Raw genomic sequence first — 72089 nt, 5'->3', positions numbered from 1 at the left:
ACAAGAAAAGGAACAAAAGTGGACTGCCCGGACCCTCAACGGCACCTCCCAAGGCAAAGGAGAAGAAACAGAGTCTGAACACGCCCCGTGTCCAGCGAACACGGGGGCGTGCCCAGGAAGCAGCAGAAAAGACAAACCAGTAGAAGCTTCCATTGCCCACCACGGGGCCGTGTCCAGCGAGCACGGGGGCGTGGTGAAAGTACAGCAGGCGCATTAATTGTAATTCGCAATTACAATTAATGAGGAGAGAGAGTGTCAGGCGGGCACGGGGCCGTGTCCAGCGGACACGGGGCCGTGTCCAGCCTTCTGTTCAGCCTATAAATAGAGGAGCTTGGCTTCATTCTCTCTCATCCCTTGGCACACCACCTCTCTCACACTTCATCCACCACCCACCACCACCATAACACCATCATCCACCACCATCATCCATTGTCCATCATAGAGTGTGTGAGTCGTCTCGGGATCCAAGATTGATCGTAAGAGTTCTTGACAATCAAGGCCATGTTTGCCTAAGTCTCTTACATCACTTGGTGAAGACAAGTGTTTAGTATAATACTTTTTATTTTTAATCTTTTGCACTTTTTATTTGGTTTTGTATTAATGACTTTAATAACTAGTTACTTATGTTGAAGGTGATCTTTCCTTATCGTTTGTCCGTGGTGTCTTGGCATTATTTTACTGTCTATATAAAATAAAAGATTTTCACCATTCATATATCCACGGTCTATATGGAGGTATGTTGGCTACCTGGTCGGGGGTTAAGGGAACGGTTTGGTAAGGGTCTTGCCCTTGTTCAGCGTTTAGAGGTCCTGCTTGGGACCTGGGTCAAATTTAGTAGGATCTCCTTCAATGCCCATAGGTATTGGATGGCGGGGATCCAAACTCTTTGACCCCCTCATAAGTTAACTACTATTAATACTATAACCCGGCTATTTAGGACTGTATCCCTGCTGACTCAGACTACTTAGCCGAGGGTAACGTCACCGCCAAAAGCGGGGCCTACCACAATTTGCATTAATAACTTAATTCATTATCTTTCAATAATCCGACCCTTTAGGATTGTATCCTTGCTGACTCAAACTACTGGGTTGAGGGTAACGTCGCCTTCAAAAGAAGGGCCTACTACAATAACTAAGATAATCTCTTAAACAAGTGCAAAAGTGCGAAAATAATCAAAGGTTATACTAATACACGTGTCGGATCCAAGTGATTCATCTTGTCTATCTGTTTTTATTTTATTTTTATTTTCAGCATTTAGTTAGTTTTTATTTTTCTTAGTTTAAAACATTTTTCTAACCTTTTGATTTGATTAGACGTTGAGGATAAACCGGTATTAAAAGCTCTTGTGTCCTTGGACGACCTCGGTATCTTACCAACACTATACTACGTCCACGATGGGTGCACTTGCCCATATGTGTGTTTAGTGTTAGTGAATATCGTGTTTTATAAATTTAAAATTTGGCTAAAAGTGTAAAAAGGGCTTAAATATATATCTAAAAACATATATACACTGACACGCATCAAGTTTTTTGGCGCCGTTGCCGGGGACACAAGGATTTTAAGAAAGTTAGGAATCAACGGCCTAATCATTTTTTATTTTTCTTTAATTTTTTTTAGGATTTTTCTTAGATTTTCAGCTTTTGCAGAGCTCAGCACGGGGTCGTGCCTGGTCGGACACGGGCCGTGCTCAGCAACGTTACTGGCAGTTTTTATTTTTCAAGTTACAGAAGGCTGACCACGGGGCCGTGCCGGTGCAACACGGGGCCGTGTCCAACTTCCAGTAACTGGGATCTGAAAAACAATCACTGTAATTCCGACCACGGGGCCGTGTTCGCTCAACACGGGGCCGTGGTGAACCTTCTGACCAACGTTCTTTTCTGTTTTTATTGCAGGACTTGGAACCCGACGCCATCCTCACGTAGTGTATGAGCTCCAGTTCCAATAAAGACATAAAGGAACCGCTAGAAGAACCCGAACGCTTTCTCAGAAAAAGGTTAAAAGCCAAAAACCAAGAGAAGGTTTCGGGTGATCCACCCCCAATGGCGGACCAACGTACCCTTATGGATTATCTACGGCCCACCGTAGGTAATCTAGGCGCCGCTATCAATGCTCCGAATGTCGAAGCCAATAACTTCGAACTTCGACCGCATTTGATACAAATGCTCCAAAACTCCGCAACCTTCCACGGGCTTGCGGACGAGGATCCTCATCTACATATAACTAATTTCTTAGAAATATGTGATACCTTTCGGATCAATGGAGCATCAAACGACGCCATCCGCCTCCGTATGTTTCCATTCTCACTAAAAGACCGAGCGAAAGCTTGGCTCAACACCCTCCCAGCTGGATCGGTAAACACCTGGGATGAACTAGCCCAAAAGTTTCTATATAAGTATTTCCCTCCTTCTAAAACTGCTAAATTAATGGCTGAAATTAATACATACTCACAAGAGGACGGGGAATCCTTATATGAAACATGGGAAAGGTTCAAGGAGCTATTACGCAAGTGTCCCCATCACGGCCTCGCAATATGGCAACAAGTATCCACTTTCTACAATGGATTGTTGCCACACACTAGGCAGACACTTGATTCTAGCTCCGGGGGACTCTTAGGTAATCGACGCCCACACGAAATATATAATCAGATTGAGGAAATTGCTCAAACCAATTTTCAATGGCACACTCCCCGGGGAAATAAGTCTATCGCCCCGGGCGCCCATAAGGTCGACGAAAGCACCTCTTTACAAGCCCAAATCGAGGCCCTTTCTTCAAAAATAAAAAAATTAGAAATGACAAAAACAGTCTCGGTTATGGGTGTGAAGGGTGTGGTGGGTCACATGAAAATTGGAGTTGCATGAAAGAAACGGACGATCAACAAGAAATGGTAAACTACATTGATAATAGACCTAGGCCGTCGGGTCCTCCAACGGGAACTTACAACCAAGGATGGCGAAACCACCCAAACCTTGGTTGGAGGGAAACCGGCAATAGTAGTAACCAACAAACCCAACGAACAAACTTTCAGCAATCAAGAAATGAGTCACAAAATTTCACTCAACAACAAGGTGGACGAGAAAGGCTCGAAGATACTATATCTCGCCTCGTCTCCGACACTGATAAGAAAAACTCGGAAAGATTTCTACAATTAGAATCTAATTTTAGGAATCAACAAGCTAGCATTCAAAACATAGAAAAACAAATAAATCAACTAGCACAAAATTTTTCCGAGAGACCGCAAGGCGCATTACCTAGCAATACCGAAACAAACCCAAAGGCGCAAGTTCACCTCATCACACTACGAAACCGCACCGTGGGGTCTGCAGAAGTACCTCCACCAACGGAAGAAACAATGCCAACACATCTGCAGGAAAAGAACTCTCCCCCATCACCCGAGCCTACCAAGGCTCCTCGAGTTCCGTACCCCGGTAGGTTAATTCGTCAAAAGACCAATGAGCAATTCGCAAAATTCGAAAGTCTGTTAAAACAATTGCATGTCAATATTCCTTTTATCGAAGTCCTAACCCAAATGCCCAAATACTCTAAATTTATGAGAGACTTCCTTACACATAAAAAGAAAATTGAAAATTTGCAATTAGTTAATTTAGGCGAAGAATGCTCTGCCCTCGTACTCAATAAACTACCCTAAAAGAAAATCGATCCCGGGAGTTTCACGATTCCATGCTCAATAGGGGAATCACCCGTTCGCAATGCCTTGGCCGACTTAGGGGCTAGCATTAACCTCATGCCCTCATCGATGTTCAAAAGGCTTGGCTTGGGAACTACGAGCCCTACAAAAATAAGCATACAACTAGCTGATCGATCAGTCAAGTTCCCACAAGGTGTCATCGAGAATGTCTTGGTAAGGGTAAGCAGATTCGTTTATCCAGTTGACTTTGTCATACTCGACATGGAGGAAGACACCGAGGTCCCCCTTATCCTAGGGAGACCCTTCCTTGCCACAGCACAAGCAGTGGTAGACATGAATGACGGGACACTGACTTTGAGGTATGGGGACGATGAGGTGAAATTCGGAGTTGGGAAGAAAATAGAGGACGACGACCCAGTCAATTACATGAAGGTTATTGATTCAAGCTTGGATGCCGCTCTCCGACGGTGTAATTTGGGAAGCAAGGCACTCCACTCAGAAGATATATAACCAGGAATCGGGTCTAGCCAAGGACCCTTATAAACGTGGCGCACCACGGAGGCATTCCGCGGATCTATCCTTAGTTTAGTTTAATTTAATCTTTTAGTTTTTGCAGAATAAAACACACTCATGGTGGTAATGGATGAAAAAGGGAACGAGAAAAATGGAACCATGCACGAAGAACAGAGAAACCCGACAAAAATCTCCATCACAGAAGGCTCAACACGGGCCGTGCCCAACCAACACGGCCCCGTGCTGAGCCCCTGAAGAAAATCACCCAGTTCAGGTAACTGGACACGGGCCGTGTTCAGCGGACACGCCCCCGTGTCCAGGCTTCTGTTTCAATTCTGTAATTTTTGTTACTGGCACTTGACCACGGGGCCGTGCCCGGTGAACACGGGGCCGTGTCCAGGATGCCAGTAACATAAATCTTTGCTTTTTAACCCACTTTTATACATTCTAATCAACCAAAAACATTATTTTTGGACACATTGAGGACAATGTGTAATTTAAGTGTGGGGGGATGCTAAAACCTTGAAATTTTGCAAAATCCTAAACACAAGCCTTACACAAAACTCTATTGGAACCGCTAAACACCCCAAATTTTTTCAAAAACTTTTTCATTTTTTTTATTTACTTGTCTTAGTTTAAGTTGGGAATAACAAGTTCTAAAAAGGTTATATTTTTACAAGTTTACAACCGATAGCGTCGTGATAAAAAAGGAACCAACATAAGAAAATTATGAAACGGCATAACAAGTCTAGTTTAAAATTCGATTACATATGCTTGGTCACATTAAAAACCCATTCCCACAAAAGTGAGTTTTGAGCCTTTATTGAGCATAAAAATACACATATTTAGATTAAATGCTCATTTTTCGTTTCTTGTGTGAATAGCCGCTCGGTCCTTACAAATCTAGAACTTGCCACGACAATACATTCCCGGTCCTTACCAACTTAAACCCAAGTAAGTAAATGATGGAGGCATTAGGACTAACCATTTTTTTTTCTTTCAAAACCATTATTTTTCAATTTTTTTTACCTACCCAAAATCCCCCTAGATAGCCCCTTTGAGCCTAAACCTTTCATTTCATTACCCCAAAACCCTTTTTACCCACAAAAAAAAAAACCTTTTTATTTATTTTTTTTTAGTAACAAGTTCGCTTTTTCGTAAACTCACCTTTTTATGTGACGATCAAAAAAAAAAAAAAAATGATGAAGTCAAAAACAAACAAAAGCTATAAAAGCTTGTTTGGAGAAATACTTCAAAATAAAAAGTCACTAAAAAACAAGGTACTTCACGAAAACCGATGCTTGTTACGATTTTCGCCCTTTTTACTAACCACTAACCAACCACCCACCTTTAAACCCAAGCCTTCACCCCAAAAGTCCTCTTGATATTTACAAAGGTAAAAAGTTAAAAAGGAGGAGGATTGATTGCTTGGCAAGCCTATGGAAGACGTAAGTTCCGTGCCGCTCTCGAGTGATTCACTAAAATATACACCTTCGGCCGAGTGTTGAGTGATCTCCCGTGAGGTATGTGAACTTGTATATAAATGGAATTTTAATAAGGCATGCTATGCCCAAATAAGTAATTCATCTTATGAAACGTTCAAAATAAATCATAACGAATAGGATTGTAAATAAATAAAAATAAAACCTATAAAAACCTTGGATTCCCGACACTCTAGGACAAGCTAAAAAACTTCTCTTCTACCTATTCCATTTGGGAGTGTAAGCCACATTTAAAAGAGTTTTGCTTGAGGACAAGCAAAAGTTCAAGTGTGGGGGTATTTGATGTGTGTAAAATGCAACATATAAATCACATCAATTAAGGCATAAAACTAACCCTTTTTAAGTACTAATGTTGGAAAAAGAGTGTTTTTGTCTTCCTTTTGTATTTTCAGGATGAAATGAGCTCAAAATCACAAAAGAAGCAAAAAGACAGCTAATTCTACCATAAATACAAGAAAAGGAACAAAAGTGGACTGCCCGGACCCTCAACGGCACCTCCCAAGGCAAAGGAGAAGAAACAGAGTCTGAACACGCCCCGTGTCCAGCGAACACGGGGGCGTGCCCAGGAAGCAGCAGAAAAGACAAACCAGTAGAAGCTTCCATTGCCCACCACGGGGCCGTGTCCAGCGAGCACGGGGGCGTGGTGAAAGTACAGCAGGCGCATTAATTGTAATTCGCAATTACAATTAATGAGGAGAGAGAGTGTCAGGCGGGCACGGGGCCGTGTCCAGCGGACACGGGGCCGTGTCCAGCCTTCTGTTCAGCCTATAAATAGAGGAGCTTGGCTTCATTCTCTCTCATCCCTTGGCACACCACCTCTCTCACACTTCATCCACCACCCACCACCACCATAACACCATCATCCACCACCATCATCCATTGTCCATCATAGAGTGTGTGAGTCGTCTCGGGATCCAAGATTGATCGTAAGAGTTCTTGACAATCAAGGCCATGTTTGCCTAAGTCTCTTACATCACTTGGTGAAGACAAGTGTTTAGTATAATACTTTTTATTTTTAATCTTTTGCACTTTTTATTTGGTTTTGTATTAATGACTTTAATAACTAGTTACTTATGTTGAAGGTGATCTTTCCTTATCGTTTGTCCGTGGTGTCTTGGCATTATTTTACTGTCTATATAAAATAAAAGATTTTCACCATTCATATATCCACGGTCTATATGGAGGTATGTTGGCTACCTGGTCGGGGGTTAAGGGAACGGTTTGGTAAGGGTCTTGCCCTTGTTCAGCGTTTAGAGGTCCTGCTTGGGACCTGGGTCAAATTTAGTAGGATCTCCTTCAATGCCCATAGGTATTGGATGGCGGGGATCCAAACTCTTTGACCCCCTCATAAGTTAACTACTATTAATACTATAACCCGGCTATTTAGGACTGTATCCCTGCTGACTCAGACTACTTAGCCGAGGGTAACGTCACCGCCAAAAGCGGGGCCTACCACAATTTGCATTAATAACTTAATTCATTATCTTTCAATAATCCGACCCTTTAGGATTGTATCCTTGCTGACTCAAACTACTGGGTTGAGGGTAACGTCGCCTTCAAAAGAGGGGCCTACTACAATAACTAAGATAATCTCTTAAACAAGTGCAAAAGTGCGAAAATAATCAAAGGTTATACTAATACACGTGTCGGATCCAAGTGATTCATCTTGTCTATCTGTTTTTATTTTATTTTTATTTTCAGCATTTAGTTAGTTTTTATTTTTCTTAGTTTAAAACATTTTTCTAACCTTTTGATTTGATTAGACGTTGAGGATAAACCGGTATTAAAAGCTCTTGTGTCCTTGGACGACCTCGGTATCTTACCAACACTATACTACGTCCACGATGGGTGCACTTGCCCATATGTGTGTTTAGTGTTAGTGAATATCGTGTTTTATAAATTTAAAACTTGGCTAAAAGTGTAAAAAGGGCTTAAATATATATCTAAAAACATATATACACTGACACGCATCAAGTTTTTTGGCGCCGTTGCCGGGGACACAAGGATTTTAAGAAAGTTAGGAATCAACGGCCTAATCATTTTTTATTTTTCTTTAATTTTTTTAGGATTTTTCTTAGATTTTCAGCTTTTGCAGAGCTCAGCACGGGGCCGTGCCTGGTCGGACACGGGCCGTGCTCAGCAACGTTACTGGCAGTTTTTGTTTTTCAAGTTACAGAAGGCTGACCACGGGGCCGTGCCGGTGCAACACGGGGCCGTGTCCAACTTCCAGTAACTGGGATCTGAAAAACAATCACTGTAATTCCGACCACGGGGCCGTGTTCGCTCAACACGGGGCCGTGGTGAACCTTCTGACCAACGTTCTTTTCTGTTTTTATTGCAGGACTTGGAACCCGACGCCATCCTCACGTAGTGTATGAGCTCCAGTTCCAATAAAGACATAAAGGAACCGCTAGAAGAACCCGAACGCTTTCTCAGAAAAAGGTTAAAAGCCAAAAACCAAGAGAAGGTTTCGGGTGATCCACCCCCAATGGCGGACCAACGTACCCTTATGGATTATCTACGGCCCACCGTAGGTAATCTAGGCGCCGCTATCAATGCTCCGAATGTCGAAGCCAATAACTTCGAACTTCGACCGCATTTGATACAAATGCTCCAAAACTCCGCAACCTTCCACGGGCTTGCGGACGAGGATCCTCATCTACATATAACTAATTTCTTAGAAATATGTGATACCTTTCGGATCAATGGAGCATCAAACGACGCCATCCGCCTCCGTATGTTTCCATTCTCACTAAAAGACCGAGCGAAAGCTTGGCTCAACACCCTCCTAGCTGGATCGGTAAACACCTGGGATGAATTAGCCCAAAAGTTTCTATATAAGTATTTCCCTCCTTCTAAAACTGCTAAATTAATGGCTGAAATTAATACATACTCACAAGAGGACGGGGAATCCTTATATGAAACATGGGAAAGGTTCAAGGAGCTATTACGCAAGTGTCCCCATCACGGCCTCGCAATATGGCAACAAGTATCCACTTTCTACAATGGATTGTTGCCACACACTAGGCAGACACTTGATTCTAGCTCCGGGGGACTCTTAGGTAATCGACGCCCACACGAAATATATAATCAGATTGAGGAAATTGCTCAAACCAATTTTCAATGGCACACTCCCCGGGGAAATAAGTCTATCGCCCCGGGCGCCCATAAGGTCGACGAAAGCACCTCTTTACAAGCCCAAATCGAGGCCCTTTCTTCAAAAATAAAAAAATTAGAAATGACAAAAACAGTCTCGGTTATGGCTTGTGAAGGGTGTGGTGGGTCACATGAAAATTGGAGTTGCATGAAAGAAACGGACGATCAACAAGAAATGGTAAACTACATTGATAATAGACCTAGGCCGTCGGGTCCTCCAACGGGAACTTACAACCAAGGATGGCGAAACCACCCAAACCTTGGTTGGAGGGAAACCGGCAATAGTAGTAACCAACAAACCCAACGAACAAACTTTCAGCAATCAAGAAATGAGTCACAAAATTTCACTCAACAACAAGGTGGACGAGAAAGGCTCGAAGATACTATATCTCGCCTCGTCTCCGACACTGATAAGAAAAACTCGGAAAGATTTCTACAATTAGAATCTAATTTTAGGAATCAACAAGCTAGCATTCAAAACATAGAAAAACAAATAAATCAACTAGCACAAAATTTTTCCGAGAGACCGCAAGGCGCATTACCTAGCAATACCGAAACAAACCCAAAGGCGCAAGTTCACCTCATCACACTACGAAACCGCACCGTGGGGTCTGCAGAAGTACCTCCACCAACGGAAGAAACAATGCCAACACATCTGCAGGAAAAGAACTCTCCCCCATCACCCGAGCCTACCAAGGCTCCTCGAGTTCCGTACCCCGGTAGGTTAATTCGTCAAAAGACCAATGAGCAATTCGCAAAATTCGAAAGTCTGTTAAAACAATTGCATGTCAATATTCCTTTTATCGAAGTCCTAACCCAAATGCCCAAATACTCTAAATTTATGAGAGACTTCCTTACACATAAAAAGAAAATTGAAAATTTGCAATTAGTTAATTTAGGCGAAGAATGCTCTGCCCTCGTACTCAATAAACTACCCTAAAAGAAAATCGATCCCGGGAGTTTCACGATTCCATGCTCAATAGGGGAATCACCCGTTCGCAATGCCTTGGCCGACTTAGGGGCTAGCATTAACCTCATGCCCTCATCGATGTTCAAAAGGCTTGGCTTGGGAACTACGAGCCCTACAAAAATAAGCATACAACTAGCTGATCGATCAGTCAAGTTCCCACAAGGTGTCATCGAGAATGTCTTGGTAAGGGTAAGCAGATTCGTTTATCCAGTTGACTTTGTCATACTCGACATGGAGGAAGACACCGAGGTCCCCCTTATCCTAGGGAGACCCTTCCTTGCCACAGCACAAGCAGTGGTAGACATGAATGACGGGACACTGACTTTGAGGTATGGGGACGATGAGGTGAAATTCGGAGTTGGGAAGAAAATAGAGGACGACGACCCAGTCAATTACATGAAGGTTATTGATTCAAGCTTGGATGCCGCTCTCCGACGGTGTAATTTGGGAAGCAAGGCACTCCACTCAGAAGATATATAACCAGGAATCGGGTCTAGCCAAGGACCCTTATAAACGTGGCGCACCACGGAGGCATTCCGCGGATCTATCCTTAGTTTAGTTTAATTTAATCTTTTAGTTTTTGCAGAATAAAACACACTCATGGTGGTAATGGATGAAAAAGGGAACGAGAAAAATGGAACCATGCACGAAGAACAGAGAAACCCGACAAAAATCTCCATCACAGAAGGCTCAACACGGGCCGTGCCCAACCAACACGGCCCCGTGCTGAGCCCCTGAAGAAAATCACCCAGTTCAGGTAACTGGACACGGGCCGTGTTCAGCGGACACGCCCCCGTGTCCAGGCTTCTGTTTCAATTCTGTAATTTTTGTTACTGGCACTTGACCACGGGGCCGTGCCCGGTGAACACGGGGCCGTGTCCAGGATGCCAGTAACATAAATCTTTGCTTTTTAACCCACTTTTATACATTCTAATCAACCAAAAACATTATTTTTGGACACATTGAGGACAATGTGTAATTTAAGTGTGGGGGGATGCTAAAACCTTGAAATTTTGCAAAATCCTAAACACAAGCCTTACACAAAACTCTATTGGAACCGCTAAACACCCCAAATTTTTTCAAAAACTTTTTCATTTTTTTTATTTACTTGTCTTAGTTTAAGTTGGGAATAACAAGTTCTAAAAAGGTTATATTTTTACAAGTTTACAACCGATAGCGTCGTGATAAAAAAGGAACCAACATAAGAAAATTATGAAACGGCATAACAAGTCTAGTTTAAAATTCGATTACATATGCTTGGTCACATTAAAAACCCATTCCCACAAAAGTGAGTTTTGAGCCTTTATTGAGCATAAAAATACACATATTTAGATTAAATGCTCATTTTTCGTTTCTTGTGTGAATAGTCGCTCGGTCCTTACAAATCTAGAACTTGCCACGACAATACATTCCCGGTCCTTACCAACTTAAACCCAAGTAAGTAAATGATGGAGGCATTAGGACTAACCATTTTTTTTCTTTCAAAACCATTATTTTTCAATTTTTTTTACCTACCCAAAATCCCCCTAGATAGCCCCTTTGAGCCTAAACCTTTCATTTCATTACCCCAAAACCCTTTTTACCCACAAAAAAAAAAAAAAAAACCTTTTTATTTATTTTTTTTTAGTAACAAGTTCGCTTTTTCGTAAACTCACCTTTTTATGTGACGATCAAAAAAAAAAAAAATGATGAAGTCAAAAACAAACAAAAGCTATAAAAGCTTGTTTGGAGAAATACTTCAAAATAAAAAGTCACTAAAAAACAAGGTACTTCACGAAAACCGACGCTTGTTACGATTTTCGCCCTTTTTACTAACCACTAACCAACCACCCACCTTTAAACCCAAGCCTTCACCCCAAAAGTCCTCTTGATATTTACAAAGGTAAAAAGTTAAAAAGGAGGAGGATTGATTGCTTGGCAAGCCTATGGAAGACGTAAGTTCCGTGCCGCTCTCGAGTGATTCACTAAAATATACACATTCGGCCGAGTGTTGAGTGATCTCCCGTGAGGTATGTGAACTTGTATATAAATGGAATTTTAATAAGGCATGCTATGCCCAAATAAGTAATTCATCTTATGAAACGTTCAAAATAAATCATAACGAATAGGATTGTAAATAAATAAAAATAAAACCTATAAAAACCTTGGATTCCCGACACTCTAGGACAAGCTAAAAAACTTCTCTTCTACCTATTCCATTTGGGAGTGTAAGCCACATTTAAAAGAGTTTTGCTTGAGGACAAGCAAAAGTTCAAGTGTGGGGGTATTTGATGTGTGTAAAATGCAACATATAAATCACATCAATTAAGGCATAAAACTAACCCTTTTTAAGTACTAATGTTGGAAAAAGAGTGTTTTTGTCTTCCTTTTGTATTTTCAGGATGAAATGAGCTCAAAATCACAAAAGAAGCAAAAAGACAGCTAATTCTACCATAAATACAAGAAAAGGAACAAAAGTGGACTGCCCGGACCCTCAACGGCACCTCCCAAGGCAAAGGAGAAGAAACAGAGTCTGAACACGCCCCGTGTCCAGCGAACACGGGGGCGTGCCCAGGAAGCAGCAGAAAAGACAAACCAGTAGAAGCTTCCATTGCCCACCACGGGGCCGTGTCCAGCGAGCACGGGGGCGTGGTGAAAGTACAGCAGGCGCATTAATTGTAATTCGCAATTACAATTAATGAGGAGAGAGAGTGTCAGGCGGGCACGGGGCCGTGTCCAGCGGACACGGGGCCGTGTCCAGCCTTCTGTTCAGCCTATAAATAGAGGAGCTTGGCTTCATTCTCTCTCATCCCTTGGCACACCACCTCTCTCACACTTCATCCACCACCCACCACCACCATAACACCATCATCCACCACCATCATCCATTGTCCATCATAGAGTGTGTGAGTCGTCTCGGGATCCAAGATTGATCGTAAGAGTTCTTGACAATCAAGGCCATGTTTGCCTAAGTCTCTTACATCACTTGGTGAAGACAAGTGTTTAGTATAATACTTTTTATTTTTAATCTTTTGCACTTTTTATTTGGTTTTGTATTAATGACTTTAATAACTAGTTACTTATGTTGAAGGTGATCTTTCCTTATCGTTTGTCCGTGGTGTCTTGGCATTATTTTACTGTCTATATAAAATAAAAGATTTTCACCATTCATATATCCACGGTCTATATGGAGGTATGTTGGCTACCTGGTCGGGGGTTAAGGGAACGGTTTGGTAAGGGTCTTGCCCTTGTTCAGCGTTTAGAGGTCCTGCTTGGGACCTGGGTCAAATTTAGTAGGATCTCCTTCAATGCCCATAGGTATTGGATGGCGGGGATCCAAACTCTTTGACCCCCTCATAAGTTAACTACTACTAATACTATAACCCGGCTATTTAGGACTGTATCCCTGCTGACTCAGACTACTTAGCCGAGGGTAACGTCACCGCCAAAAGCGGGGCCTACCACAATTTGCATTAATAACTTAATTCATTATCTTTCAATAATCCGACCCTTTAGGATTGTATCCTTGCTGACTCAAACTACTGGGTTGAGGGTAACGTCGCCTTCAAAAGAGGGGCCTACTACAATAACTAAGATAATCTCTTAAACAAGTGCAAAAGTGCGAAAATAATCAAAGGTTATACTAATACACGTGTCGGATCCAAGTGATTCATCTTGTCTATCTGTTTTTATTTTATTTTTATTTTCAGCATTTAGTTAGTTTTTATTTTTCTTAGTTTAAAACATTTTTCTAACCTTTTGATTTGATTAGACGTTGAGGATAAACCGGTATTAAAAGCTCTTGTGTCCTTGGACGACCTCGGTATCTTACCAACACTATACTACGTCCACGATGGGTGCACTTGCCCATATGTGTGTTTAGTGTTAGTGAATATCGTGTTTTATAAATTTAAAACTTGGCTAAAAGTGTAAAAAGGGCTTAAATATATATCTAAAAACACATATACACTGACACGCATCAACCATTCATCATAATTCGATTTCAATTGAGTTCGATTGAGTTTCGAGTTTCGATTTGATTGATCACCACACATAACATAAAGTAAGCACGCACAGGTAACACGTAAGGCACACACACATGTAATATAACACCAAATTCACATAGTTCGAGTTTCGAGTTCGATTGATGATTTGATTAGCTTGATTGACTTCATCGCATTGTTACTTCCTACTATTCACAGTCGTAAAGCGTTTCGCGTCGATTAAACATTCGATTACTTCGATTCCTTTGATTAACAACACTTACTCCACATAATACGATTAATAAAACATAAAATAGACTAATTACAGTCAAAGAAGTCAAACTTGACTTGGGCTTTGACTTTGACTTTGACATTCGAAAACACGGGGTGTTACAGACACCCCCTCCTAAAGCAAGGGTGCTTTGGTAAGTGTCCTTTATAGTAAAATCGTCTAGGTTCGGGAAACAAACTTGACCTATCCTCTCGCAAGAGAGTGGTTTTAGAATGCAAACTTTATGGCAAACAAGGCAGGGCTCGTCAATTGGGAATAAAAGGATCATTAAACGATTTTTAAGAATGGCTCGATATGTTACCGTTGACATGTGTTGACTTAACCCCTCGATGGGAATGACGGTCAAGAAATCTTGAGTATGAGGGACCCGAAGACATTGGATGTTTTTGGTGAACATGCGCTTCATTGCAAGGAGGTTTTAGGGTTAAAATAAAAACACGATTTGATCAGGGATGTCATCTGTGATCTGTTAAAATGAGCAAGGATCTTGGCAAAAAAAAAGAGGCTCTTGTGAATTTCATGAAGATCCACTTGAAGGGAGACCTACTCTTCGGCCAGCAGATGTTCTTGTGTTTGGATGAGTTGAAAGGGGAGAGAACATGCTTGTGTGGACCTCACATGAGTACCCCCCCCCCCTTGTCGGGCTGAGGAACAACGGGTTCGTTGGTGGCCAGGTCGTGTTGAAGGCATAATTAGGGAACATTATTAAGCATGAGAAAGCCTATGGTAAAAATCGACACGTTTTCATTCACTTTGTCTTTGATACATCCCTTACCTACGAAGTTGTTGGGTTCCTGAAAAAAGTTCAGCGCGTTGGGAACAGTAACTCATCAGCGCCGAAGAACCATAGCTTTGTTTTCAATAGGATTGGTTTTATCATATAAAAGGGGGTCATGGCATAGCATGTTGCCCGCTTACCTGCCTCTCTTTAGTAATTGGATCCTTTACTTGGTTGATATGGAAATGTGGTAATCAATTCTACTTTAAAAAAATATATATTCTAGCTTGCAAAGTATTTTTTTTTAATCTCGATTTTCATGCTACAATTTGTGGGTTAACAGTCTTAGATACACTCATTTAAATATACAAATATGATTCTAAGTCGAGTGAGTTGAAAATTTTGACATAGTTCATAGAATGATGATTACAATAATAATAACATAAACAATGGTTATAAACGATAATAGTTACAAGTTTAGCAGTTTTTCTCCACAATCTCCTTAGACTGTCTCCAATGCAATGGCCTGCATTTATTACATGCATCCTAGTTATCACTGCCACATCAGCTTTTTACCCATCTTTTCCACATGCACTCTCTCTCCTCTATTTAACTCCAACCCATCCTCTCCATATGCATCCTCTCTCTCCTCTCTTTGGACCCATTTTCTCTCTCTGCACTTAAGTGCACTTCACTACATGCAAGACCCATTAAGTGCATCCCACCCCAATGCTTCCCTTACAAATGCACATGCCACATGTGTAAATGCAACCCCCCAACAAGAAGCGTTGGAGGTAGTCTTATTAGTTATGAGGTATCTTTGTTGTATCGCCACACTACACGCTAACTTATTATCAACTTGTATAGTACATCAATCGGTGTATTGTGCATCAAATATCCACTTTTAACTTTGTCTTCACTTTGCTTGATTCTTCCTTTATGTGTCCACGTGTCATTGCTAGTAATTTACCTCGGAAATTTGAAAGTAATCTTCCACTGCTACCTTACCCATATACATTTACCTTTAACACACGTGTATTAGGTTCCAAATTGCAATAATCATATAATTTGGACATCACACACATGTATATTAGGTTCCAAATTGCATAATCGTATATTTCGGACATCACACACAACCTGGCAACCAATCACGATTGACACACCTACATGGGTGGGAAGAGAGAGGAATGAGAGATAAAAAATATATGAGGTTGCGAATGACCCTAAAATGGGAATGGGAGGAAGTAGGGTGTATATCCATCAGTGTGATGTTTTTGCAGAGACTGACATGGAGATGTTTTTACAGAGACTGGCATGGAGAATCGGAGGAGAATGAGTGGCATCTGTCTCTCACTCGCATTGCAAATGCTCTAAATGTGTTCGTTGAGTTGTTTTATATGGCACGTTGTGTTAGTTGCATATCGTGAGGCGAACAAATTTTTTTTTTGAACGGCCAACAAACTCAATCCCGAGCACTCTCGGGGCACCCACTGGACAAGCGGAGTACTCCGAGAGTAACCCGAGTCCACCACCAATTCTGGGGAAAACCCGGTAACCCACCCGCCCGTAGGCACGACAGTGAAATTACCGGTAAAACCCGTTTGGCTCAAGGATCCAACCCAGGTTTCCCTGGGTCTCCTATCATTGTCCACCAGTGCCTCACTCTGCACCAAGTGGAAGTCAAACTTGCATCTCTCAAGAGAAATGCAAGCCCTCCATCACTTGATCTAGAGATCATTGGCAATGAGACGAACAATTTTGTTAGACTTATGTTATCTACTTAAATATTAAATAATATTGTGTATATATTAATATTGATAACATGGAAAAAAGTATGAATATAAGATATACATAATGGTATGTAAAAAAAATATGAAATCAAATTTTTTTTTTTGAAAAGTTAACTTCATTAAAACCGGCCACCCCCAAAGATGTTGGGAATCCGAATTAACATCACGATGAATAACTGGATGAACATCATGATGAATAACCGGATTACCGATATCATTTGCAGCGGAAGTGTTTGAATGGAAAACAGACATCTTGCAAATAATGAAACAACAAACAAACAAGAAATGAATTTGCAGAGAAGAGAGAAATGAAAGAGAATGAGCGGACAAACTTGTCGAATACAAATTGTCTTGATAGTTAAAACAGTTCCCGGCAAAACCATATTTAAACATACAGATTTGGCGGTTACTTTTGGCGGGTAACTGTCATATAGAATCGATCATCCGCTTATCGTTTGATCTGCATATCTCCCTATCTTAACCGATCTAATAATAAGTACATATCGTTATATATATACATGTTCGAATACTTAAATAACATAACCTAAGTTTAATAATGATAATAATATTTCTAACATAACCCCCTTAAACTTTGGTTATGTTGTAATTATTCTGCATAACACTGCGGTTTGCATCATCCACAGCTTTCTTCGCGTGATCGAAGTTGAAACGCTTCCTTTTCTTGTGTATGTTCCAATCATCTTCGCTTCCCTTTCGTGTGAACAATGCATACTGAGTTCCATCTTCATGACTGTGGGCTGCTGCTGCTTCCGCACTCTTTGTTCTCCGGTGATGACCTCCATTAAATTCTGTTTCGTCCGTTACCATCTCTTTTGTCTGCACGCTTTCTTGTAAAGATTTGAATTTATAATAGTACTCCAAAATATCGAGATACATAGCATAGATAATCCTTATGTAATCTCCATCTTTATAATCAAAACCCAAATCTTTAGCAATGATCGGCCACGTGTTTTCAGTCGTAATTTCTCTATATCCTCCGTCTCTTATGACTAAAATAAACAGACTCAACAAGTCAATCTTCTTCCGGTTCGGAGAATAAGGAGGTATTGGCCTGGATGTAATTCCCATGTATACCTCCATGAACCACCGAACCATTTCCTCGAATTTCTTTTGGAGATCTACTTTGTACTTGAAGACATATTCTCTGTCATCGAGCATGTCTATTAACGCTTTGCAATCGGCAAATTCGTTAAACTCTAATGCCCTCAAGATCAGCAAATTCCAATCGTATTCATTCTCATCCGAAACGTTTAGCGTTTCAAAGTAAGAATTTAGGTATTCTTCTTTGAACTGTTCATCTACGGATCCCATTTCCTGCAATCTTCGTTTCTCATATTCACCCAATTCTTCCTCCTTTGTCAACCCAGTTCTATCGTTTATCGAGTTTATTACCGGGGTTGAAAACATGGGGTATATCTTGCATTTATCTCCGGACCTTTTGACCGTAAAGCCTTGTAAAGTAAGTTGATCAAGGCTTAAAACATTTCGATCAATCTCCGGAGAGTAGTAAACACTTTGTATATTAAGTGTTTCGTTCCCAGTTTTCAAAACAACCGACCCTACCCCTCTTATAAACAAGAAATTGTTCATACCCGATCTTGTCTCTACACCCATCATATGTTTCACCCTTTTGAAAGCATTTATGTTACCAGAAAAATGATGATTGAATGTCGGATTAACATACCAAATTCCTGCCCATTGTCCGCCGTCGGTGCCGGAGACAATCATTTCATCGTTGCAGTGAACGTCTTCTTCTTTCCGTCTGATCCCAACATTAATAGCCTGTTTTAACAGTTGAGATGTTTCATCATTATCCTTCTCTATGCAGTTGTAGATCTGATGGCCTGGTGTGTGACAATAATAACAGAGTCGAACTCGAGAGTTTCGCTTGTTCCTTTCATTGATTTCATCAATACAATGTTGACAAGGAAGTGTGTCTGCAGTTTCACGAATTTCGGTTCGTTTTCCATGAGTGGCTCTGATACCACTATGTTGGGAATCCGAATTAACATCACGATGAATAACTGGATGAACATCATGATGAATAACCGGATTACCGATATCATTTGCAGCGGAAGTGTTTGAATGGAAAACAGACATCTTGCAAATAATGAAACAACAAACAAACAAGAAATGAATTTGCAGAGAAGAGAGAAATGAAAGAGAATGAGCGGACAAACTTGTCGAATACAAATTGTCTTGATAGTTAAAACAGTTCCCGGCAAAACCATATTTAAACATACAGATTTGGCGGTTACTTTTGGCGGGTAACTGTCATATAGAATCGATCATCCGCTTATCGTTTGATCTGCATATCTCCCTATCTTAACCGATCTAATAATAAGTACATATCGTTATATATATACATGTTCGAATACTTAAATAACATAACCTAAGTTTAATAATGATAATAATATTTCTAACAAAAGAAGGGGCACCCAGCCAAGACACAACTACACAAACTCGAAATTACACTAGTTTTCCCAGGACATCGACTTCACCCTGGACCTATTTTTAAACCAAAGATACCCTACCGACTTAACTTCGCTAACAATATTTTCAATCTTAACCGGTCGGTTGCTAAATCTGAAATTATTCCTCGCACGCCAAATACTCAAGCATCCAATTCTAATAATTCCAAGTATGGCTTCTTTCTTCCGGTCCTTCACTCCCAGGTAGTTGTGGATTTCGAGCAAATCGCGAACCAAGAACGCCACAATGTTAGGGACCTTACACCACTTGCTGATGTTCGACCACAACACAGAAGCGACCATGCAAGAGGTGAAAAGATGATCTGCCGATTCTTCTCCAAATTCACACAAAGGACAGATCGTGTCCGTAATGCCAATATTTCTTTTCTTTAGCTCCAAGGCCATAGGAATTTTTTTCCATTTTGGCCCGCCAAATAAAAAGGTTGCACTTACTCGAAATCCATTTGCACCATTCGGGAACGAAGAAGTTGCTAGAAACCAGCTCCTTTTTGAGCATCTTCTTGACAGATCCCACACTAAAATTCCCATCCTGCTCTCCAACCCATTGCCACTTATCACTTCTGTCCCTTAGGGGGAGGGGGTGGTCACTAGTGATAGAATTCTATCACTTCCAATATCCAATCAACTCATGCCATGTCATCACCCAATATTCTATCACTAGTGATAGAAATGTAGTGAGGGTGGTCACTAGTGATAGAATTCTATCACTTCCAAATTTTTATAATTTTATTTTAAAATTAAAGCTGCACATGTTCCCCCTGCATGCCTTCTATTTGGCCACGTGCTCTCCCTGCCACATTCTTGCATTCTCTCTCCTATATATCTAAAAATGTGCAACTTTTCAACGCGTGAACAAAATAACGAAAACTGATTTCGTGGAAGAGAAACGCGTGGACTTTTGGAGCGGCGGTGGAAAATAACGCGTTGAACTTTGGTTTCGTGATATTATCACGCACCGCCCCCTTCCCTCTTAACTCAATATTTTCCAGCAAAGCACTCAGCTGGATCAACTCTTCGGTTTCAACGCTCGAAGACGGCTGCCTCATCCAGATCCCAAGTTTTGGATGATATATATCTTTTCAAGATTACAAGTTAGTTATATGAAAGAGTTATGGTGGTGAATTTAATAAATTTTCAAGTAAAAACAATGTCAGGTGTGGACTTACATAAAGGATAACTAAAATTTCATGTGGAATATTTTCTAAAACCCAAAAGTAGTGTTCGTTTCACATAATGGAATTAAATCTGGATGGAATTGGAATTTAGATTCTATTCTTTAGGTTGTTCGTTTCAACAAAGGAAGGAATTTGAATCTCAATTCCATATTTAATCGTGTTCGGTTAGCAAATGAATTGGTATTGGAAAGGAGTTCCTTCAAATTTCTTTAACTACAGGAATTCAAAATCCTTCCAAATTTCGAAGGAATTCAAGAAATTCATTGGAATATTTGACCAGTCACCAACATTGGAAATGGCTCGCCCTGACACGGCCCGTCATCGACCCACAACAACTAGACCCGATTAGACCGTTAACGGCCTGAAACGCTTGACCGGACCCGACCCGCTAACGACTCGAAACGTCTTGATTTGACCCAATCCAAAACATCCCCACCCATTAACGAACCAAAACACCCTGACCCATTAACAAACCGAAACATCCCGACCCGTTAATAATCCCAAAGGTCTCGACCTGGCCTGTTAACAACCCGAAACATCAGGACTCGTTAACAAGTCAAAAGGTCTGGATTCGGCCCTAACCGTTAACGACCTGAAACGTCTCAACCTGATCCATTAACAACCAGACCCAACCCATTACCGATCTGAAATTCTCTATCTGAACTTATACGTACCCGAAACATTTCGACTTGACCCGACCTATTAACTATCATAAACGTCCTGACCGACCTGGCTCATTAATGACCTGTAACGTCTCGACCCAAGCTGGACCTTTTAATGACCCAAAATGTCTCCACCCAAACTGGCCCATTAATGATCTGAAACGGCTCGACACGACCCGTTACCGGTCCGATACTCAAACTATTATTTTTCTATATTTTCTTTCCGTAATCGAGTTACTTAAAAGGAGACGTGTTTCATCACTTATATTAGACCATATAAACACAATTTTTATAAAGGAGCCAACTTGCAATGATATGGCTGAAACCACAAATGAATTGTTCCTCTGAGAGTGGAGGAAGGAGTTGAGTTCTTTTACCAACCCTTTGGTCAACATCATAGATAGATTCAGATCCAAGTCATTGGTTGCAAACTTGAGCTGGAAAAAATAACATGTATATGTAAATGGAGCATTACATCATTTTTTATGCTAACCCGTCATTAAGATATGCATCCAAATGGTTGGTGTTAGAGGTGGAAAAAATGGGTGGGTCGAGCGGTTTAGGTGGGCGGGTTGAAACATACAACTCTTTGGACGGATCAAAACATACAACTATGTGTTGGGTTTTGACTTTTGACCGGTTTGAGATAAACATAACACGAAGGACCAACATTGGCTTATGTTGATACGACACTTAATAAGCACATTATTTTGACAATAAATAGATGAAAAATACCTCGTGTAGGTATTTTAAAAAGGGTATTGTTAAATACACCCAGAAAGTCAATTTTTTTTACTTTTACCCACAAGTCAGTCAGCTTTTCAATTTTATTTCAACTTTCCATAAACCAACTTTAATGGAACAAGTTTTCATAAACCAACTTTAAGGGAACAAGCTATTAACCCAATATTCCACCACCCGTCCGGCCACCACCACTAGAGGTGCAAACGAGCCGAGCCGAGCCGAGCCCGAGCTCGACCAGGCTCGAGCTCGAGCTCGTTTAACATATGAATAGGGGTGTTTAAAAAACTCGTGGCTCGCAGCTCGCTCGAAACTCGCTCGAAAAAAGTTCGAAAAGAGCTCGGCTCGAAATTGGCTCGGTTGTAAACGAGCCAGCTCGGCTCGGCTCGGTTTGTAAGCGAGTCGAGCTCGAGCTTGGCCTGGCTCGGCTCGCGAGCTCGTGAGCCAGCTCGATAAGGTTTACATCCTTCATATTTTTGTCCCACATCGCTCAAAAGACAAAAACTAAGGGAGTATCTCCCCTATAAAAGAAGGCAAGGAAAATGTACAAAGAGATTTAAGTATTTATACTTGCATATTTAGCCATTTGGTTAAATATAATTGCAATTATGCCCTTAGTCTATGAAAATATTCATTTTTAGGGTTTTTTAAGTAGTAAATTTTGCGGTTTTTTGTTAAAATCGAGCTAGATCGAGCCGAGCCGAGCTAGCTCGAATTTTAATCGAGTCGAGCTCGAGCCTCAAATCTCAGCTCGATTTGAAATTCGAGCTCGAGCCGAGCCAGCTCGAATTGAGTTCGAGCCGAGCTCGAGCCGGGTCGAGCTCGGTTCGACTCGGCTCGTTTACAGTCTTGCATATGAAAGCTCGAGCTCGAGCTCGGCTCGATTCGAGCTTTATTTCTAAAGTTCAAGCTCGGCTCGAAGGTAATTTTTCAAGCTCGAGCTCGGCTCGGGCTCGACTCGTTTAGTATTTATTAATTAATTTATATTAATTATAATTATTATTGTACATATAACTAAGTTATTTTTTATATTTATATAAATAGTAATTATTATTATATAAATATATGTTTAATATATTAATAAAAAAATATATAAAAAGAAAGCTCGTTTAGGCTCGTGAGCCGGCTCGAGCTCGATAAGCGAAGCTCGGGCTCGGACTCGTTTACTAAACGAGCTTGTTTTTAGGCTCAGGCTCGTGCTCGAGCTCGAGCTCGTTTAAGGTCGGCTCGTTCGTGTTACACCCTGACTTTTACGGAAGCGTGATTTGGTGTGACTTGCTTAATATCATTGCATTCAATCATAACAACACCTATATGATAAAACCAAAGATGATCATCCATTAAATAAGTTTAAGGAACCACCAACATCATTGTTTAGAAAATACAGACTTCAAATCCAAATACAAACCATGCAACTGTTTCAGAGTTCCATAAGGACTCCACAAAAGACATTTATGAAAACCAGGTCTTGAACTGTGCGTCTTTTCTAGGATAAGATGCACAATCCACACCCTAAGACTACGGATGCCCTCTTTTATTCTCAACATTACTTGTAACTTCCAAACGCCTGCCAGATCCACATTTACTTCCCTGAAATACATGTAGTTTTGAAAACGTCAACAAAAGTTGAGCGAGTTCATGTGAGTTGTGTGAGTGTGCACGAATCATCCTGGAAAACATTTGTAAGTATATTGGTATGTATTTAAAAACTGGTATGAAGCAACAAGGAAAACAGATCAATTAATGTGTAGCTAATACATTAATATAAGTGACATGGTATAGGAAGCACACAACCCTTCTAGCGTATTTCGTACCGGCCCCTCCGGCGGAACGACATAGTCACCACATGCGGCCAACTCGCAGGCCCATGGGTGGGGCTCGCAACACCCAATAGATCTATCACTCATGCCCCTCGGTCCTTATACAAGGATTAATGGTCTTAAGTAGAGATGGGCATAAAAACCGGTTCCTACCCGATTCCAGTGGACCCGACCCGGACCCGGTTCCGGTTCCTACCCGATGCTTAGAGGAACCGGTCCCAGGTTTAAAAAACCCGACGGGTATTACCCGGTTCCTATTTTTCCTATAAAAATCCGCCCGTACCCGGTTCCTCTCTGTACCCGGTTTCTACCCGTACCCGGTTCCTCTCCGTAACCGGTTCCTATTTGTACCCGGTATGTTACCGTTGGAATCGATTCTTATATGGATATTACCGTTAGAACCGAATCTTGATATATGTCAACACATTAAATGTAAAATATTACCGTTGGAACCGGTTCCTATATGACCGTTGGAACCGGTTATAGTATAAATATCACATTTTTTTATTTTTTTTTCCACAAATCATCTTCTTCTACTATCTATTTCTTCTCCTTCTTTACATATTTTTAATGGCTTCCAAGAACTCTAAAAGCACAAACTCCCCATCCGTCAATAATGTTCCACAAGGTTCAAATGCTCCATTTATGGTGGGAACATTATCACATAGCCGCAATATGGATGTTTGGTGCAATTGGGATTTAGTCGAGATGAACGATGGTTCGCAAAAGGCTCAATGCAAGCATTGTGGCTCCTTGTTAAGCAAGGACTCTAATTCCACTTTAACGAAGCATGCGAAAAAGTATTGCAAAGCACTAAAAGATTTGACACCCGGTCAAGTTCAACTTTCAAAAGATGCGAAAGTTTTTCTCTTAGTGGTAGGGTATTGTCGATTAGAAGAACAAGATTAACCTCGGAGTCGCTAGAGATGGCAATTTGCCTAAAAGATCATTTGGACGGCGTTGATCGTGTTCAACACAAGTCGAGTCTCGAAGACGAGGTGGAGTTGGAGCACAAGATTATTGAAGAAGAGGATGAAGAGGAAGACGAGGTAGAGACCAATGATTCCGAAGACGATTGTACCGAAGTGCCCGCACCAAAGCGTAGCGGAAGTGAAAGTGTCGCACCGTCCTCAAGAAAACGAGCAAAAAAATAAATTATAGGAACCGATTCTGATCAGTCCCGAAGGAACCGATTCTGATCAGTCCCGTGGAACCGATTCTGTTACGTCCCAAATGCGAACCGATTTTGATTACCGAAGGAACCGACTTTTTGTACTACTTAAACGATTATATATGCGAATTTTTTTTCCACAAACGAACTATTATTTCACAAACGAACTATTATTTCACAAACATAACACTTAAAACATAACAAATCAAACATAACACATCAAACACATCAAACATCACACATAAAACATAAGACATCAAACATAAGTAAACAAACGCATCCACCAAACTACACATTAGAAGAACCGGATCCTTCGCCCTTTTCTTCCTTTTTTGCCTTTGTCACCGGGCAATGTTTGTCGGTATGCTTCTTGAGGGTGGAGTTTGCCGCCGCCTTCATGAACTTCCCACAATTCTTGCAACGAGCCATCTCATGGTTATCCGACATCAAACACAAATCAAAATTTTTCCAAATTGCGGGGTTACGCTTGATTTCTAAAATCAAACTCCTTCTTCCGATGCCATATTGTTCTTCTGGGTTTGAATGTGTTTTACAGAGAAAGAAGAGTGATGGATGATGCAAATTGGAAATGTTTGAGACTTTGAGGAAAAAATCGATTTTTATATTTGAAAACCGGTTCTAACGGTACAAATTTAAAAAAAAAAAAACAGTTTTTTCTGAGTGGAACCGGTTCTTAACAGTAGTCGTCAGCACCTTTTCTAAGATACGCAGTGGAACCGGTTCCAAACAGTACCCGTAACCGGTTCTACACAGTACCCGGACCCGGTTCTATTGTACCCGAAACCGGTTCCACCGGTTATAAAATAAATGATGTGTACCCGGGTTATACCCGGACCCGGTTCCACTGACAACCCGGTTCCATTCACTTGTATCCATACCCGGTTCCGGGATGGAACCGGTTCCGGGTTTTAAAAATACCCGATAATGCCCATCTCTAGTCTTAAGTCAATCGCCTATCCATTCACATGATCTAGTAGTACATACCTTAGCTAATCATACCATTTGTAATTGTTTGTAAACAGTTGTAACATGTATTTCACCCCTGAAGTTATAAAACCAAAAACAGTTAAGAGAAAGGGGGAACATGAACTCACAGTTTTGCGTTCCTTGTATCCGATGTAACTCAAAGCTTCTTCTAGAACGCACGACTACCTACATGCGTACTACGGTCCATTAGACGAGCGGGTCGTGCCTTGTCTTCTTAGTATTGATTAGTGCCTTTGAGTTACGTTTCAAAGTGTCTTCATTATTATTCCACGACTACCTACATGCATACTATTGCGTGGTTTTGTTTCAAATGAGGCTCTCAAAATGATTCTTGAAGATCGTGAACGATGGAAGGATCGTCTGGTACTCTGGTACACTGTGATTGTCGACTTCGCACTAGTCATGGGTTACCATGTGCTTGCAAAATTTCAAAGTACATAACATCACGTAAGTATATTCATGTACATTAAATAAGACTCTTCATGTTAAAGTTTCAATAAAACAATATGTATTTGTATTTGCATGCAGATCAATATGTTTCCTTGGATTCGATTGATATTTTTTGGAAGAAGCTAGATATTTCACCATCGGTATCTTTTCAAAATGACGATGTTAGCTGTGATGATGAACTACTACTTTTTAAAGAAAACTTTAACAAGCAGTCTAAAGATGGGAAAAAAAGTTGGTTAAGAAAACTGAAGGATATATTTCGTCCAGGTAAAAGTGACATTCAGGAACCTCAAGTTCAAAAAAAAAAAAAAAAAAAAAAACTCGTGGACGACCAAGCTTGAAGAAATCGCAACAACAAAGTGCCAAAAAGGAGCCGGAAGCTCAAGCTAAGAAAAAACCCGTGGACGACCAAACTTGAAGAAATCGCAACAAGATAAGCCGGCCAGACATAGTTCATTCGAATTTGACTTGAACATGGAACCAGTGATAGATTGGAACGAGGTCCTAGATAAGCCGGCCAGACATAGTTCATACATGATAGACTTGAACGAAGTGCCACTGATGAATGACTTGAATATAATGGGTGATATTCCAAAAGTATTTCATCCACATATAACAAATATATGAAATGTTAAACCCGATGGAAATTGTGGATTTCGAGCAATAGTTGTTTGCCTCGGATTTGATGAACATGAATACTGTGAGTACATTCGACAGCAAATGAGAGAAGAGTTACAAAATCGATATCATATCTACGCGGACATTTTTGTCAGGGATGTAAATTCATTATATCATGACTTGTGTTTCATTGGGTCGCCTTGTCCAGAAGAACACTGGATGAAAATGCCTGAAGCAGGTGTTCTGATTGCTAATAAGTTTGGTGTAATCATCCATTCTTTAAGCATGTCAGGCAGTTTCACTATTTTCCCATTTTGGAGTGGTCCAGAAGAGATTCAACATCACAGAGTTCTTACAATTGCCCTAGTAAATGACGAGAACCATTATGTCATGGTGGAATTACAAGGAGGGTACCCAATGCCTACAATCACGCCTTATTGGAATTTTCGCAACATTAGCATGTCTGCGGCTGGATGGAAGACCATGTATATGTGGCGTCTAGAATTATATACCCAACTGTATCACCGTGAAAGTGGTTTTGTCGATCCCGGTGATTAATTGTTTTAATATTTGCACGTTTACTGTTTTATTGGAGACTCGTTATTTATTTATTTATGATGAACTTTTTCACTTTCGTGTTTATAATAAAGTGTCTTGATTATTTATTTATTAATATTGATATTAATACTAATAATAGTATAACAAAATATAAAAAGGAACAAAAGTATTATAAAATAAAATAACATAATAAACATAATTATTACTTTTGACTTTATAATAAAACATAATTATTACTTTTGACTTTATATGAATCCATATGTTGGGTGTATTTATCAGACCCCTAATAAAAATTGATAATGATAATAATAGATTGTAACAAGATGTAACACCCGCCGCGTTGCGGCCAGGTTCACATACATATATCCCAGAAGCCAAAGATTGTCCAATATTCGTTTGATTCATTACAGCATCGGCACTCGCTAGAGTTGCCGAAAGAGAAAACCCTAAATATAGACATCGAGTCCAAACGTTGTATGAGCATGAATAAACACAAACTGCATGTACAAAAGGAGGTAATATAATGATGACTGGCCAGCATAAGACCACTCCCAGACCGTTGTTCGTTCAACAATCCTTCTAATAATTTGATGACCTCAAACTCTGCACTAAAACTTGTAGCCATTTTCCCACTTCACAACTACCTAGACACTTCTCCAACTTTCCCTAAAAACACCAACATAGTAACAATCATTAAATTTAGAAGTCATTAAATAAACTAAATACTCCAAAGCAAACTCAAGGTATCATGATAGTTTCCTCGGGGAAGGATCAACCAAAATGAAAATATAATTAGGGGATTTGTTTAGTCATTGTTGACCGATTTTATTTGAAAATTCACCTGAATTTGGACATAAAACGTGGGCTTTCAAGTCTTGTGCGCTTGGTTGGGCTGCGCTTCTGCGCCCAACATTGTGTGCTTTTCACAACTATGGTTCATCTTGAAGATAAAAAGACGGTTCTGTTGGGATTGAACCCTAACAGAGGAACAGATAATGTAAAGCCAAAACCGGATCCCATCAGTGGACACTTAATAAGCAGCAGTTTACTCTATTCTCTCCCCTTGACAGTGGTTATCTAACAGCTGATGGATGTTAAGTGCTGCTCAACTACAACAACTGATAAACCAAACTCTGATGATTATCTAACAACTGCTGAAGACAAACTCTGTTGCTCTATCTACTGCTGTATCCTAAGTACTGCTGAAGACTCAAGCACTGCCCTCTCAGAGACTGATCACCTTTGAAGAAAGCACTGAAGACTCAACATCTGTGCTAAGGCTACAACAGTGGAACGTGAAGCAGTAGTTTCCTTATGTTTTGTACTTTAGTGATTATCAGATGTTACATAACAGTAGTTTGTATAGAACAATATTTATAGTTTGTTAGGTCGTTAGATGTCACTATCATGGTGACGTCAGCTGAAGCATATCAGTAGTTTGGTTTGCCTATAAGTATGACAGTACTCTATACTGTTACACTTGATCGTTTTGAGTGAGTTTTTCTCCTCAATTCATCCTTTCATCTTGTGCAACCAACTCTGGTGTATCAGGCTGAGGGGGAGTTTAGATTGTAAGCTTGCTGTAATCATTTGCTTTCTATTGTAAATCTTTCGACTCAATGAAATAGCAATTGTTTATCAATCTATACTTTCCTTTGATTATGTTTACAAAGTTTGCTACTCATAGGGATGGCAACCAAACCCGAACTCGCTGGGTAAACCCGAAACCCGACACATTTGGGACGGGTTTGGGGTCGGTTAATCTGGTTTGGGACGGGTTTGGGAATAGTTTTTATTTTTTTCGCGAGTTTGGGACGGGTTTGGGATTTAGTGATATACCCGTTTACCCGACCCAATTACCCGATAAAGTGTACCCGTTTACCCGATTGTATACCTGATATAATTTCTTTTATATTATTAAATATGTATATATATGATACATCCATTTTTTACACATATAGGTATTCTATTCCGTATACATTGTAGTTATTTTGTTTATATTTTTATAATGACAATACAAAATTTAACCAGTTAGTAGTTACCCAATAGATAGATGACCAATGAGTTTTGAGATGAGTATACCCAACGAGTAATCTTTTTAAATTAACGGGTTTACCCGAAACCCGCGGGTATACCCGATACCCAATGGGTATTTACCCGCTAGAAACCCGATGGGTTTTGGGACGGGTTTGGGATAAGCTTATCTAACCGGGTTTGGGTTTGGGATTACCTAAACCCGTCCCAAACCCAGCCCGTTGCCATCCCTAGCTACTCATTTCCGCTGCACTAATTTGTTTTATGCAAACAAACACAGTCACAGATAGCCTTAGATCCTAACAGGTTCTCTCCCCTTCTTCCATCTTTAACTTACATTAGCGCTATAACAGGCATTCTATGGAGCTCTAAAGAGCCAATAGATTGCATTTTCATTGCTAGTAGTTACCTGGTGCCAAGGTTATACACATAATAAAAGATCAAGCAACTATTTTGAAATGCTAGAGAGTACCATGTATGTTTGGAGAAAAACTCGCATTTCTATAATCAAACAAATTTAAGACTGAATTTAGTATAAATGAAAGATATGGGTAGTGAAATGTAAATTGTATTGTACTTGGATCATTTGAATCCATAGGCCAACACTCAATTTTATTAACAAAAATGCTTTGAAAGTAAGTGGCCATGGTCATGCCTTGCAGAAACTTGTCAAGTTTTGACTCTTTTGAACAACATTATTCTTATTTGTTAGTGAAAGATTTATATAACATGTGGGCCATGGTAATCTCAAAGATACTACAACATATTAAATACATGTGACTAAATGTTTGACGAGGCCGGCCTTAAGATATTAGTACTGTCTACTTAGTATGCAAAATTGTACCTTTGTAATATAGTACAACCCCCACCCCACCCACGGCATACGGTAGACTCCAGCTTATCGGTGCTGAAAAACACGTAACGTTCAAAGTTATTAAATTTTTTTGACAACAGGCGTGTTGAAACTCTAAAAAAACTTAGTAATTCTTTAGCTTATTTTGTATCGAGGCTTTAGTATGCGCGAGGTCGGGAGGTGTCAGGCCCAAGTATGTACACATATTTTGTGATCTAGTAATTGTTAAATCTCAAACTCTTGAATAAAAACATCTTTTTAACACATTATTCATTGTATTTAACATGCTATGTAACTATGACTATATGATAATATAACGACCCATAACCCTTCAACGACTACGCAATCTGCCTGATTCCTTCGAGTTCGATAGCTCTTGTACAATTTCTATATCATAAGAGTTGAGGGAAAAAAACTCAACTGAAGAGCAAAAAAGGAAAAAAAACTCAACTGAGAAATGGGTCGTATCCAAGGTTTGTTGATGAATGAAATCCAAAATCTCCATGACTGCTTCCTCTTTTCAATTTTCCAAATGTCTCAAACAATACAATGAAATCCAGAAATTAGTATAGAGCATAATGAATAATAAAAGGGGAAAATTTATACCTGAGTTCGCTTTGGGCCCTAATAGTGAAACACCATCGCATCGAACACTTTCGACTGTGAACCACCACCCCACTGCTTTGCCTTTTTTAAAATTGTGGTTTTCCGGCGATGGTGATGGTTGTGGTGCAGTTGAGCTCGGGGGTTCCGAAATCCTCGGCTCAGATCTGTAGGCACTTGTGCTAGATCTTGAATCGTCGGAGCCTGAAACATTTGGAATTTTCAATCAAACACATGACTTAAACATGACAGGGTCATACTCTAGCACTTGAGTTGATTATTCTAAAAAAATAATTAGTTTGAATAAAAATTCTTATTACGCATCATATTATATTGGTACTTTTTCATCAACCAATTAAATCTTAAAAAAAAAGGATGACAAGCCTTTGCTAGAAAATATATCTTAAAGTGATAAAGATTTTGCAAAAGAATATCCACCTTAGATTTATTTATAGGACAGATATAGTATTCCAGACACTTCATCAAGAGAGTGACTTGAATTTTTTTCGTCTCCCACCAGTGTAAGGATGTAAATAATAGAAAAATAATATATTTACTCAACCAGATTAAAGATAACTAAATTAAATTACCTTAGCAAATTTGCCACTTGAAACAGAGAGGGCAACCTTCTAGAAGGCTGGTATGTGATGCACAATGACAGCAGTTAATCTTCGTATGTATCTTCCACAAAGAGTATATCAAAGATAAGGCATCTGTATCACACATCTTACCCCAAATTGATTGATTAATGTGCATAACGTAACGATAGTTCATGTAATGGTCCATACCATAAGCACCAGGGCGGGTTGTGTGAATAGTGGAATGTGGGTTAGCTAAGGGAAACAGGTTAAATCAGTCACGACCATAGGTCATTTGTGTATTTTAAATTTACCAGTTCCCATCGAGCATAACTAAAGTTTTCATGATTGTCTGATAATGAGCAAGGAATATCCGTCTTTCTGCTAAAGAGGATGTATTGAACTCATAATTCATTAGATACTTTCTAATGTATGTATTGTATCTAGCAACCCAAACTCTCTGCGTAACAAATCGGCACCAAATCCTAGACTTTTTATAAAAGAAATGGTTATAAACAACTTCAAATCTAAACAAAGCGTTCGCCTATTCTATAAGGTTAGGGTTCCTGTACCAAACTCTATTTCTTACACTGAAAATCCCCAAGTTTTATTTTAGGTTTATTTAAAATTTTGAATAGAGCTTTTATGCATATACCTTGATTCAAGAATAGAACAAAAACAAATTCTAGGTTTTAATATACCCATAAGAGTTTCAATAAAGCACTCGAAACCCATTTTATGCAAAGCCCAGTGAATCGCAACCCTAAACCTAAATATGCAAAAGCAACAAACCGTAATACGTTTTCCATTGCTTTAAGGTTTTCAGCCACTGTTGTTGCCATCTTTCATCCTCAGCCCGTCATCGTACTAATCCGGCATTCAGTTGATACTTAATTCATAATGGTATAAACAATTCAACCTTGGTCTTCATCGATCGCATCAACGGTGAATTGACGGGTCCATTCGTAACTCCGGCACTGATGCTACCTGTCCAGAATACACTGTCTGACCATCGATATCGTAGACCGTCACACGCACCGCAAAAGATAACATCAACGCTTGCCCAGCATTTCCGTCGTCGGAGAAGATGATTGTGAAGGGAACTGGCATCTGGGTGGATTTAGGGGGATTAGAAGGTGTGCGTATGGAATTAGAGAGAAGATGACGCGTGGTATCTTATGAAAAGAGAAGCACGGGACGCGTGTTATAAGAAAAGGTAGAAACATTGTACCTAAAGGTACATCAACCGCGGGGAACACCAATTAAGCTATTAAAACAACACCATATTGCCAAATCATGTTACAAAATTATAATATATAATAGTTATTTTCACCTAACTAGAGTAATTAACTCTTTAAACTATAAATAAAATCACTATTTTTTACGCAACATTAGCCAAAAAAAAAAAAAAAAAAAAAAAAAAAAACTGTAAAGGCATCCAACTCGGTTTACCGTGTAAGTGACGGGGCGAATCACTACTGGGTGCACAAATCGCAATCGCACTCGAAACAGAACACTTCATCTCACTGCAATCAAACCCTAGACCAAACAAAAATGGGTGAACTCAAAAACCATGAAGATAACCCTAACCCTGAAGACGACGACACCAACAACCACCTCCCTAAAAAACCCAAACCATCCTTCATAACCCAACACGAAGTCCACCACGAATTCGCCCACCACGAGCCCACCGTCGCCCGCATAAACAACGGCAGCTTCGGCAGCTGTCCAGCCTCCATAATCGCCGCTCAACAACACTGGCAGCTCAAATTCCTCCAACAACCAGACGATTTCTTCTTTAACACGCTTCCTTCTCAAATCCTCCGTTCTCGAACCCTAATTAAAGACCTAATTAACGCCGACGACGTCACCGAAGTCTCCATCGTCGACAACGCCACCACCGCCGCCGCCATCGTCCTCCAGCACGTCGGCTGGGCCTTCGCCGAAGGCCGGTTCAACAAAGGCGACGCTGTTGTTATGCTTCATTGTGCGTTTCAAGCTGTCAAGAAATCCATCGAGGCTTACGTCACTCGCGCCGGTGGTGACGTCATCGTGGTACATTTACCTTTTCCTGTTAATAGTAATGAAGAGATTATTGCTCAGTTTAGGTTAGGGTTAGCGAAAGGGAAGTTGAACGGTAGGAAAGTTAGGTTAGCGATTATTGATCATATAACATCGATGCCGTCAGTTATCATTCCGGTTAAGGAGTTGGTGAGGATTTGCAGGGAGGAAGGTGTGAGTCAGGTGTTTGTGGATGCGGCGCACGCTGTTGGGAGTGTGCCCGTGGATGTGAAGGAGATCGGTGCGGATTTTTATGTTAGTAATTTGCACAAGTGGTTCTTTTGTCCGCCGTCTGTCGCGGTGTTGTACTGTCGGAAATCGTCGTTGTCATCGGATTTACACCATCCGGTTGTGTCACATGAGTACGGAAACGGATTAGCGATAGAGAGCGCGTGGATTGGGACGCGTGATTACAGTTCGCAGCTGCTTGTTCCGGAGGTTGTCGATTTTGTCAACAGGTTTGAAGGTGGGATTCGTGGGATTATGGCGAGGAATCACGATGCGGTAGTGGAAATGGGAATGATGCTTGCGAAATCGTGGGGGACGATATTGGGTTCGCCTCCGGAAATGTGTCCTAGTATGGCGATGGTCGGGTTGCCTTCGTCTTTAGGGGTTTTGAGTGATGATGATGCAAAGAATTTGAGAGTTCATTTGAGAGATCGGTTTAACATTGAAGTTCCTATACATTATCAGCCGTTGAAAGACGCGGAGGTTGGACCGAGGGATGAAAGTTCTGGTTTTATAACAGGGTATGCTAGGATTTCTCATCAGGTTTACAACACGGTTGATGATTATCTCAAGTTTAGGGATGCGGTCAACCAGCTTTTGCAGGATGGTTTTAAATGCAAAATGCTGAGTTCCAGAGATTAATAATAAAATCTGTATGTTAACATCCTTCCTTCTTTTTCATGTTTTTGATTCCAGAAGAAAGAACATAAGTCATAAAGTTTGTGATATATTATGTAGAATATGTGCTCTGCACCGAGTTGTTTGTACGAGGATGCTAGTGTTTTGTACAACAACGATGTTTTTTACATGATATTAATCTCAAAGGCCCGGGCTTTTTCTAATATATATTTCAAGACTTCCTTGTACACATGGAAATCATTCTATGTAGTATAAAGTATAAAGTTATCTCCTAAACTTGTAAATTTATTAATAAAAAGTATAAAGTTATCTATATATAAAAAAAATTTGTAAAATTATACTTAAAAAGCCCAATCCGATTAATCCCTAGGCGGTACCTCACCGCCCGACTAGCGCCTAGCGCCTTCTACAACATTGTTAAAGACAACAAACACCTAAGATAACTAGCTTTAACCGAGCAAGTGACAGTTTGGTAGCCTGGGACTTAGGATTCAGGACATGGTATTAGGTGGGCTTTAACTGTTTGAATTTTGATACACTGGTAAATAGATAATCAGCTGTTCGTTCTAGTCTCTTATTTAAGAATTATAATGTGAAATGACCCCCTAATCAATGTATACTCTCAATATTGATTATTTGACCCTTAGACAACCAAATAATCAGAATCACTATAGCCAAATGTTAGAAGGTGAGGTGGCTGTGTGTGTTTCTGGGGTTTGGTTTAAGAGACCATTTTGGTACTACATATTGATAGGTTGTAATTTTGAATGAGATCATTTCTTTCATGTGATTCGAAGTTATACGGTGTAGATGCTCCACTGATGTATAGATTGTGTTAATGTGTGTATAAAAAGAGAGTGTGTGTTCAATACGGAACCAATTATATACAGAGAACTGCATAGTATCAAAGGCGCTAGGCGCACTCAAGGGGCATAGGTCGCGCCTGGGGCCTAGGCGCAAGGCGCAAAAATAGCGATGGCTTGAGGAAAAAAACACACGTAAATGAAATTAATAAAAAATAAATTGTGTATTAGAATAATACTATTATTCAAATAAATAAACAAAAGCTATTATATAATATTTAATCTAATTAGTACCAAAAGTTCTAAAATAGTGAAGATTCAAATGTAATTCCAAAACTTGAAAGTTCTAAAGTTCTAAAAGTTCAAAATTCGATCATAAATCTAGATGAAAATTGCTTCAATTAGTATTGTGGAGAAAAAATTTTTGATTTAAATAATAAATAAAAAGAATAAACCAATGTTTAGTGCGCCTAGAGAGCTAAAGTGAACACCTAGGAACTACAAGCACAGTTAATTGGCTTCGCCTGGATAATGTGACTAGACGCACGAAACGAGGGCTTTTAATAACTATGGAGAACTGTGAGAACCACAAAAAATCTGCACCTATTGCTTTAACTACGTTATATAAGAGGGTTATGTGATCGCATAATTCACCTGTTCTTTTTCTTGTAAGCACTATTAATACCAAGTGTTTTTGTGGTTCTCATGGTTTTTTACTTAAAATTAGTTTAGTATTGAACGTGACAATTATAAAGTGGTAAAGGAAAGACTTGGTGTTCCAAGTGACCCAGGTTCAATTCCTGCCCCCAACATTTAGGGGTTGTTTGTTTACCTCTTAATGAGGCTCTTAATGGTTCCCTCTTACTGGTTCAGTACTTAATGGTTCAGACTGTTTGTTTCACGAGCAGATGTCTGAACGGTTCAGACATTTGTCTCTGAATAGTTAAGCATTATACAAAGTCTGAATGGTTAAGACCTCTAATCTGAATTGGTCAGACATTTGCTTCTGAACGGTTAAGCATTATACAGGCTCTTAATGGTTCAGATCTCTTACTGGTTTAGCACTTAATGGTTCAAACCTCTTACTGGTTCAGCACTTAACTATTTAGATGTTGCCAAACAACCTCTTAGTTTCTGCGGCACCTGGTGATGATGGGAGATTAGGCGAGTAAGCGGCGATCGCTTGTTCGATCCTTGAACTGAGCGGGTTTTACCTCACCGCACTGTCGTGCCTTCGGGCGAGTGTTCACGGGCTTCGGCCCTAGGTGAGGGTTTTCCGTGGTTCGGAAGGCGAGTGTATCCCGATGTGGTGAATTTCGCCAATAGCCCATTTGGAGGATTCATTGACCGTTAAAAAATATGTTTAAGTTGGAACAAAAATATCATTTTTTTGATGAACTAAGAATTGTTGTAAAAGCTTTACCCTTCAACAGGCTATAATTGATTGCTTGAAACTGTTTATTTCAAAACTGATAAGCAGTTTAGATAATTTAATGAGGAGGTTGGATAAGCAATCCCAAATAGGCAAACATGAAATAACACAGCACATTTCACAAATTTTTGAAGTTTTCAGAGGTCGAATGAATTGCTGTGACCAAAGATGTGTACGATCCGTCCTTTATATTAATTAGTTCTTCATGCTTTCCTTTCTCAACAACGACTCCATTTTTAACCACAACAATGAGGTCCGCACCCTTAATGGTTGACAGCCGATGAGCCACCACAAGTGTGGTCCGGTTAACCATGACCCTATCCAACGCGTCTTGAACCACTTTTTCTGACTCCGCATCAAGTGCACTAGTGGCCTCATCTAGCAGTAGTATTTTGGGACTCTTGACAATGGCTCTAGCAATTGCCACTCTCTGTTTCTGTCCACCTGACAATTGGACTCCTCTTTCCCCTACCATTGTATTATAACCCTACAATTCCCACATCATTCATTAGATCATTTACCATCATAGATATTTTTTTAAGATTTGAAAGTTTGCCTTGTAAAGCTATACTAACAACCCAAACCCTTTTTATATTAGAGTTAATTACACGAATGGTTCCTGCCCTGGAATGTATTTTTACTGTTTTAATCCTTTTCTTTTATCGATATAATGGAATGGTCACCGTTGGCCAAATCGTAAAAGCACATTCATAATTTTGTGAACATAATTTATAGGTTTGTAAACGAACCCAATGATTTAGTGAACACCAGCCGGGGCTTAAATGGATTTTTTGATCTTGTTCATTGATTTAAAAATTAACGTGTTCGTGTTCGTGTTTGGTAAGCACTAAGTAGTGTTGGATAGATGATGCTAAAGAGAAAAACCTGGTGTAAGCCACTGATGAACCCATGGGCATTGGCCAACTCTGAAGCAGCTAGTATTTCCGCCTCGGTTGCATCACCATCTTTTCCGTAAGCAATGTTGGCTCGGATGGTGTCATTGAACAAGATCGGTTCCTGGCTCACTAGGCCCATCTGCAGTCTGAGCCACTTGAGTTGGAACTTATGTAACTCGTATCCGTCCATAGTGATACAACCCGAACCCGGATTGTAAAATCTTTGTAGGAGTGAAATAATCGTCGATTTCCCACTTCCGCTCTCCCCAACCAATGCAACTGTCTGAAAGGAAGATACCGTTAAGAGGTGTTTGGATTAGCCACTTGATGCCATAATAATTAGCTTTAAACGATTGGTTACATATAGAATACACATTTTAATTGTTTATAGTTACCTTGCCACTATTGATGGTTAAGCATAGATCACGAAATATCTCGACATTAGGTCTGGTTGGATACCGAAAACTAACATGACGAAGCTCGATTTCCCCTTTTACATGTTGTAATATCATTCCGGATTCATCACTTGGGTCTATCTCTGACTCGCGATCAAGAATGGCAAATACCGATGCAACCGAACACTTGGCTTTACTTGTATCCGGGGCAAACTTGCCCGAATTAGACACTGCCATTGCTGCCATCGTCAAAGCATAGAATACCTACAAGAACATATTGGCACCAACGATATCAAATGTGACTCGATAATCAAACCATCAACAAACAGGTTGTGGCTTCGAGTTCAAACATCACTCACCCGGAAAACTTTAGGGAATGTAGTTGTTCCCGCCTCAACAAGCCAAGCTCCGGCGTAAAAGCTGGCTGCATACACACAAAAAAGTAAGAAACACGATACTCCAAACCCGGCCCCCGCAATCAAACCTTGTTTTATCCCCATTCTTTCGGGACCTGCACATTTATCTCTATAAACCCGCATCACTTTCTCTTCAGCGCAAAAAGATGCTACAGTCCTTATACTTCCAATCGCATCACTTGCCACCTGGCTCGCTTCCTCATACATCATCTTAGCATCAGCACTAAACCCTTTTGTAGATTTCAACTGAACAAACCCGTCAGCTACTACCAAGGGAATGAGAGCAAGAATTATGAAAGCCAACTGCCAGCAAGTTGCGAAGGCAATGGTTAAACCAGAAACAACAGAAGATAAATCTTGAACGAGCTGAGCGAGTGCATCACCAACCAAACCACGAACACTGGCTGCATCCGCAGACAGCCGTGCACCAATTGCACCACTCGAGTTTTCCGGCTTATCGAACCAACCAATCTCCATGTTGATCACTTTCTCAAAGCATAATGATCTCATCCTTTTTATTAGTTTACACCCGGCAACAGAGAAAAAATACGTTCTTGCTGGAAGAGAAATACATGATACCACTCCCAGAAGTATGAACATTATAGCCCAGAATTTTGAGTCTGATTTCATTTTATGTGACGGTTCGTAAAACGTCTTGATCATGTTAGAAATCAGTATGCCAAAAGTTGGTAAGACTGCACCATTAGTAATTGCAGCTATTGCTCCCATTATGAGTATTGGTAGCTCTGGCTTGTTGAGATAAGCAAGGCGGCGGAGTGGGACTTCAGGAGGCTTTTTTGATACCGCTTCCTCTTCCATCGAGTGGTGGCTGCCGCTAGATAACGGCAGATGGGGTATCTTTTGACTCGACGTTGTTGTGAGTTCCATAGAGATTTCTTGATCCTCCGAGCCATGGCTTATTGAATCGTTATTAGCGTGTTGCAGTCTTATAAGTTGAGCATATGCTCCTTCAAGATCCTGGAGTAGCTGAGAATGGGATCCTGTATCAATCATGAATACGAGTATGAATTTCTGACATGACATAAGCTTAACATGGAACTCATGGGTTTGGGTTTAGTGTAAATGAGTTTCAGGTCGGTTTTGGGTCAAACTTGCAAACATGGTTAGCTAGACAGGTTATGGTCGGGTCAACTTGACGGGTTCACAGTCTGACCCTTTTAACCCGTTTGTTATTTTTGTTGTGTTTAATGTCATGGCTAAGTATTTTATGCAAGTCATAGGGAAATTGAGATTAATATTTATATATTAAACCTAATTAATTAGCATCTTTTAGCTGTAAATTAATAATTATTGAGTACTGAAACGCAAAAAAGAAATATATTAAAAATTAGGTGAAACGGACGTGTTTGTGTCAACCTGTGAATAAGGGTATTGTGTTCGGGTTCATGTGTCTTAACATGTTTTCAGTTTTATGTCAAGTTGGCCCCTACAACCTGTGAACCCCCATGTTTAGAACCCTAATATCAACCATGCATCCTTAGAAACATTAAATCATATATGCACAAGGATGGGTTGCTTGGTAAATCTACCTTTCTCAACTATCTTGCCTTGATGAAGGACCGCAATCATATCGGCATTTCTGACCGTGCTTAATCGATGTGCAACAATGACGGTTGTTCTATTGATCATTATCCGGTCCAATGCCGCTTGAACAACTCTCTCAGATTCTGCATCGAGTGCACTTGTTGCTTCATCCAAAAGAAGGATTCTAGGATCTTTAAGAATGGCTCTGGCTATAGCAATTCTTTGCTTCTGTCCTCCAGATAGTTGTGTTCCATGCTCACCAACCATGGTGTCCATTCCCTAAATGATTAAAATCCAACCATGGTGTCCGTTCAGAGGCAAATGTCTGACCAATTCAGATTAGAGGTTTTAACCATTTAGACTCAGCTTAACCATTCAGAGGCAAATGTCTGAACCATTCAGACAGACATCTGCTCGCGAAACAAACAGTCTGAACCATTAAATGCTGAATCAGTAAGAGGTCTGAACCATTAAGAACCCCATTAAGAGCTTAAACAAACAGCCCCTTAGTATGTTTTTAATAACGTCGACTAGTAAAACAATTTTTACGCATGTAGATAGACAACTTTGTGTTGACTTGAATTAGTGGACGCTATGTAGCCTCTTTTGGTGAAGTGGAACACCTATCTATCAATTTTAACCGTTTTAAATACGAATGCATATCATCTTTAGTGTTAAAGAGTTATTTAGAAAAGAGTCACCTGTACACATGTTTTAAACAAACCTGTGGTAGTTTATCGATAAATTTAGCAGCATTTGCGAGATCGACTGCTGCTCGAATCTCATCCATAGATGCATTATCTTTCCCGTACATAATATTATCCTTAATGCTGGATGTAAACAAAACTGGTTCTTGGCTAACGAGACTCATTTTCTGTCTAATCCATTTTAATTGGAAGTCTTTGAGATTAATACCATCAATAAGAACTTCCCCTGCTTGAGGATCATAAAATCTCTCTATTAGGCTGATTACCGTTGACTTTCCGCTTCCACTTTGACCAACCAATGCTGCAGTCGTCCCACTCAGGATGCAAAGAGAGAACCCGCTAAATATTTCTTCATCAGGCCTTGCTGGATATGTAAAACACACATCTTTTAATTCTATATCACCACGAATATCGTTTAATACTTTCCCTTTTGTGTCATATGAATCTATTTCGGGTTTTCTGTTTATGGTTTCAAACATCTTGAATGCTGCAGCCTGACCCGAAGCAAATGCACTCAAACAGGGAGATGCTGGCCCAAGAGACCTACAGAAGTTCATATTCTATGAGTATAGCTTGCAACATGTTTGGTGCTAGGAGATAACATGCAAATATATGATAAACGGGTTGGGTTGGTGGATCGAACCTGACACGAAACTGGACACTACATGAACTAAAAAATCATGTCGACACATGCACCCAAACACGATACAAGTATCGTGGGTTGACATGAACCTGGCCATCTAATCAGAGATTTTATGTTGATTTTATTTTTGCATATTAATACACTGAAATTACAAATTAAAAAAAGAGTAAACTGCCAAAATGGTCTCTGAGATTTGGTCACTTTTGCCACTTTAGTCCAAAAGTAAAACCTTTTGAATCTGAGTCCCTATGGTTTCAATTTTGTTGCCATTTTCATCCAAAAGCAAAACCTGGTCAGATTTTTCAGTTAACATCTAGATTTTTCTGTGACCAAAACATGTTGAAAATGATCAAAACCTTTGCCAGTGACCAACACCATATTGAGAATGATCAAAGCCTGTACAAAAAAAGCTAGATGTTAACTGAAAAATCTGACCAGGTTTTGCTTTTGGATGAAAATGGCAACAAAACTGAAACCACAGGGACCCAGATTCAAAAGGTTTGGGTTTTGGATTAAAGTGGCAAAAGTGACCAAACCTCAGGGGTCATTTTGGCAGTTTACTCTAAAAAAAAAATTCAAATGCATGTAAAATAATTTTGTTTAATCATAAAACCTTATGCTCATTTCTTTTTATCTTTTAAATGTACAATAAAAATACCCGATAAGTTAAGTTACTACATAAAAATATATATTTAATAAATTTATGAGAATAAGTAGGTTAAACGGCTGAATCCATGAGTTTGGCAGGCCGACCCGAACATGATCCGTTTAGCTAAACGTGTTTGACATGAATCCATCTAGACTAAACCCAAACCCACAAATTTCACGTTCTGTCAAAAAATCACATCCCTAATGTGCAAATGCACTCACGTGGATCCGGTAACCAAAGCCAAGATTATGTTAACCACTGTCCCACCGGTGTAGCCTTTTTCTAGCACCAATTTGGCACCATACCAAACCGCCATCGCGTAACTACAGTACATGATCAACACCAGGGATCCTAGACCAAGGCCAGCAGCCAGGCCTTCATTGACACCAGAATTATAAGCATCCATAAGGGCATTATTGTAATCTGCAAGTGCTTTTTTCTCCCCAACGAAAGAAGCAACCTAGGGTGAATAATTGTTTAGTTAGATACTTATCATAATATGCTTTCTAACAGGATATAAAATTTTGTATTGAACTTTCATAAAGTGAGTTGAACAATTTAGAAGTTTTAAATACACAAGAACTATTAATAAGCAACACTTCATTGTAAAATAATTAGGTTATTTTTGTCATTTTACTATATATATATATATATATATGTATATGTCGTTCAATGTTTATACCAAGTTTAAGTATAGAATGCGAGAACCGTATATACACTTGTCTATATTACTTTAATTGTGATAAATATTATGTCACCGCATAACCTCATCCCTTTCTCTCTCCTACTATGTCTAGTTAACACTAGATACAAGTGTTTATGCGATTCCCTGTTTAAAATTGGTCCTTCAATACAAAACCTGTTTAAATTTTATTTCCATAACACACATATGGATATTGGTTTTGAAATGATGCCAGTGAAATAAATGGATGATATTATTAAAAGAAATAAATACTCTACTAGTTTCCATATGCATTTCTCCTTACCGTCCTTATCGAGCCAAGTGTTTGGTCGACTACATTGGCCGCTTTAGCATAAGTACTTTGCCCTTGTGAAGCCATCTTCGATATCCTTGCCGACATAACTCCACCAGATATCACCATAATAGGAATTGAGATTAACAACACAAGCGTAAGAAGCCATCCTTTAAAGAGTGCTACCACGATGCCTCCCAAAAATGTTGCCGTTAGTTGTATGAATTTTCCAACCTACAAAACTTTAGTGATTATTATTTTTTTTTATAATGCTAAACTTACTCACTTTCAAACCATATATATTTGTTATAACCCCTTCTAATCTTATGCTTTCTCTTGAACACTTTCTACTTGACATAATCGTCCTTTTTCGTCCCTCTTTAACTTTTTTTCCGCTTAATATATTGTTCCTTGAGTAAACTGTAATTTACATCCACGAAGAAAGTGCCTAGTGTCAACTTGAGTCCCCATTTTGAAAATTTTGCTTTATGAGTCCATGTTCTTTAAAATTCGCTACACTCCGAGTCCCTACTGTCACTTTAACCGTTTAATAATGGTGAAAAGTCCATTTTACCCCTCAACTTTTTATGTTTATTTAAGTTAAAAGCTAATAATAATAATAATAATAATAATAATAATAATAATAATAATAATAATAATAATAATAATAATAATAATAATAATAATAATAATAATAATAATAGCAATAAAAACAAAATTAAAGTTTTTAAGTTAAAAAGTAAAATATAAAAACCTTTTCCCCCATTGCATCTTGCATGAGGACAGTATCGCCTGATATCCTGCTAATAACTTCACCTGTATTTGTGTTCTTGTCAAAGAAGGAAACATCTTGTCTTAATATTGATTTTAGATACATATTCCTTATTCTTGCAGCTTGCCGTTCTCCGGTTACCATCCACATTGCTACCTCTAACAAACACACAATGTTTTCACGATTAAAGTTATATATGCTTTTTTAATTTCACATATGAGGGTGTTCACTACTAAAAAACCAGGCATTAGTGATTTAAAATTTGCAAAAGATAAAATTTGAAAATAAGGCCGATCGTCATATTCTAGCCGCTATTTTGGACACAAATCTTTATTTGCTAGAAGGTGTAAATCATGGCCGGCCCCAAGAATCCTCGAAAGACTTTGGACCAGGGAGAGTAAAAAATTAGGCCCCTATAAAATTCCGGGCACTGAGGCATCATCCACCCCGCCCCTCCCCCACGCCAACCCTGGTGTAAACGATCGTCAAAATCAATCACAAATCAGCATTTGCAATTGCTTTGGCTGTCCCAAATACTCAATTTCATAGTGGTGCTCATTTTTAATTTTAAATCTTCAATTTTCAAATGTAGAGATCGATTTACAAGTAATCTGTCACATAATTTTTTCCATATGTTTATATCTTTTCACATTTTTAAAGTGTGTGAATACTGAATATACTAAAAAATGTGTAAATTTAATTGGTTTGTTATCGGCTTATAAGACTTCCATTTGGTAAAGAGTCATACTAGTGATGATTATTCTAAGAGTTATTTTACAAGTAAATTTTTATTTTTATTTTTGAACGACAAATTTGGGTCACTGACGGACCACTAGAGTATCATTGTGACACCAGCGGAATCACCCGATCATATCCATTTTACAGGTAGATTATAATTCTAAAACGATAATATATATCAAACAATATTGCTAGATAATTGCTTTCAGAATTTAACTATAGATGATGATGAAGATAAAGAGGCAACACTTGTACTTACGAAGGAATGATCCAACGCCGGTCCCAACAGCTAGGTAAAGGAATTTCAGAGATACCTATATTCCAATCACTTGATATGTTTATCAACAAGAAACATATAGTGGTCATGAAAAAATGAAAATGGATATTGAAATGAAGTAATGATACTTTTCCTCCTAATTCGTCAAGATGATGACCTATGTCAAGATCAGGAGTTATCAAGAAGATGACATGTGTCAAGAATGTCAGAGATCATATAAAAAGATAAACAGATAAAAGATACTTGTGAGCATCTCGTTGCTAGGAGTATGAAATATAAGGAAGCGTTAGAAGATTATTATGTACCTTGGAAACAACATGAACCACGTTATTGTTGTTTTGGTTCTCACCAAAAGCATTAACAAGGTCGCCTAAAAGGATAGTCATGATTGGCGTGCATACTCCGTTACTAATGGCACCAATGGTGCCCACTATCATCAATAAGTGATCTTTAGAATCCGCAAAGGCAAACAACTTATAAAACGGGACACTGTTCGTGCACTCCTTTTCCTTTACTTTGGTCGAGTGTGAGCCTCGTTTCGTCTTTTCTTTACCATTGATGTTCACCATTCTAGTTTATGCTATGATGGATTTTGAGCCAAAAAGTTGTAAACTTTATTGATGGTTTTGCTGAAAGTGAACCAAATGATGAACATAAGTGTAACATTCAAAGGATGTGCTTAATTGTTATATAGGCTTAAAAATGAGGGGGAAACGGAAAACATGATTGCACTAATTATGCAAAAGGAAAAACATTAACTAATTCCATGATTAGATTAAGTCAAAAGATTAGATAAAAGACCAACCCCACTAACTAGATCCTTTCATGCATGAATATCTAAACTTGGTATTTGACATGTAAAAACATTAACCTAATGCAAAGAGTCTATAAAAAGCAAAAAACAAACAAGAAGGTATACTAAATTTAGATAACTTAAACTAAAACAAAAACCACATGTGAGGTGACTCAACAATGGGTATTAAATGAGTTGGGTAAGTAAAACGCGACACAAACATAAAAATTGTGTCGGTGTCAGACACACAAACTCAAGCATGACTCACATATTGAGTTGACATGCTTGTTACTACTTTGAAATTGCAAATATAAACCGAAAAACAAAACGGCTGTAAACAATTGCCAAATTGGCACTTATTTTCAACATTTGAGTTTTGACACAAATTGCCCCTTAAACGGATAAACCCAATGCGGACTTGTTTAGCTAAACACTTAACGAGTTGGACTAGAAAGTGATTCAAATTCACTTAAAATAAATCTAATTAAACACTTAATTTCGTGTACGTACGGTGTTTAAAATTAACATTTAAACTCACCCCCGTCGTCATAGCCCCAAACCCAAATGAAAACTCTCCAACCATGTGACAGAACCTTGTTCATTTTTAATACTCAACTTGGTTGCATTTATGTAGTTTAACACATGAAATTATTGCTAGTACACATGTATAATAGTGAAGTCAAAAAAAAAAAAAAAAATCTATAGCAACAAATCAATTGAAAAGTTATGATTCTGCCATTTATATGCACTAATCAATTCCTTACATACTAAGTTGATCATGATCAATCAACTTGGATAAAGCTTTATCAAAGTAAATAATAAAATTGTGATGATTGCAAGCACTTACAATATATACATTCTTGTATAGACTGATTTTAGAATAAATCCAAATCAAACATACTTTTTCTTTATGAGAAAACCCAATATGGGCTGATTTTATGCATTATTTAAAAACATGCAAGTGCACCTATTAGCCAGTCACACTTTATTTTTATCTTTTCTTTTTAAATACACTAGTTGGTTCCCCTTTGCGCGTTGCGGCAGGAAATTCTCGGGTGCAAGACCAATCCTTAGTCATTTGAGTAAAATAAAAACTTCTTACTTGAATAATTCGAATGGATCATGTCCAAAACTGAGGCAAGACCATTCCCAAGTTCATGATGAATAAAGTCATGTAAACATAATTAATTTGTTGGGTTCTCATAACCTTAAAAAATGCAACTGTATTCTCATGTATTCTCAGATTTCATTCACTATTGACAATATCTGAAATATACAGTTTGGATCCCCTGGCCCGTTTTATGAACCCTTTTGACCCATTAGTTTAAAAGTTGAATATTTACAGAATGTTTTCAGATAAACATATTTTAATAGGTGCAAATGACATTTTAAAAGATTCAGTAAAAGCAAGAAACTGTACCAGCTATATTAATTGCCTCAAGAGCAACTGAAAATTAAAATCACTTTATTATTTCTACTGAATGTTTTCAGATAAACACATCGAATAGTCTTAAACAACCCTAAAGATTGCATCCATGAGCTCACCCGAAACTTTTTTAACCGAGAGAAAACATGAAACCGTCCCCAAAGGCGTACGGGCAAGTTATATCATCAGAAATGAAATCCTTAACCAAGTTGGAGAAGAACAATGAAGTGAGGAGGGGGATACGAATATAAGAAGTGGGGATTATATTTATATATAGCAGGACAGATAGAGACATTGTATCGATCACTACGTTAGGAAGAAATACATGAGAATCTTTAGCCTCAATCAACATATGGTTATTTATTATTATTAGTTTCTGAAAATACTAATTGGGAAAACAATCTAGTCTAGTCTAGAAATATAAGAGAATAATATTGATGCTAGCTGAATAATACGTACTTAAAAGGTTTCTTTATTTATGGCAAGTCAAGTCTAACGAGGTTTCAAATGCTTGTGAGAATCGACAAATTTTGTTGGTCAAAGTGGTCAAAGGACTGCCCTTCCTAGTGGAGACGAAGATTCGAATCCGCTTAGGCCATTTTCGAGAGACATCTGCGTTTGTTATACACATTATTGAATATATCCTAATTATGTTATAAATACATTGGTATTGTCATAAAATGTATATTAATCTTATTTGTTTTTATATATTTGATATGTTACGGAGGAAACAAGTTAAAATGGTGTAACTAAGCTAAATTTGAGAAGGCTGGATGAATCTTTAAACGAAGTTTATATGTTGTTATTGTCAATTTTTATGGTTGACAATTAATGATATTAATATATTAGATTTGACTAAAAGTTAAAATTGTGTAACTAAGCTAAAGTTGAGAAGGCGGGATGAATCTTTTAACGAAGTTTATATATTGTTATTGTCAATCTTTTTGGTTGATAATTAATTAATAATACTAATCTATCTATACTTTCTATAAAAGGAGAAATCCAAGTGACATAAGAAAAGCTGATGTGTCAGCTAGAGAGCATGTCCAACAATGCTTTTCTTATGTCATTGTTACATCATAAAGCCTAATATCAAAAGAGTTTAAAATTCAAAGTTGGCCCACATCAAACCACTGCCTTGTGTATTTTCAAATTTTAAAGGTCTGGCCCACATTCTAAAGGGCAAACCACTGCCCATCTACGAGAAAGTAGCAGCTGGTTCCTTTGGCAAATGTATACTTAGCAGCAACAGATGTTGTTATCTTCCGTAATACTTTTAGATCAGCAGATGTTTAACGCTAATTACCGGGAAATTCAAATTTAAATATGCATGGGAATAAGTAAATAGCAATTAATGCATGTCACTCATATTCAAACTCCTGTCAATCATCCTTCTTATATAAGACTTTTCTTCTCATTTCCATCTTCATATTTCATCACGCTTTCATCTTCTCTGATTTTGAAATTTGAAATTTAATCACAATCCAAATTCCGAATTAGAAGCATGTCAATATCAGTTGACAGTAATAATCTTAGTTTTGTTTACGAGTTGAATCCTGGGAAGGATATGTGGAACATGAAGGCGATAATTATTCGAAAATGGAATCAGGGTTACAAGATGGAGATCATATTCATTGATGAGAAGGTAATTTGTATCTCTGCTTTTCCATTTTATTTTAGAAACTGTAGTGTTGTATGCTAAGAAGATAATTTCTTTAAATGTTCTTCACGGTGCTAAGATTCAAGCAGGTATTAAGAGTCATCTGATACCTGTTTTTGATGGACAGCTGCAAGAAGATGCTGTTGTGATTCTGTCGAAATTTGGTGTTGATGAGAATAAAGATTTATATAAAGTAGTAGTGCAGCCTTATAAAATCAACTTTTATAGATGCACAACTGTTACTCGTGTGAGAGGTTGGCAAGGTGTTGAGTATGGTTTCAATTTAAGAGCTTATGAAGATATTCTTCAAGGAGAGGCGTTAAACGCTTTGAGTATTGGTAGTGTATATTTTTGTAATCATGCCTTGCTTGTATAATATTAGAGAGTTTTACTTATATTCTTGTATAATGTGATCATGTAGATGTTGCTGGATCTGTGATTTCTTGTGGAGATCTTGAAATCTTTGATCGACCTCCAAAGGAGACTAAGAAGATGAATTTCGATATTGAAGATTTGGAGTAAGTTGTTGTTTATATGTTCAGTCATGTAGTGATCATAAAATGTATTTAATGATGTTAATAAATAAGAGGAAGAATGTTTGTATTTAATGTGAGATCATGTAATGGTAATAAATGAGGTTTATATTGTTTGTATGTAATGCTGAATCATGGTAATAAATGAGGTCTACAGTTTATTCTTAGTGAATATAGTACTTAATTTATGGCTCATTTGCTACTTTAATAAATGTTACAGTTTTCCTGATTTATTTTCTGTTTTTATTCATTCAATGTTGTTTTGATATGAATATTCTTTTCATATAGTGGTAAGGTTTTGCGGTGTACTGTGTGGAATGATTATGCTCTGCAGATTAAGGACTTCATTTCTAAAGTCCCACCTCATGAGCATGTGATGGCTGTTATACAACATGGAAAGTGTAAGGAATGGAAAGGTATTTTTGTTACTTTCTGCAAATCATAACTATACTGTTTATTTCTGGCAATATAAAGACAGGTATACATTAAATATCTATATACTTTTCCATGTAGGTGAATATACTGTTCAAAGTGACAAGTTTGCAACACGAATTTTTCTGAATCAAGAAATTGATGAAGTTGATGAGCTAAGGAGGAGGTAATTCTCAATGTAATTTCTATTATATATAGATGTTCAAGTCAAATACTTGGTTTCATGTCATTTGTATACTAATTCTAATCATTTGTGGTATTCAAAAGACATATATTGAAGTTTGGACAAGGGAGTAGTTCTACTTCTCAGACGATACTATCGTCTCAGAGTATTTTTCCATTACATAAAGAATTTGTAACTGAAGGTGTGAAGAAACATGTTGATGAGATTAGCGAGATAGAAAAGGTTTCACTTCTTTGTATATAGTTTGGTTATTTGTTTGGTTTGTCACCTGCGTGTTTTTATAGGAAGTGTGTTGTGTTTTTACAGGAAATGTCTTGTGTTGTGGTTGCGACAATTAAGATTGTGCAAGAAGAGTATGGTTGGTTTTATGCTGCCTGTCGTAAGTGTTTCAAGAAGGTGATGGGTGAAAGTGAATACTTGCAGAATGTTGAGAATGTTTCAGATGATATTCTTCGATTGCCTGCGACTTCTTTGGTTTGTATCAGATGTCATACTGAATGTACATCGATCACCACAAAGTAAGCAATGATGATTATTTAGCGTTATATTCATATAAGTAACATTCTAAGACTCATATTTGAATATAGTTTTGCAGTTTACTTAGTTAGTTGTGTATATTTCAGGTTCAAGGTGCAAGTGCGGGTGCAGGATGAGAGTGGTAGTGTTTCTTTTGTTATGTTTGATAGAGATGTTCAGAAGCTTCTTGGATTAGCGGCGAGTGACATAAGAGAGAGGCAGGTTAAGGCCAATGATACTGGATTCCCTCATGAGATATTTCGATTGGTTGATAAGAAGGCTGCTTTTAAGATTGATGTTTCAGAGTTCAATCTTAAAAATGACTATTGTGTTTATACTATGCAAAAAACAACTGATGATCCAGTAATAATTGCTGAGTTGGTTGGTGGAGATGGTAATGGTGATGAAAATACTGATGAGGTAGCATATAAAATTACTCTTTCAATCTATTTATTTTTCTTTTGAGTTTTAAACACTGGATTATGTACTTTTTTATATGATATCATATATTATGATCCTTTAGGTTACTCAAGAGGTAGCTGATGTTAAAGACATTAACCTTTCAGACTCTTCTCAGGTGTCTGCTGAACGAACTTCAAGGGTGAGTATTTATTTTTAAAGTATGTTTAGTACGTTTAAAAAGAGTTCATTATTTTATTAAATGAGATCAATAGTTGTTTTGTGATCTATTGGAAGGATGCTGTCTCTGTTACGGCCGACTCTTCAGTCGTTGAAGTTGAAAAGGATTCTGGATCAAGTCCGAATGGAAAGCGGATGGTTCAAGATGCTGATGTTGCCAACGTTGATGAACTATCCACTAATGTGAGAAGAACCTGGAAGAAGCTGACTAAGGTTAACAATTAGATGCTTATGAAAAAACAATTCTTATGAGAGATAAGTAGAAACCACTTATTTTTGAAGAATCCTTTTGGTTTTTATTTATGTCTGTTAACTGTTGTTTTAACAAACTGTGGTTAAAAGTTTTGTTTGTAATGGCTACAATGATGAATATGTTATGTAATGTCTATTGGTTGAATATCAAGTAAGGTTAACCTTTATTATACATGTTTGGTGATATTGATGGACTGGATAAGTAGTAGGGTTATATATTATTGTTAGATCGATGAATGAAAATTTAATCAATTGGTTAGTCGAAAAACTGTTGGGGTCTGAGATACATTAACATCTGTTAGAGGCTAAGCACTGTTATAGTGTGCTAACATCTGTTAACCCCTAAGCAGTGTTAAAGATCTGTTAAAGGTTAAGCACTGTTATAGCGTGCTTCAACAGACTATATGAGCTGTTGATCATCATCTGTTAAACATCTTATATTATAGATCTTTTGTTCAATTGTGTAATATCTGTTGGTGCATAGCAGAACTTAGGTTCATCATACATTTTGCTTCATCAGCAGAGGTTATAGCGTGCTATAACGTGCTAATTCTGTTAACCCTTAAGCACTGTTAAATATCTGTTAAAGGCTAAGCACTATTATAGCGTGCTTCAACAGACCTTATGAGCTGTTGATCATCATCTGTTAAAGATCTTATATTATAGATCTTTTGTTGAATTGTCTAATATCTGTTGGTGCACAACAGAACTTAGGTTCATCATACATTTTGCTTCATCAGCAGAGGTTCTCTGTAGCAGACCTTTGCTTCAGCAGTCTTTGTGTTAACAGACCTTTCGGTTCATCAGGAGAGTTTGTTTGGCTCATGTGCTGAGGTTATTTCGTTTAAGTAACAGACTTTTCTTTTAATAGTGGTTGTCTTCAACAGATGTTTTGGTTTGTAAAGTTTAGCGAAACAGATGTTGAGTTTGTCCCTTTGGTAGGAGCAGTTTTTAAAACACTGTTATTTGTAATTCCAATTTGTATACTATTTTATTAATTTTGAGTGTTATATTTCTTTTTGTTGGGTGACCGGGAAATGTAATGGACAATAGTAATGTTTAGATGCAAAATATAGTAATGTTTACTTGAAAAATATAAAAAGGTAAAACCACAGTTTTGAAAGTATATACTAAGACTACATAACTTCATTCCTAAGTTAGTTTCCAAACAAGAAATTTGTCCATCAAACATGTCAACTAAAACATAAATTATACAAGGATGAAAAGGTGTTCAAAGATCATGTCAACAAACTTCAAAGTGTATTTTATCTCCTCTTACACTTTTTTCTTCGACTATCTCAAACTTCAGTTTTTTCCCCACGGATATTCCCGTTTCATCCATGATACGCTGCCAGTCTGTATGCTTCACTAGATGGTTGTTGTCGTCAGGTGTTCTAGGATCTCTCCTAACAACCAGCTGTACCAAAAACTTCACATGACCAAATGACAGCACAACTCTACGGTAATCATTTAGCTGGTGTTCTCGAACAAAGTTCCTCGGTATTGCCTATAAAGGAAATTTTTTTCTTTAGTTATTCATTCAAAACAGCATATACTTTAAGTAACAACAGATAGATCCAAGATTATAAGTAAAACCAACTATATTAAAAGTGGATATGTAAATACCGAGCTGTGTGTCTGTAAAACATGGTATTCAAACTGTTTTTATAATGTGGACGCCTTTTGCGGTGTTGGTGATTGGTACGGCTGCAGTGATGTTTTGTCTCTCCGTGAAGTGCAATCCCGTCTTTGTTAAAAACCTTCACAGTAAAGTTAAAGTCGTCTTCAGGAGTACTTCCCATCCATTGAAACATCAGTTGGTAGCTTTCCTCAATATCATTTTCGAAGCAAAAAGTTGTCCATCCTGGTCCCATAAAACCAACAACTAATCCCTTTTTGTTTTCATGAGAGAAAACATAATGGACATCAACTTTACTACTCTGCTTTGGTCCACGTACTTTGGCAACTAAGTTATCAATTTTTAATCTCCTTTGCGACAACATCTTCAGCAAATCGTGTGGTAAATGCTATAATTTTCATAAATTTTAGAAATGTCATATTAGATTTTATATAGGATACAAAATATAAATTAGAAGTTTTGGTAACAGTCCAAAAGATACACTGGCAATATATAAAAATAAGTAGGAATTTTTAACCTGCTTGCAGTATGTTTCTTCTTCAGCCTGTATCAAGCATCCATGAACATAATCTCTGTTCTATCCATCTTTTCTAATCTCCAATCCCTCATTGTCCAAAACATTTATCTCAAATTTTGCTTGCTTCAATTTTTTTAAACGCAGCTTGTCTATGTTGTTATTTCTATAAGTTTCAACGAACCGGGTCCATTCTGGCCCTTTTATCCTCTTACTTTTATGACTGATGCTCTGTACTGCAATCTTATACTTAAAACCCGTATAATAAACCAACTTTATCACTTCACACTTTCTTGGTAATTGGTTAGCCATTATCTTTGGAAGTATCTATGTATATAAAATACACAACATTTAATATATCTTTAATTATATAAATACAGTTTTTAGCATACAATTGTGATTTGAGCTAATTTGTTCTAAGAATATAGCTTACCAATCCCTCATTTAGGTTTGCCAATTGAGAGACGTTGATAATTATCATAAACTCTATCTGAAAGTAAAAAAATACAATAACAGTTAAATACTATAATATAAAATCAAAATGTAACTAAATAGGTTGATATAAATCTTATTATAAAATAAAGAAAACAAGTTCACACAAGTTTATCTATTTTAACATCAGTAGATTATGATTTTGATGTTTATATAATTTGAAATGAGGAAACTGAAAGGAACATGTCAAAGTATACCTGTAAAACACACACACAAAAAAAAACCTGATCTAAAACTTTAAACTTCTGATCGTCGAGTCTGAGGAAGAAGAAACTGTAGAGTTTTTTCGCCGGAGAAGCAGAGGTGAGATTGTATTGGGATTGTTGAAAATAAGATATTTATCTATTAACTTGTAATTGTTTATTTATTTAACTTATAATAATCTTTAATATCGGGATTTAATATAAATATATTAAATTAATAGATAAGTTTTTCGTATTTAACATTTTAAATTTTTAGTCAAACAATGTTTATAGTTGTGCAAAAATTGCGCTGTTTTAATGTAAAAGGGGGTAAAATATAAATTTTACAAAACTTAATTTCAACCAACCAGTGTAAATGTAACATCTGTATTAACTCCATTTAATATACTTTTCATCTCCATTATTGAATATAAGCTCCAGAAAACATATTCGGAAGTTTTCTCAAATAACTTTCTTATCAAAATTGGCAAGGTTCTATTGCATAATATAGATTACACGCTATAAAATCAAGTATTGTTTCTTTGAATTTATTGTTTGTATTATATATGTTTGATTAATCATTATTTGATGTTATGAGTATGTGTTTGTCACAAACGGCGTTTCATATTCTCTCTTGAAGCAAATAATAGTTGTTGTAATCCGGTATATTTTTATCGATTAAGTACTGCATTAACTTAAATGAAGTTACTGATAGCATTCTCTGTGATAATTTGTGCATGCATCTTCATGATGTTGTCTTCTACATTACGATTGCTAAATCAACTATATAATGTTGTTTGTCTATGACTTTTGTTGGATGCTGTTCATTTTTATAACCTGTAAGTTTAAATTAATTATTGCATATATGAATCTATCCAATCAAACACCATCCTTTTTACAATTCCTTAATGAAGCTGATTTTATATTTTTGGTATGTTTTTTTAACTTTCCTTCTACTATTAGGATTCTACGTTAATTTTTGATGTAACATATTTTTTAACTACTGTTGCAGAGTATACCACTTGATTTTCAGACTCTGTTGTGGGGCAAGGAGGTCCCGTATGGGCGAATTGTAGAGTTACTTGATTGTGACAAATCATGGTTAGTTCGAGTAAGGAAGAGAGATGATCATTGTATATTTACGGATGGATGGACAAAGTTTGTTAGAGATTGTTGTTTGAAAACGAAAGATGCTATATTGGTGAAAGCTATTGGACGTTTGTCATTCGTTGCCTCATGTTTTAAAGAAAAAGTCTATGAGAACTCTTACATTTCAGCAAATATTAGCCCTGAAGTTGGCATGACTGTAAGTAACGATATATTATTTTGTTACTTACTCTAAATATTTTATGCTAGCTCAATAGCTTGCTAACATCTGTTTGTCCTTTTAACGTCTGTTTCCTTATAATCTTAACTTCTGTTGACTAAGTCTTTTAACCTCGGTTGACTAACATCTGATATTTAAGATCTGTCCACGTTGTAACCTCTGATGGACATAATGGATGACAGTTGTTAGGAAACCTCTGTTGGATAGCAACAGAGGTATGTAATAGTTGATAGCCAAACAATGGTTAGGTTGTGGTGTAAATACTGTAACTACCGTTGACTAACCCTGTTGAGTAATTCTCATTTTAACTTTTGTTGCTCATTAGTTCATATCAAATTTGTAAGTCTGCGCTAAATATTCCTTTGCTTCTTCTATAGCTAATTGCTGACAAATTTTAGAAACAATTCTATGGTAAAAATTACGAGTATGGGATGGCAACTATCTATGTTGGTGAAAGGTTTTGGAATGTGATGATGAAAGGATGGACTGATGGATGGTCAAATTTGATTGAAGAAGTTCCCATACCAGTTGAATCTTGGTTGGTTTTCACCATGATTGCATCTAAAACGTTTGAGCTTTCCGTTTTCCATTCCGTGACTAGAACTGAGGTTTCCTTCAAGAAAGCTGATGTAGTTGTTTTGGATGATTCAGTTTATGGAGATGATGGGTTTGATTTATTGGCTGCGGTATAAAATTTTGATGATAAAATACATTATTTGATAACATGACGGTGATAAGTAACTTTTATTATATTATGCTAATATCTTTTGAAATCTCATTTTGTAGGCTAAACACAAACAGTTTCTAGATTCTGGGGAAGTTGATTTGGATGATGAGGATACTTGAGCTTCGGTTGGTAATTCTAAGCAGTTTACGAGTTTTGAGGATATTTTTAATGTATATATATACATGTAACATTTATATATTATTATGATTTAAAATATGGTTTCTTATATATGATCCTTCTAATAAATATAGTTTGCTGATGATGGGCTATTTGATTCAAAGATTGCACATCTAGTTGACGAGTCAGATGTTAAAAATTGCTGTAAATTTATAATTTTCTACGCATATATTTTATTGTATAATAAGTATAAGAAGGTTTTTTTAAATTTTGTTGTAGCCTGAAGATCATTCTTTAAAAATAGCTGATGATGTTAACGATCCTCAACTACAGTCTAAAGATTTTCCTGTTCGTGACATTTCTGCCTCTTCAAGTGTTGTATCTAATCTAAGCATTTATTAGTTTTATATTGTCTATTTTATTATTGTCTCAATATATTGGTATTCTTCTGTATGATTGAGTCTTAAACTTCAAAGCTGAGTTGAGAAGATAGTTTGTGTTGATAAAGAAAGTTATAAAATTTCAAGAATTTAGAGTTGTTATATTCTAAATTAGTTTACTTAGGTGGATAAGATGCATGGGGAAGGTTCATTTGAGAAGAAGATTAATGTGAGAAGAAAAAGAAGAAAGGGCATATTAGTAAAATACTATTTCATTTATAACTCATATCATTAATTTTTAACTTTTAATTAATTAGTCAACAAATCATTAATTATCCTACATATAATCTACAAAACCTACACATATCAAAATTTTCCTACATATACCCTACACATTATAGAATTTTATCCTACACAGTCCAAATTTATCCTACACACCTCGAAATATATCCTACATAACTCGTAATTTATCCTACACAACTAGTAATTTATTCTACACTTTAAATTAAGTTGTTTTTTAATTTGGAAAAAGTATATATTTTGAAAAGGAGTTACAAATTTAATTTAGTTAGTTATTAAAGGTGAAGAATACAAATTAATGATTTTTGTAAGTTTACCAATATACCCTTATACTAAAATTAAATGCAAATATTAAATGAAGTAAAATGAAGCATTCTTATTGGTTGAAACCTCTTCTTTTTTCTTCTTACAAAAAAATTCTTCTCATTTGAACCCTCCACTAAGATGCATAAACTTATTGGCAAGACAACTGTAGAGGATAACCAAACTGTTAATATACCATGTAAAGTTCGAAAGGTTCGTTTAGTATCATCCACTTCAGAATCAGTGTTACACTTCACCATACATGCTGAAGATAGACTTGCAAGCTTTTGCAGTCGTTGCTTTGTTTCGTTATTTCAACAATTTCAGTTATATATCAATATTTTATAAAATTCACTATTCAATTTTCTGTTTTTAGCATCTGCCATCAGATGTATCTTCTTCGTTGGATCTGCATACTGATAATCCTAAGCCTATCAATATCCAGAATCTCAAATGTGAAGTCAAGGAACTGTTTACAACATCTCAAAAAACCAATACTGGATTCAACTACGGTGTTGTTAGATGGTCTTCTTATATGAGATCTTGCAATATTGCTTTTGGTGATGAACTTTCGTTAGAGTTTCACAAGTCTACTAAATTGCTGAAGTTAAAAAAAGTTGTGCATACCGTGACAAAGATTAAGTCCTCTTAGTTTCATGTCATGATTGTTTGTGGTTGTACACCTGGTTCGTCAGTGGTACTAATTTTGCTTCTTAGACATGTTCTATATGTAGTTATGTCTATAAACAGCTTTCATTGTCAATGGGTGGGTGCTACTTTTTTTTGTGGATAGGACAATGGAAATACTCATATGTATTTTCTATATTAACTGATGATGCATATTTATAGTTGTCTTTTACTTATAATAGATAACACGTTTTGGTACAATATGTATACATATATCTATATGTTCTATCAATATGTTTTATGCATGGTTTTCTAACATCTGATACTTACTATCTATGCATCTGGCAAGTTCTGTTGGAGATAATTGATGACAGTTTTTAGGAAATTCTGTTTGAAAGCAACAGAAGTTTTTAACAGTTAATAGACAACAGTGGTTTGCCATCAACATAATGGAATTGATGTTGAGTAAACCTATTGACCATTAGTGCATATCATTTTTATAAGTCTGCACTAATTATTTTTTTACTCTCTGTTGAATTCTAAATGAGATGTTGACCAAAAGTCTAACAGATGTTTACCAAAAGTCAAACAGTTGTTGACCAAAAATCAAACATATGTTGACCAACAGTTAAACAGATGTTGACCAAAAGTCAAACATATTTTGAACCACTAAGAATCATAGTTTTGCCAACAGTGGTTTGACTTTGGTCAAATAGACTTTTTGAAAACAGAGGTTTCACTTTAAGCAATCATCAATGGAATTGGTCAACTTTATTTGCAAAAATTGGTTTTAACTTTATTTGAATTTAAATTACAAGTACCGTATATTTCTCATTCTTATTGCAAGAATTGTCTTCGATCTAAAGTTAATAAAATATAGTATCTCAAATGGTTTTGAAAACAGTGGTTTCACTTTAAGCTATCCATCTGGTAAGCTCTGTTGGAGATAATGGATAACATTTTTTAGGAAAGTCTGTTGGAAAGCAACTGAAGTTTTTAACAGTTAATAGACAACAGTAGTTTGCTATCCACATAATGGAATTGCTGTTGAATAAACCTATTGACCATTAGTGTATATCTATTTTATAAGTCTGCACTAATTATTTTTTTACTCTCTGTCAATATGGGCTATGCATGGTTTTCTAAGAAACGACCCGTGTTTTCACACGGGTCTTACTGCTAGTACTATATAATAAAAGAAACCAATAGGGGTACACTTGTCATTCATTGGAGCCATCTATTTTGTAGTTTTCTCATCTATATCTCCTACTTAATTATAATTAATATTAATTAAAAGATAATTATAAAATAAAATTTTATATAAATTTAAACAATTCGTATAGCAGATAATATAGTCTTTTGAAATACTTATTAGATTTCAAAATTATTTATCTGGAAATTAACAAAAGACGTACACTAAATATAAATTAATATAATGTAAAGAGTTAAATGTCATTTTAGTCCATGTGTTTGAGCTATTTTGTTAGTTTAGTCCAAAGGTTTATAATACACGGAGTTTATAAATATATAACAAGATATAACTTTTTATCGACTGATAAATAAACTTACATATGCTCAACCCATACAATACATGAGGTTCTTAACTTTTTAATTATTTAATATATAAAATTAAATTTACACAACCCATACAATACACGTGGTTCTTAATGATATAATTTTTTATTAATTAATATATAAAATTATATTTATTCAACCCATGTAATAAACGAGATTTTTAAAGATATATTGTTTTATTATTTGGTATATAAAATTACATGTATTCAACCCGTGTAATAAACAAGGTTTTTAAAGTTATATTTTTTATTATTTGGTATATAAAATTACAGTTAAAGTTATACACAGAGTTAAGTTTTTTCTGAATTACAAACTGACGTATTAAGGCTTTGGATCAGAACGAGGATACGAGTTTATTGATGTAAAACTTACCTCAAAACGGTGCTCCAAATGACTTGATTTTTGTTAATTGGAAGTTTAAACACCCGAATTGAAGCACCGTTTTCATCGTTTGGAGCACAATTTCAAGGTAAGTTTTACATCATTCGACTCGTATGCTCGTTCTGATCAATAGCCCTAAAACGTCAGCTTGTAATTCAGAAAAAAAAACTTAGCTCCGTCAAGTTTTTTAACCGAGGATCGGTGGAGGAAAAATAAGTAAAAGGTCGGACTGACATAGGAAATATTCAAAGGTGGGATTGGCAATGACCAATACGTCTAGTTAAGATTATTACAGGCCAATTCCCCTAGAATAAATATAAACACTTGATTTCGTGAAATGGTCTATGATATTTACATTTAAACTCAACCCCATCCTTATAGCCCCAAAGGCCCAAACCCAAATGAAAACTCCTAAACTCCTCCATGTGATAGAACCTTTATTTAACATGTGAAATTATTGCCAGTGGCCCAGTACAAATGTACAATAGTGAAATCAATGTAAAAAGTGTTCTATAGCAACAAATCAGTTGAAAAGTTATGATTGCCATTTATATACTAATCAATAATCAATGATTCAATTCCTTACATACCAAGATAATCATGATCAACTTGGATCAACCTTTATCAAATATAAACAATAAAATTATGATGATTGCAAGCACTTACAATATATACATTCTTGTATAGACTGATTTTAGAATAAATCCAAATCAAACATACTTTTTCTTTATGAGAAAAGCTAATATGGGTTGATTTACACATTATTTAAAAACATGCAGGTGCACCTATTAGTCAGTCACCCTTTGTTTTTTATTTTCTTTATTAAATAAATTTAAATTTAAAATTAAATAATATATAGAAATACATTCCGTAGGTGGTACGCTCTTGGACATTGGAGAAAGTATGCATGGGAATACATGAGAATCTTTAGCCTCTATCAAGACAATTATTTATTATTATTATATTAGATTATGAAAATACAAATTGGGAAAACAACTTAGAAAATATAAGACAAAAATATTGATGTTAGTCACTTAGTTAAATAATACTCATAAAAAAGGTTTATGTATTTATGTTAAGTCAAGTCCGGTTTCAAATGCTTGTGAGAATCCACATAGTAGTTGTAGTCTTGTAGATAGGGTTTCCAATCCTTAAACATGTATAATAAAAAATACACTATGTAATGTTCTAATCAGTGTTGTAGAAATTGGTTCTAGGCGGTGCCTAGGCGGCGATTAGTCGCTCGTCAGAGGTCTGTCACCCGGATTTTCCAAAATCGGTCTAATTAGGCGGTAAAAGTCAACATCGCTCAAGGTCAGGAAAAATCGGTGGATATCCGCTTAAAATCGGACCTAGTCGGTCAAAATTATGTCAAAACCGATAGCAATTTGATCAGAATGAGTTAATATTAGACCAAATCACTCAAGGGAAAGGTGTTCTTATCGGAATTCGAACCAAAATCCGACCAATTTCGAGTCAAAACGAGTTTCCATTGTGCGAAATCAAACATCAGCCAAGAGATTGTGATTTAACGAAGGAGAATTTTGGGGGTTTGATGATCGAAGGGCAAAGGAGACGGCGTATGAAGAACGATGATGGGATTAGGGTTAGTAATGTTTGGGTGTTTTAACATTTAACCCGTCTCTATTTTCACTATTTTACACTTGGTCCCTAAACTTTCAGTTTTGTAGATAAAAAATATAAAATTAATGTTTTTTATATATAAATTTATAAAATTATACATAAAAAACCCAATCCGATTAATCCTGATTAATCCCTATTAATCCCGATTAATCCCGATTAATCCCTAGGCGGTACCCCGCCGCCTGACTAGCTCCTAGCATCTTCTACAACATTGGTTCTAATTATTTTAAAAATAATTAAAAGTAGAAAGCAAGATTTCATTATTTTTCCTTCTTGGTACATAAAATATATAAAAAAAATTATAATCATAACATAATTAGTTAAATGAGTTGTTTTCATGTTTATTACTTTTGTTAATTACATCATCTCTGACATGTTTAACACAATTAGACATTTTTGTCATCCCTAATTGTAGATATGTAAATGAACTAGTCTGAGCTCATCTAGCCTCGATCTTGGCTCGTTTTGAGCTTAATATCTAAAGCTCAAGATCGGTTTATGGCTAATTTTGCAAGCTCGAATTCAGTTCAAATTCAGTTGCCTTATTATTTATTATATACATAACATATATATACATATATTTATTATATAATATAAAAGCTATTATATTTCACTTATAGAAATAATAAATGGAGTTTCACAGACCTAGTTAAACTCTATATAAAGCTCAAAGTCAAGTGTAATACGTGGCAAAATTGTGAATGCTCTTACAGACTGACAAAAGTAACTGTAACAACTTTTTGTTTTTGTACTTTTCTGTTTGACACATTAACATGTAACATGTTTGTTTATTACACTAAATTTTTCTATAAAAACATGTAACATGTTTTTTTACATGTTCTACACATTGACAACTTATAAATTTTAAGTTCGAAAATGTTACAGTTCGTAAAACTTGCAAAATCTGTTGTTCAAGAAAGAAGAGTAACATGTGATGTTACATATATGTAAACTGGTGAAAAAGATGTAACATATTTAACTTTCTTGTAAACCGGTGAAAAAGATGTAACATATTTAACTTTCTCTCTCCTGACAAAGTTGTTACATGTCAGATTTCTGAAAAAAAGTTTAATATGTGTTAAAATTGTATCCTTCCATTGAGTTTTTTTTGGAGTTTTTGAACTCAAATGGGATTTCTTGGTGTACTTGACCTATATATATATATATAGGGGGCTGCTAGAATGAGAACCACCTCGAGTTGTAAGAACCGTGAGAACTACTTGATCCGGGGCGAGGTGGACCAATTTTTTTTCAAAAACGTAGATGCATGTATTATAAACGCATTCGTAAAAAAAAATTTTAAAAAAATGCCGTGCGTGTAGTTTTTTACACCACAAGTTTGTGGTTTACGAGTTCCGTAAATTTATGGAACTCGTAAATCACAAACTTGTGGTGTAAAAAACTACACGCACGATATTTTTTTAAAATTTTTTTTACGAATGCATTTATAATACATGCATCTACGTTTTTGAAAAAGAAATTTGGTCCACCTCGCCCCGTACGGTGTGGTTCTCGCGGTTCTTACAACTCGAGGTGGTTCTCATTCTGGCGGTCCCCTATATATATATATATATATATATATATATATATATATATAGGATCAAGATTAAGGGAAAACAGTTATGAGTTGTGAGAACTTAGAGAACTCGGCCTTCCCATACGAGTTTTGCCCCCATTTTTTTACACCCCTAGATTAAAATGTTACAAAGACGGCCGTAAAAAAAACTCGAAGTGGTGTTTTTCGGCCCTTTACGACTACTGTAAAAGTTGATGACATAAGACATCACCTTTTTAAAGCATTTACGGCTGTCGTAAATAAAAAACTAGTTTTTTTGGTCTTTTTTTTAAAACACCTTTCGTAATGCCGAGTTATCTAAGTTCTCACAACTCGTATAAGTTTTATTTTACCCTAACTCTCTCTCTCTCTTTCTCTCTTTCTCTCTCTCTCTCTCTCTATATATATATATATATATATATATATGATTAGGTTCGTTTCAAAACTCTAAATATTCACATAACTTTCAGAACTCCTAAAAAATTATTTTATCTATATATTTTTATATTTAACGTTATTTAAGGATACTTCTATCATTTATTATATGTATTTTTATGATTACATATATGAAAAACCAAATTATTTATGTGTAATAACTAATTTATATATGTGTAAAGGAACTAATTTACATATGTATAAAGGAACCAGTTTACATATATGTAATTATAAAATTACATATGAAAAAAATGATAAAATTACTCTTAACATACATGGAATCATAATAAATGATAAAAATACCCTTAAACAATGTTAAATATAAAAATATATAACTAGAATGATTGTTTAATAGGAGTTCTGTAATTATTTAGAGTTCTGAAATGATTCTTAACATATATATATATATATATATATATATATATATATATATATATATATATATATAGTCTTAGGATCCTGTAAAAAGGACATTTTTTTGTGAGAAGTGTGAGAAGGCATAAGAATTGACATGTAGGCATTATGTTTTGTGTTTTGGGTTGTTTTAGCAAGAAAAACACCAAACATAACAATTTAAGACACAATGCAATGAATTCTAGGCTTAAAACTTAAAACACTATGCCAAGAACGTTAAGTAGTGTATTTTAAGTGTTAAGAAGTGTGTTTTAAATTTCACGCCCATAGTACGTTGCGTTGTGTTTTAAATTGTTATGTTTGGTGTTTTTCTTGCCAAAACAACCCAAAACATCATGCCTGAGTCCAAAACATGATGCATACATGTCAATTTCTATGCCTTCTCACACTTCTCACGAAAAAGATCCTTTTTACAGCAATCTACAAAAAGCCCAGGACCGAATGCGAAATCAAGCTAATTCTAACCGAAGAGATCAAGTCTCCAAGGTTGGCGACTATGTTTTCTTGAAAATCCGGCCTTCTAGACAAAAAAAGTTTGGCCAAGCATCGCTATGAGAAGTTGTCTCCCCGATTCTTCGGACCTTATCGTATCAAACGCTTAATCGGTCAGGTTGCCTATGAATTAGAATTGCCTCCTGATGCACGAATTCATCCCGTTTTTCATGTCTCTATGCTCAAACCGGCTCATGGTTCTTCATTTTCTGACCCGGTCACTCCAGTGCCAATTACAAAGGATTGGGAGATTGACTTATAGCCTAGTGCCATCATTGCTCATCGTTGGGTGTCCAAAGCAGGTCAACGGGTTTTGGAATTGTTAATTTCTTGGTGTAATCGACCGGTCGAAGAAGCTACTTGGGTGTCATATGATTTATTTGTTGACCAATTTCCAGCTTTTCGCCTTGAGGACAAGGCGTTTTACGGGAGGGAAGCAATGATACCACTCTAATAAAGGTGTATATGAGGAGAAACAAGGAGCGGGTTATATAAAATGAAATGGGTCAACTCAATTCAGTATTTGGGTATTGGGTAGACCCACTTGGTACACACAGCTGCGAGATGGGGTGGTGGGGAGCAGTTAACAAACGCAATTGAGTTAGTCCCAGAAGATGATTTAGTAGGCTCTGTTTTACGTTGGAATTTTTCATTCGTGTTTTTGTTCTTTTGAATTCGTATTGTACTCGAGATTTCGCCCATCTCGAATCGGCCAGTTGTTTTAATTCAATCAAATTGCTTGCTAATTTTATAAACCCTAGCAGTTATCAATTTCAATTAGCTTATACTTCCATTAGCTTATACGCATACACATACACATACACTATAAACATGCATATAAGTTCCTAGCAACTGCCAAAACCTAATCAACTAACAATAACCGCAAATTACAATCACCTGAACACAATGAAAGATACGTAATGAATAATGTGTGAATGATGAAACGAAATCTATTTCAACGAACATGATGACCCCTAATCGAAACAAAGGAGCGATTGATGATTGATTGTACCCAAAGAGCGGTTGATTATTGATAATTGCAGAGCACCAGATGTGAGGCAATTTAGGTCCTAAAACAACTCGTTCAGGTAACTTTATCATGACCCGCTTTGTTTTTATACCCAACCCATCCTGACCCACTCCCTTATTTATCCATCGCTTCACAACCCATCCTGACCTAATGCCTAATTTTGTTTGGCAAACTTTACTGTAAAAAGGTAACACATAAAACTTCATATGTCACTTTATGCAAATGATTAGACTATCACACACTAATCATTTGTATAAAAAAGTTGACAAAAAGAATTACCCTAACCCATGTAAACCAACAGTCCACTTTATCTAAAATTAAACATGAAAAGAACAGAATGTTGAAATTAACCTTACCAACCCCTACTACTGGTTCAGCATTAGTAGGACCTAGGTGTGGAATGATCACTATGACTAAGTCACCTGCAAAATTAATTTAAAGTTAGTTTTTTTTTTTCAAAAGGCAAAATACAATTACCATCTTACCATATTTTTTCTATGTTCATGTCTTCTATTATGTCTTTGTAATCTTCATTGTCTATCAATTCATCTTTGGTTACTGCTTCTGTCAATAACAAAACCCTCGTGGGAGCTGGGTTGATTGCCGTCACAGTCTCTGCAAAAGCAGTAGTCTTGGGTATTAAAAGGAAGAGAAGGCGCGTGCGGACATATGGGTGCAAAAGCAAAGTTGAACTTCTCACCTGCCAAGTAATATGTTGTTGGGTACCGCTTTTCTGTTCGGTATTTGCTTGGACTTCACTTTGGTAACTAGCCCGTCTAACCGTATCTTTTGTTTCATTTCTTCTGCAATAGTAAGAAAAACTTCTTGGATTATGGATCTACTACCAGAAATTCAATGCGTAATCTCAGCATTCAATGTGTATTCCTGAATAATCTCATTTTTCAATTATTGAATCATTTCATTTTACCAAGTTCAATGTTAGCGAGATTAGTCAACATTTTTATGTTTCGATGGTTGTGTCACCAAATATGGCAACATCAAGAGATGACCGAGCAATATCTGTGGTAGATGAATCTTGATTTGCAAAGAATGCATAACCTTTTGAGTTGCCGGTATCTTTATCTTTCACATAATCAAAGCCACTCAGAGCCCCAAAAGACTCCAGAAACTGCCTAACCTTAGCTTCCCCCTAAAAGTATGGCAGCCCACCAACATATAAACAGTTGGGACCCTCGAGCCCAAGGGGTGGAAGGCCAACAGTAGCGACGTTCAGCCTTGCAATTCTAGTGGCCTGAATTGCATCAAAATGTGAGAATTCCAAACCAAAAATGAAGGCATAAGCAAAAAAGAATAGTAACTTTATATACAACCTGTCGAGTCACTGACATATCAGGGCAAGCTCCAAACTACAAATGACAAGGATGGGAAATGTATTTAGAAAAACAAAAAAAAGCTATATGTATGGATCATTTTATATAAGTTAACGTGTTATTAGGCCAGATGCGAGAGGAATCATGCTCTGGGACATTCCAAGAATGGCTGGGGTATCCCCAGGGACCTGACCTATAAACACATAAAGAATCACATCTCCAGATGAAGAAGTATAGAAATCTAAAACACTCAACCACAACGATAATGAGTAACAATGACCAGAGTTTGAAAAGTCAATAGTTTAAGGAAATTTCCAGAACCTTGCATGTATGGGAATATTTTTTAATAGACTTTGCCATTTTGTGGGGATGTATGTGGGCAAGAAAATCTAAATTGAATGCCTTTATGTGCAGATAAGGTGTGAAATGAATTATTATCATATTCCCGACCATTATCACACTGAATTGTTCTAATTTGGTCATTAAATCGAGTCCCAATCAGGGTGTAGAATTGAGCGAGGATTGTAAAGACCTGGGACTTACTGGCAATTGGATAAGTCCGAAAATAATTCGTTTTATCATCCAAAAATAGGAGGTAGTATTTGTGGCCTGTGGCACTCGGCACAGGTGATGTCCATAAATCAGTGTGTATAATATCAAAAGGAAAATAAATAAGAGACTTAGATGGATAAAAAGGTAAGTTATATAGTTTCCTAGAAACACACGAAGAACAAACAAAAGAATCTTTTCCACTAGAATTAAAATTCAAACATTGTTTCCAATTATTCAAAATAGAAGAGCCCTGGTGGCCAAGACGCGAATGCCAAAGGTCTTGAGTAATAGAAGCAAAGTAGAAGGACTAATAAGCTGAGAGTGCGAGTTAAGCTAAAGAGGATAGAGATATTCGGTGCTATTACATCAGAGGATGGGTGTCCGCGTCAGGAAGTCCTTCACAGAAAAACCAAAAGGGTCAAATTCCATTGAAATATTATTATCAATAGTTAATCGACGAACATATAATAATTTTTTAATGAGATGTGGAACGTAAAGGACATTGTTAAGTTTGAGAGGGGGAAAGGGAGAGGAAAGAGTTTGATGTCCCATACCGTGGACTAGAACTTTAGAACCATTACCTACAATAATATTTCGAAAATGTCCATTATTGATATAGGACGTGAAGTTACATGATGACTGCGTCATGTGAGAGGTTGCACCTGTATCCACGTACCAAGTGTTATCAGGAGGGGGCAAAGACACAGTGTGAAACGCCTGATCAATGTTTGTGGGAGTATAACTAACTTCAGATGCAACGTAGGCTTGATTTGGGCGGCTTCCAAGGATTCCAGGGGCTGAATTATGAACCGGGGCATAGGGTCTGGGCTGACCATAAGGTTGGGTAGTGTAACACCTCGAAAATTCAAGTCCAATATAATATCGACACGTGTCATGAGCTTTAAACGTGTAATAGATTACTTATGAGGGACTAAAGTTGACAAATGAAGAATGTACGTGTATAAAAGGATTCAAAGTGTCAACATTGGATAATTATACCTTTCAACGACCCTACACGGTGTTTATACCCTTAAATGAATGAATTATGAATCATATGAAGCTGTTTGTGGAAGAAAGTGAAAGTTTAAAAACCACAGGGGTTAAATGTGTCAACATGTTTAATTTATACCTCTGAGTGACCTTTTAATGAACTCGAAGCTTTGTAACGATTAATTATGTTCACTAGAATAAGTGATAAAAATTTCACAAGGTTTCGTTAACGTATGAGGAAGTTATGCTAACATTCGTATATGAGGGGTTAAAAGCGTCAACGTTGAAATTTAAGGCTTTTCGGGTGATCGTAAAGCTAACCGAGAACTTAACAAAGTTTATTTATAGCTTAGCGCCCTTAAATATCAAGTTTGGGGGTTAAAATGTAATAAAAACAAATTAAAATCAAGCTTGGAAGGACCAGGGACCAATTGTGCAATTTATGAAACATGGTGACCGGATTCAGCACCCATACCGGCCGCGTAGACCTTGTAAAGGTCTTACGCGGCCACGTACTACTCTGCAGCGACAGAAACATGCACAGGTGTCTCTGCAACCTGTTCCACCGCCTTTAAGGCCTTGTTTTACATACCAGGGGCTGTGCAAATGGGATTTCATGCAATAGGGACAGTTGTGATCATCTGGTAGCAACAATAGACTTGTTTGGCATGATCTTATGAGATTAAAATCCATATATATAGAACACCATTTGCAACATTTTGGGCACTCCACTTGAAAACTTTCATAACTCAATTTCTGGAGACTCCTGGAGCTCAAGACCACTTCCTAAGGATCATTAGTCGTACTAAGGACTTCAGTAAGTGTCTTTAACCTCTCTTAATTCAGTTTTATTAGTTTAATGGCCTAAAGTCAAACCCGTCGTAATTAAGGTTTGACTTAGTGATTAATCACTAATGGTCCAGTCAATTCTCGAATTAAAAGTAGCTTTGAGTTGGTAATTATGTGGGTAACAAACTCTTAAAAGGGCACCCTCTGATTTGCACTCTAACTAGGTCAATTGTCGGGTCAAACTTGATTATAAAAAGTCAACAGAAAGCTAATTTTCAAATAAACACATAATTAGCAATGTAGAAGCCATGCAACCTGTTTTATCACTCATATAACTTGGTAATTAATGTAAGAACATGTCTAAACATGTTCAACCCGACAATTTTCAGTTTAAGCTCGGTTCGGAAGCGAGAATCGCAAAAGTAGACTTTTGCTTTGACTTTCAGTTCTGACCCAATGTAACATATTTTAGAAATGCCTTAGAGCTCTTTTAGGACCAGGTTACATGTTAGTATAACCCTCTGTGATTATACAACTTGGTTCCTTAGTTATCCGATTCATATGCATGTTTCCGTTATATGCCTAAATGTTGACCATTATGCCCTTTTGACCGTTAAACGAGAATTTTGAAAATGTGAAAAGATAATAACCTTTGTTACTGGATTATAAACATGTCCTTAAATTTTCACATCAGTTTGAGGTCTAGATTAGGAGTTATGCTCGATATCGTAATTAGAAAGCTTTTTATTAATTAAACGGCGTAATTAGCATAAATCCCATCTAAACCCAATTTTTGATACCAAACTTTTTACCCACTGATATAATATAATATTTTGGGATTTTTTAAGATTTTTATTTATTTTTAGGCTGAGCATAACATAGGGTTCTAGCTTTGATTCGGTAATTGTCGGTTATACCCTTTTCTTGAATAAAATGAGTTTTACATAACATTTTGATACCAAACCTTTTGCTACTGATTTTGTATGATAAATAAAATATTTTTAGCCTTCTGGAATGATAAAAATATCAGCTTTTCTTATAAAACCCGGAAATCGCTTAAAACCGCCTTTTTACGCATTTTAAACGCATAGTATGAGTTAAAACCATTTTAAATATATAAGACTTAACACCTACACCTACTGATATTTTTAGTAAATTTTTATACTTTAACAGTAAGCAAAAGTTTTTAACTCGGATTTCCATATTTGATCTTTTAAGCTTATGTGAAATTACCAAAATCCCCTTCGGTGCGTAGTTTGGTTATAAATGATAAATTTCACTTATAAGCAATACCCTACTGATATAACTTATTAAATTAAGTATTTTTACTGATTATAACAGACCTAAAACTCAGATTTATATTTAATCTCTTTTATAACCTTTAAAATGACCAAAATACCCCTACGGGGCATAATTTGAGTTTAAATCCATTTTGGGCATAATGGAAGGTATCCTACTGATATCACAACATATTTAAGGCATATTAACTTAGGGAACCTGTTCATGACTCAATTGGTTACCCTTTACGCATTTTTCGCATTCGGTGCGGTTTATGTAACTAGTTTGCATAAATTAGCCGAAACGGGTCAAACCTTATCATTTTTTATCTCAAAATCCAGAATGTGTTTAGTTTACCCATATTATACAAGTATACAAAGTTGTTGGGTCTAAACCACATTCTAATCCTGTCTTCGCTTAATCGTGCGTTTGGAACCGTATATCTTCCTTTAAAACTAACCGGTCTAAGTTTAGGCTTAATTAAGACCCGTTAGGAATCTAATAGGTTATTAAAACCTTCGTTCCAGATTAGGAGCCCAGTAAAAGCTACTTGCACTCGCTGATTGTGATATATACTTGCTCAGGTAAATACTTTTAACTTATTTTCCCTTATACGGGCTTGGGGTACGGTATATAAAATACCACTTGGTCGGGCATTGAATTGTTAATCATATAAAGGTTAATTAATTGAGATGACCCGTTTAAACTGTTTTGTTTGTTTAAAGCCTTTGGGGGGTTAATGGCCATGTCCCGGATATCCTTGGCATCATTCATTGAAATGGCCACGACCTTAGCAAAGGGTGTAGGCATACACCTGCCAGTGCATATATATAAAAAGGTATAACCGCCGGTTCGAGAATAACTCGCCGCGGGATTATATCATGTGATGTGTTTATTAATCTTTAACCCGGTATTCAACCCGGGCTACTGAACGTATAACGAGCATGTAATTCTTTTACAAGTTTATATATAAATAATTATCCCAAGTTATAAAAGATATTTTGTGCTTTGTGCATTGAAATCAATTTTCTTAAACATTTTCAAAATGAGTCAGTTAATTGTATTTACCAGTGTAAACTGACGTATTTTCCAAAAAGGCTAAGTGCAGGTACTAATCGGAATAGGCTGGCTAGTCCTAGCATCAATAAAGAGTCTTGCAAGCTTAGATGCCTTTAAATCTGTTGAACAATGTTTCCTTTTTAATTTCGATCCGCCTATGGATCTTTTACAACCGTTTTTGTAATACTTGATATTACTCTTTATCGATTTGTAATATATTTATCATTTGCTTCCGCTGTGCATTAAATTGTGATGTTTGACTATGACGATATCAAGTACGTCACGATACTCCCCACCGGGCCCACCGGTAATACGTGGAAATATCGAGGTGTGACAGGTTGGTATTAGAGCCAACAATGAGTGAATTAAACACTAGCCTTTTGTGTTTAATCTCAATGACACAGTTTGCACATTCCTCGACTTCCGAGTCTAGACAAAGAACTTAGGACTAATCCTAACTTGTTCTATTTTATTCTTTATATGTTTTCTTTATTGTTATCTTTGTTTATGATGACAGGATCAAATATGCCACCAAGATTCAGGAGAGGAAGAGGAAAGGCACCAATCACAGGCCACGACCATGAAACCGGGTCTTCTCACAGGCGAACCCCATCTGTTACCATGAGCACCAGTCCTCAAGAGGATTGGAAGTCCTATCTGGAGCCAGCGAGGCGATCTGTCTCGCTAAGTTCATCACCTTCATACCATCATTCATTCGGGCCCCAATCAGAGAACGAGCCCCACAACTCACACCCTTCCTTCATCCCTCTCCAACGCTCAAACTCACACCACTCCTTCAATGACCCAACACCCTTTTTCCAGAGTCGGTTCAACCCGGCAAACCTAATTGAAGAACCATTGGGTTTTAACCATTGGGACTAGAAGACCACTTCTCCGGTGACCATGCCATGGACATGGACGAAGACACCGATCCTGGCGAGCCGCCGTCCGGAACTCCTACTCATCCCATCGAGATTTTGGATGGGTCATCCTTTCATGGATCACCTTATCGT

At 37.2% G+C, this 72089-nt stretch overlaps 3 protein-coding genes and 2 non-coding genes across 5 annotated transcripts; 2 read left to right on the top strand and 3 right to left on the bottom strand.

Annotated features, from left to right (window-relative positions):
- Positions 1 to 2417: 2417 nt before the first annotated feature.
- On the bottom strand, positions 2418 to 2524 carry LOC118483498. The gene has a single exon (XR_004870788.1). It is a non-coding gene; the product is annotated as a small nucleolar RNA R71 (small nucleolar RNA).
- Positions 2525 to 8527: 6003 nt separating this feature from the next.
- LOC118483497 lies at positions 8528 to 8634 on the bottom strand. The gene has a single exon (XR_004870786.1). It is a non-coding gene; the product is annotated as a small nucleolar RNA R71 (small nucleolar RNA).
- A 24172-nt stretch (positions 8635 to 32806) lies between these two features.
- LOC110884362 (L-cysteine desulfhydrase) lies at positions 32807 to 34468 on the top strand. Its single transcript, XM_022132068.2, has one exon. The coding sequence runs from the start codon at positions 32888 to 32890 to the stop codon at positions 34262 to 34264; it is 1377 nt and encodes a 458-aa protein (XP_021987760.1). The 5' UTR covers positions 32807 to 32887; the 3' UTR covers positions 34265 to 34468.
- Positions 34469 to 36469: 2001 nt separating this feature from the next.
- LOC110884361 (ABC transporter B family member 21) lies at positions 36470 to 45148 on the bottom strand. Its single transcript, XM_022132066.2, has 11 exons — positions 44814 to 45148; positions 44491 to 44545; positions 43476 to 43651; positions 42734 to 42955; positions 41969 to 42207; positions 40473 to 40998; positions 39754 to 40027; positions 38147 to 39204; positions 37788 to 38051; positions 37382 to 37675; positions 36470 to 36983 (listed from the first exon to the last, which is right to left on the bottom strand). The coding sequence occupies exons 1-11, from the start codon at positions 45075 to 45077 to the stop codon at positions 36615 to 36617; spliced, it is 3741 nt and encodes a 1246-aa protein (XP_021987758.1). The 5' UTR covers positions 45078 to 45148; the 3' UTR covers positions 36470 to 36614.
- Positions 45149 to 48857: 3709 nt separating this feature from the next.
- LOC110880920 lies at positions 48858 to 50354 on the top strand. The gene is made up of 5 exons (XM_035978556.1): positions 48858 to 48905; positions 49209 to 49336; positions 49434 to 49518; positions 49843 to 50054; positions 50160 to 50354. The coding sequence occupies exons 1-4, from the start codon at positions 48880 to 48882 to the stop codon at positions 49934 to 49936; spliced, it is 333 nt and encodes a 110-aa protein (XP_035834449.1). The 5' UTR covers positions 48858 to 48879; the 3' UTR covers positions 49937 to 50054; positions 50160 to 50354.
- Positions 50355 to 72089: the final 21735 nt, after the last annotated feature.

The sequence above is a fragment of the Helianthus annuus genome, chromosome 10 (genome assembly GCF_002127325.2).
Source record: "Helianthus annuus cultivar XRQ/B chromosome 10, HanXRQr2.0-SUNRISE, whole genome shotgun sequence".
NCBI lineage: Eukaryota > Viridiplantae > Streptophyta > Magnoliopsida > Asterales > Asteraceae > Helianthus > Helianthus annuus.
The sequence above is the reverse complement of the archived record's forward strand: the minus strand, read 5'-3'. Positions and strand labels throughout refer to the sequence as shown.

Bases quoted from the DNA above. Each gene is read 5' to 3' on its own strand.
- LOC110884362 (XM_022132068.2), top strand. From the start codon at position 32,888: ATGGGTGAACTCAAAAACCATGAAGATAACCCTAACCCTGAAGACGAC.
- LOC110884361 (XM_022132066.2), bottom strand. From the start codon at position 45,077: ATGGTGAACATCAATGGTAAAGAAAAGACGAAACGAGGCTCACACTCG. The intron at 39,205-39,753 runs GTAGATTTACCA...TGATTGATACAG, and splicing joins AGGCAAGATAGTTGAGAAAG to GATCCCATTCTCAGCTACTC. The intron at 37,676-37,787 runs GTAACTATAAAC...TCTTCCTTTCAG, and splicing joins TAACCATCAATAGTGGCAAG to ACAGTTGCATTGGTTGGGGA.
- LOC110880920 (XM_035978556.1), top strand. From the start codon at position 48,880: ATGAATTTCGATATTGAAGATTTGGA. The intron at 48,906-49,208 runs GTAAGTTGTTGT...CTTTTCATATAG, and splicing joins TTCGATATTGAAGATTTGGA to TGGTAAGGTTTTGCGGTGTA. The intron at 49,337-49,433 runs GTATTTTTGTTA...TTTTCCATGTAG, and splicing joins AAAGTGTAAGGAATGGAAAG to GTGAATATACTGTTCAAAGT.